Source organism: Schistocerca gregaria, chromosome 5 (assembly GCF_023897955.1).
Source record: "Schistocerca gregaria isolate iqSchGreg1 chromosome 5, iqSchGreg1.2, whole genome shotgun sequence".
NCBI lineage: Eukaryota > Metazoa > Arthropoda > Insecta > Orthoptera > Acrididae > Schistocerca > Schistocerca gregaria.
Window position 1 is genome coordinate 138154623 of NC_064924.1, and position 69962 is coordinate 138224584.

Consider the following 69962-nt stretch of genomic DNA (forward strand, 5'->3'; position numbering starts at 1 on the left):
AGGTTTATTGCGCTAAATACACTGTAGACTTGTGTTCATTTCAAGGCGCGCTTCCTCCGATCGTCCACGGGTTTGAGACGCAAACTGTTCTTCCAAATACGTCATTAAGGCGATGTAAAGAACATACCGTATTTACGCGAATCTAATGCGTCACCGAATGTAATCCGCACCCATATTTTAAAAATTAAATTATTAAAAAAAAAGGAATTTTGGCGCATCACTGCTAGGGTATGTTTGTACAGTTGAAATTTATTTTACAATACTTAGCTTTATTTCAAACAATAGTGAATATATACATGAACTATAAAAAACAACAATAATTTATTTTTAAGTTACCCATTACGGTAATAAGTGACATTTTCATTATTAAAAAGAACACCTAACTTCATCACATACAAAGAATTTCTTTGAAAGAAACGTACTGTAAATTACAGGTTTTACTCATCATTATACAGTAATGTCATCATTACTGGAATCCTCGTAAAAGTCTACATCAGAAATGGATTCATTTCCTCCTTCCCCATCATCCTCGGTGCCTTCCAGAGCACATCATCGTGAAGACGTATTTGCACTACAGCCGCCGCCGTGACCGAACCCAGTTCCCCCTGAGCAGCCGTAGCGTACGGCTCTCCGTGCCGGGGCACATTCACAGGAGCTCAGTCCGTCAGATGATGGCGACATGTTTGATCGCCGAAATATTGTGACGGTTGGACACTATAGACCGGCAGTACTCCCGTGGATATTTTGATTACATATAATCTGATTCGTCAGCCGAAAAACAGCAAGCCCTGTGGAGATAACCCTTTGAAATCCAAACTGAGCCAGACAAAGTATTTTATTTCGAGAGAGGTGTGTGATTGTTCTTGCATACTCAAGTTCCTCTTGTACCTTTGAAGAATTAAGTAGTGAAATTGGTTTGCAGTTATTATGTCTTACTAACTTGCAGGGGTCTGACAATAGCATCTTTCAGTCTCTCTATAAACATATCATGCGATAGTAATTAGTTGCACAGGTGAATGAATACATTGCTTGTGTGTGAAAAACAGAATTTTAATACTTTATTTGAGATATCAAATATTTGAGAGTTTTTGGTTTTGAGGGAGTTCATTACATTTGTCATTTCTTTGGCATTATGTAGGACACATTGCATCTTCCATACATTATTTTGGTTTATACCTTGAACTGTCCATGCCAATCCTCTGAGCTGCTTCAAGGAAATTATTATTAAATACGTTGGCTATGAGGGGTAACAATATACATTGTCCGGAGGGAATCTGACAGAAGCTTGCGTAGCGTACACAATGAGTCATGACCCAAAGAGAACTATTTTGCACAATGAATGTAACATATGTTTGCACTGAATCATCTGGCTTTTCAAGCCATGTGTGTGTACTGAACAGCTGTTGAATATTGCATACGTTGCTATGAATTGTTAACAATAGATCTAATAACTCAACTGTTGTAAAAATTTGTGTAACCTTTTGCATACTTAACAATAGTTTAGTCCTGATTTTAATGTCAAATCATGTCTTGTATGCAAAAAATTACCAACATACAGTATTCGTGATTTTTTTTTGTGAATAACATCGTTATATGTTTATATGCTTTAAGTACAAGTCAGTGAAGCACATTAATTAACTACCTTTAAATAAAGGAGTGAACAACACTTTGATCAAAACACAAAAAATTTACATAATAGTTTCAATTTCAGAGTGTCGTTATTACTATTTCACCTGGATAATGTTATAATCATTTGTTTCATTATACTGAATGAATTGAATGAATGAATGTGGTGTGTATGTGAAATATGAATACTGCAAATTATGAACAACTTTGTATGAGCAAGCGTGGGAATCTGACTGTACTGCTTTGAAGTGAGTCACATACAAAGGGTAGATGATAATTGTAAAGTAGCTGGTTTTTCGTATCTTAGCCACATAAAGCTTACTTCAGCCCATCAGATGATTAAAGGTGAGGTTAATTTGTTTCTATTTGCTTTTTGGGAATGTGTTATTTTGTGATTCCATGTGAATTGATTTCGATATAGGGACTGACACAGAGAGGGAGAGTACCATGCTACGTGATTTGAAATATTAAACTTATTGGCTGTTGTGTTATTTTGGCAATTACAGTAGAAATCTTATTCGCACTTTGTTACTGGGAGAGGAATTTCATGCATGAGTCGAGAGGAATCTGGTCAGCTCTTATAACAAGAGATCATGTAGCCTGGAGCTCTAGACATTCCTGTTAAAAATGAGTTTATTGACATTTTGAGTTATTGGGAAAAGTTGATCACCATTAGTGGACAATGTATACCAAAGTTTTGATATTTTAGTGAGAACTGAATACTTACCTTCATAGGGAATAAATTTCACATGGCATGCTGTGCAGTCATAGCTGTTAACTTTCAAGAGTCAAAAAGTGAGAGTATGCATGGTAGTTAAATGAGAAGGGATAGCAGGCTATGGGTGCAGAAAGAGGGTGAATTGTGAGGAGGTGACAGGACAGAGGCGAGGGAACAGCTGGGTGGATGGTGTGGGGATAGGAGGTTACCGTATCTTGAGTCCTGGATGATTTTGGAAGCAGAGAATGTTTTGCAAGGATAACTCCCATATGTACAGTTCAGAAAAGCTGGTGGTGGAGGGGAAGATTTGGATGGCCCAGGTTGTGAAGTAGCCATTGAAATCAAGTATGTTAGGAGACACAATGTGGCTAAAGGCAAAGTGGGCCACGCTTTGACAGCTCCTGTTCATTGTGTTTCTGTAGTTATCATTATGGTGAGTAGCAATCTGTTCTTTTCATAATATTGCTGATAATTCACCCTGGACTTCCCATTGTCAGACACTATACAATTTTTTTTTGAATCACCTTCCTTAAGATAGCACAATATTTCTTGTAAAATGTAATCAGTCTTATTTCTGTTTGTCCTAACAATTCAAAAAAACACATTTTCTTTGGATATAATACAATTTTAATGTCTTTTATTAGTTCCATGCATTGTTTTCTTAATGAAGAATATGTTCAAGAGTGACAGAAAGTCATCTATAGATAAATTAAATTTGGAATTGATATCTGTCACATTATACACATTCCTTCTGTCACTCCATGTGAGGCTGCATTGAAACTTTCTATTGCCAGTTCAATAATTATTCTTACTGTTTTCCATGATAACACTACATTGTGATACGTTCTGCAGTATGGCAAGTTTAAAGGGTATTCACTACTGGATAAACATTTACATAATTGATTAAGTGCTCATAGACAAATGTGTTGTCTATTAGTGTACTGCTTTCTTGTGTAATTCTGATGGAGAAAATTAACCAGACACATGTTGTTGGTTAACATTTCCTAATCATTTCTTACATTTGACTCATCCATAGATTATCATTTGCTTTCTTTTGTCTGCTAGATGGCATTATAATGGCTCAAATTTTTGTATGAATATTTGAAAGTTACCCAGTGGGTGGTCTATATATTGTAACAATTCAGAATGACTTTTCTGATAGCAGCAGTTCATGTTCTCTACAGTGTGTCTACAGAAATGGTTTACAAATTTCTAGTTCTCTCTGCTTAACACAGAGACTTCTTGACATTCTAGATCATGTAAACAGAGTAGTAGTTCATAAGCTTCACTTTTTTTGTCCTCTTAAATTCTGATGCCTACAGTTAACCTTATTCTAAAAAGTTTGTGTAAGATACTTAATTCATTCGTGTGTGCAAAATAGTGAGTTTGTTTCATAATGATTGTGTCAATCATGGGAAGTACAAATGGTGTAGCAAAACATGAAGCAAATGACAGTATCAGGCACATGAAAGTGGCATTCGGTAAGCTGATTAATGCTGAAGTATTTACCATTAATATTCCAGAGACATGATCTAATGGAACAATCTATAGTGAACTTTGAATTGTAATAAATTTCACAATGTTACCCTGGTTAATGTCATGAATCTACAAAGAGACCTGCACACAACTCATGGTATGCACATTAATAGCAGAGGCAAAAAGACTGTCAGCAAATCAATTGTCAAGGAAATTAGACGAAATTCTCCACAAAGCGGTGTAAATAAGTGCATTGCCACGGAATGGCCCAACCTACCAAATCAGAATCTGCCACACAACCAACCACTGCAGGCAAGCCCTTTGTTACTAAAAAGAAATCATGTGTAAGCAAAATAATTATGTATAATGATAACACCAATAGACTGAAATGCTTGTTAGCACACATACCATGGTTTGAGAGTGATCGGTTTCCCTGTGATAGCTTTGCTGCTGACTGCTTATACTGTTTTGATGCCACATGCCCAGTTGTAGCCACAAAAGTTAAACGAAAGTACCTGGATTAATAATGATGTCATTAAAGCAAGGGAAAATTAACATTATCGCACAGGGCAATGTTGAGTAGTAGACAAAATCTCAAGCTAAAGGAGGCCTTCAAAAATTACCAAGAATACTATAAAGAATTATTAATGCAGACCAGGAGGGGCTACATTGCAAACAAGTTTCACACTTCACACAATGTTACTACTGGTGTCTGGGGAGTGATATACAGTTTTAGAACAGGCAGAGACAAATGTTGTACAGACTTAAATATTGACCACAATTGGATGGTAGTAAAAGATCAACTTGAAATTGCTAATAAAAGATCAACTTGAAATTGCTAACATATTCAAAGAATATTTTTCTTCAGTAGGGGAAGCTATCAAAGACAAACATAATAACCTGCAGTATAATTTTAAAGGAAATTCATCAAATCATAGCTTATATCTAGCCCTTACAAATTTGCAAAGAAATAATTACCACCATTGTCTCTCTAAAACCTTCCAGTTCTGTAGGGCTTGATGGCCTCAGTAATAATGTGTTAAAAGTGTAGAGAGAAAGTATGTCTGTAGCAGCAAATAATATAATAGAGCCAGGCAACTTCCCAGACAGACTAAAAATAGCTCAGGTAACATCAATCTTTAAAAAAGGAGACAAACTCAAAATTCAGAACAACAGACCCATCTCAGTACTTCCAGTCTTTTCCAAAATAGTTGAAAGGTCATATACAGCAGAATTATAAACTTTCTCAGATGCACTACCTAATGTTTGAAAATCAAAATGGATTCTTAAAATGTAAATCACCAGTACAGTAGCTGCTTATTTAATTGAGGAGATAAATGGCATCGAGAACAAGCAACATGTTGCAGGTATATACCTCGACCTTGAGAAAGCTTTCAACTGTGTGAACACCACAATCCTATCAGAAAAGCTATGGAACGTTGGCATCTGAGGCACTGCTCATGACCTAATAAAATCTTACACGAGAAACCGAAAGCAGTCTGTACTGCTTAAAACTGAAAGTGGTGTTCACAAATCCAAAATCACTAATATAAAATATGGAGTGCCCCAGGGCTCAGTATTGGGTCCTCTTCTGTTTCTGATTTATGTAAATAACATATTGACTGAGTGTTACAAAATAGTTCTGTATGGGGATGATACATCCATTGTGTGTTAAAAGGAATCATTTAATGAACTAGAAATCCACTGTAATATCGTGACAAATAAAATTGTACAGTACTTTAATGAAAGCCACTTAAATGTAAGCAGTATAAAATGTGTCTCACAGAGTTTAACAATGATAGTTCTAATGATGAAATTAAACACATAGCCAATGAATCAGTAAAAACAATTTAAAGCAATCCAAAGTGGGACACACATGTTGACACTCTAGCATGTAAATTGCTTAAGAATATATTTGCAATCAATATGATTAGCAAGTTCTACAAAGACACTGTTGCCCTAAAGACTGTATACCATGCTCTATTTTCCTCTCTCCTGAATTACGGAATAAAAATATGGGGAGCAACAACTAGAGCAAATCTAAATAAGCTATTACTACTTCAGAAAAGGGCTATAAGAATCATCTGTGGAGAAAAATACAAGGAATTATGTAATAGCTTGTTTCCAAAAACTGGTATACCAACTGTAGTAAACATGTACATTCTAAAAGCCATATTACTTGTTAAAAGACTGCATCCCAACATTTGTTCCAATTTGTATCAGTTCAATACCAGAAATAAAGAAAAAATTTACATTAGCAGCCACAAAACAGCACTCTATGAAAAGGGTCCATAATATGCAGGTTTAAAGATAGCCAATGCACTACCCAGTAAAGTTATGACCCTACCCACAATGAAGCTTACATTTCACCTAAAGAAATTCCTGTTAGAAAATCCATTTTACACATTAGAAGAATGTCATACTTACATGCAGAATAAGAACTGCTCCAAAAAAAAGGTAAGTTGTGTTAAGCGAACCATTTTATTTGTAATTTAATCATTTTGTTAATCAGTGATGTTTTCAGAAGAATGTATTTTTGTGCTATGTATCAAGAATTGTAACCAGTAGTTATACATATACGCAATGAATCACTCGATGTTGAGTAAAGTATTATTATTCGTTTTAAGCAGTATGAGTTATTTAAACTTAAAAAGGCTTCTCTCTCACAGTAATTCAACCTTTGTTGATGGTGCTTCCCCATCCCCCCCACCCCCCTCCCACGACCATATTTTCAGCTATCTTAAGGTTAGGCCATGTAAACTCCACTCAACAACTCTGAAAGTTCCTGCTTAGCTCACCTGACTGCAACACCTCCGCTCTAAAAGCTGTAATAAAGCTGTCATATTACCAGGGAGGGGGCGGGGACAGCTGGACACTTTAAGAATGCAGTTGGATGTGTACAGTGTCGGTCACACATCGTAGAATTCTATTTGCTCATCTCAAGTTCTCTAAAGCTGATGCACGCCTCGTAGCAGCTGATGCACGCCTCGTAGCTCACACTTGGTCTGGTCAACATTATGCCTTCCTTTGGGCCAGTTTGTTATAAACGTTACATGATGTCTTTGTTCATCCAGGGTTGATTGTGTGAGGGTGGTTTGAAAAGTTCTTGGAACCGAATAGAAAAAAAGTACTTACATCACTGAAACTTTTCTTTATTTTTCAATGAAGCATCCTTGTAGATTAATGTACTTGGTCCAATTATGTTGCAGTGCCATTATCCCATCTTAAAAAATGTTTCCTCCAGGCCTGCAAAATAGTTGTCAACTCCAGCTATCAATTCTTTGTTTGAAGTGAATCTTCATCCACCAAGAACAATTTTCAGTTGTGGGAAGAGATGGAAGTCTGACAGATCCATATCAGCTGAATAAGGCTGGTGTGGAACAATTCATACCTTAGTATGGCGACAGCATGCGTTATTGATCCAGCGTCATGAGTCACGGCACCCATCTTGGAGATAATTTTTTCATTTCTAATTCTTCACTTAAAATGTGATATACTCTTTCAGATGACATCTGTCAAGCATGATTAATTTCACACATTTTCAATAGGTGATCCTCCATGACCATTTTGTGCACTTTTGCAACGATTTATGGAGTAGTGACACATCTTGGCTGACCAATGTGCAGATCATCATCTAAGCTCTCCCGACCGAATGTAAATTCATTTGTCCACATGGCAGCAGTTGAACATGAAGTAGCACAGTCCCCCAGTGTATTTCGGAAATCGGCATGAATGTCATTTGCTTTCATACCTTTCTTTACAAAGTACTTAATCACTGCTCGAATCTTGATTTTTTTTTCCATCTTCACAAATCACTACTTGGGAACAACAGAGCCATGTCATTGCCACAGCTCTCTTTCAAGAGCACTGACGTGGCTCATGTTTGCAGGGAACAGTCCAATGAATATCACATGAACAACTCGATGCACTAGCACTGACATCTTGTGGTGATTCCGAGAACTTTTCAATCCACCTTCATATCACTGCAGAACTGTAACAAAGCCCACACTTCTGTGTGTTGTTGCTGCACCTAACTTTTCCGGGTGATTCCTGATACTGTATTCCCTAATCTTAGCCAGAGTGTTGTCTGCTCCCTGAAATGTGTTATTTATTCAATGTTGAGTGGAAGGATAATGGGTCACAAAGTTATTAACATTTTTATTAAAAACACAAACCAGTTTATTAAAACACAGAAAATGATGCAAGACAATTTGAGCAGCAATCCCTGGTATTAATTTCCAACAACACAACAGTTGGTAAATAGTACATAACTTTCAGAAATGACTGAACAAAATTAAAAGAAATTATTTTTTGAGAACAACATTAAGTTAAAAAAAATGAATAGATGCTTAGCACAGAGGACTAATCAGATCACAGATGTATAAAATTAACCTGCATATTCCACATTACAAGTTTCAAAAACACACTGAAAATAGCTACTAACAGGTCATTAACATCAGCCATCCACTATCATGAATTAGAATGAAGGCCACTGGTTCCAAGCAAACGGAATAACCTGACAACATTAAATTCAAAGTATGATACAAGAGGGAGTTGCAAAGCCAAGCAATTTCCCTTTCTTCACTTAAGTGTGGATGGAAATCGCCGCTAGAGGGATAGATACTGTTAAGTAAAGTCATTTATCGTACCGAGGCCTCTTTAGCTGGAACCACAATGTAAACAACAGATACATCAAGCTATCCTGTAACATATGAACTACTTATTAACAATTTGCACTAACAACGCAAATAGACACAGTAGATAAACTTAGAAAAAGCGAATGAAACACCTGATTTCAAAATAAACAACAAATTTTAATTATAGGTGCAGCCAAACATAGTCAAGTGGCTTGAGAACTGCTAGTTTAGTTACACACATTCACAAAAATGCAACTTGAGTGAGATAATTTAAAGTTTCCATGAATGAAGATATTTACATGTCACAATGGATAACAAAGATAGTGAGTTACAATAGTTACTGTGTGACGCAACATAATCATGCAAACTGCAAATTGATGGTTACCATAATTTCTGAGAGATCGAAGAGTAAGTTGAGAACTGCTCGAGCAAGGGCTGCCCTCAAATAGGTTTAAGATGAGTTAGCTGAGAATCAGGAATCAATAGATGATATTCACAAGTTGCCCCAACACTCGGTTCTTGAAAACCCAGCACCAAAGTGTACACAGACTTCATGCAAATTTGGATGCTGAGAATGAGTAGTGTTCCATGTATTGCACACAGGTAGTGCTTTTCAGTGACCAATTTTTATGGCCCCAGCCAACACTCAATCCCACCAAACCTGCAGTGACCAAAACTTAACTTTTAGTACAGGACCAAGGATATTGTCAGCCACGTCATCACAGCGTTTTCTCCAGCTGCTGTCAAGCACACTGCTCAACTGCCCATCAGAGTGCCTCCTGGCCGTGGCAACACACACACTCCTGGAAATGGAAAAAAGAACACATTGACACCGGTGTGTCAGACCCACCATACTTGCTCCGGACACTGCGAGAGGGCTGTACAAGCAATGATCACACGCACGGCACAGCGGACACACCAGGAACTGCGGTGTTGGCTGTCGAATGGCGCTAGCTGCACAGCATTTGTGCACCGCCGCCGCCAGTGTCAGCCAGTTTGCCGTGGCATACGGAGCTCCATCGCAGTCTTTAACACTGGTAGCATGCCGCGACAGCGTGGACGTGAACCGTATGTGCAGTTGACCGACTTTGAGCGAGGACGTATAGTGGGTATGCAGGAGGCCGGGTGGACGTACCGCCGAATTGCTCAACACGTGGGGCGTGAGGTCTGCACAGTACATCGATGTTGTTGCCAGTGGTCGGCGGAAGGTGCATGTGCCCGTCGACCTGGGAACGGACCGCAGAGACGCACGGATGCACGCCAAGACCGTAGGATCCTACGCAGTGCCGTAGGGGACCGCACCGCCACTTCCCAGCAAATTAGGGACACTGTTGCTCCTGGGGTATCGGCGAGGACCATTCGCAACCGTCTCCACGAAGCTGGGCTACGGTCCCGCACACCGTTAGGCCTTCTTCTGCTCACGCCCCAACATCGTGCAGCCCGCCTCCAGTGGTGTCACGACAGGCATGAATGGAGGGACGAATGGAGACGTGTCGTCTTCAGCGATGAGAGTCGCTTCTGCCTTGGTGCCAATGATGGTCGTATGCGTGTTTGGCGTGCAGGTGAGCGCCACAATCAGGACTGCATACGACCGAGGCACACAGGGCCAACACCCGGCATCATGGTGTGGGGAGCGATCTCCTACACTGGCCATACACCTCTGGTGATCGTCGAGGGGACACTGAATAGTGCACGGTACATCCAAACCGTCATCGAACCCATCGTTCTACCATTCCTAGACCGGCAAGGGAACTTGCTGTTCCAACAGGACAATGCATGTCCGCATGTATCCCGTGCCACCCAACGTGCTCTAGAAGGTGTAAGTCAACTACCCTGGCCAGCAAGATCTCCGGATCTGTCCCCCACTGAGCATGTTTGGGACTGGATGAAGCGTCGTCTCACGCGGTCTGCACGTCCAGCACGAACGCTGGTCCAACTGAGGCGCCAGGTGGAAATGGCATGGCAAGCCGTTCCACAGGACTACATCCAGCATCTCTACGATCGTCTCCATGGGAGAATAGCAGCCTGCATTGCTGCGAAAGGTGGATATACACTGTACTAGTGCCGACATTGTGCATGCTCTGTTGCCTGTGTCTATGTGCCTGTGGTTCTGTCAGTGTGATCATGTGATGTATCTGACCCCAGGAATGTGTCAATAAAGTTTCCCCTTCCTGTGACAATGAATTCACGGTGTTCTTATTTCAGTTTCCAGGAGTGTAAATGCTGGCCCGCAGACCTGCCTTCTGCAGGCAGGCAACAAACAACTTGAGAAGCGGGAACTATCAGTACCAAAAATGTGCCTGTACGACACTCTGGAGCCTAACAATTAATGCCTGGTCCTTTTCGCTCAATCTCTAGTTGGTGCCTCAGTATCTTCTATTACTAAGCTAACACTTGGTTTTACAATATTTGTGAACTGGTATCCTGATCCATGTGTTCCCTGCAGGTGTTGTGTCTCACACCTCTCCCAGAGTGCTACTAAGCAGTAACCCAGCCCCCCCCCCCCCCCCCAGTCAGTTTCTGACCTATCTCTTGAATAATTTTCCATAGTCTGTTGTGGCCTATTTTGCTGTACAGCTGAATGAGGTTACTACGCTTCAACAGATAAAAGGGTATATGTTTTCCTTAATTCTATGAAAACAGGACTATCCCAACTGTTTCCTTTCTGACCCTTTCCTTTTAACTTCTCCCACAACCTCCCACCTCATAAAAAAATGTAATTAAATTTTTCTGGCCTCAGACTCTGCCTCAAGGACAGAAATCTTTGCCTTGTTTTACGATCTTCATATTTTTCACACGACCTACACATCCATGGGAGAGCTTCAAATCAAACCTGCAGAGAATTGTAAAGACAAAACTGCAAAGCTGAATGAATTGTGTGGCCACTTCACAGTTTATAATCAGTGTGCTGAAGAAAGATATGAAACTTCAAGAAGAAAACAGTGAAACTGACATCAAAATCTTGTCATGATAGTTCAACTCTTTCTGAGAAGTGGACAGAAGTAAAGTCAAAAACATACAAACAGAAAGTGGAAAATGTAGAGAACTGTGAAAGGAAGATAAGTGCAGTGCACAAAAATTACTTTGGATTAGATTGTTTGGGGGAAGAGACCAAAACAGCGAGGTCATTGGTTTCGTCATTGGTTTCATCGGATTAGGAAAGGATGGGGAAGTTGGCCGTGCACTTTCAAAGGAACCATCCCGGCATTTCCCTGCAGCGATTTAGGGAAGTGACAGAAAACCTAAATCAGGATGGCCGGATGTGGGATTGAACCGTCATCCTCCCGAATGCGAGTCCAGTGTGCTAACCACTGCGCCACCTCATGAGAATTTAAAAAAAACACCTTTCAAGTACTTTGAAAAACAGAGTATGATAGAATTGTGAACAAGTCAAAAAACGAAAACAACTTTGTAACTGAGGCAGAAGAAGGAGTGTTACTGGCACTGTTTATGCATCCAAATGCAAAAGTGGTAAAAAAAAATTTGCCACCGATAACCTGTTCTCTTGTGACACTACCAGACTCTCATAACGAAAAGGAAAGAAAAAATAATGCAAAACCAGACCTACGTACTGGAAAGGAAGGGTGAAAATTGGTAATCTCCAGACATTTGGTATCAGTAAAATGGAACTGTATGCAGACAGCCAAGAGTGAAGTATGAGAAAGTAGATGTTCAATGTGTATCACAGCATAGACGCGTGTCACAGCAACTGGCTAAGCAGTAATGAGGTAGACTTCTTTATTCCTAAGGCATATTTGTTTAAGAGGGTACAAGATTCCCAAAAATTGGTATTTAGTACATAGTGTTCCAAAAGAGATGGGTAATTCATCTGTGTAAATCTTATGGATCATAACCTAACCATTGTAACTCTCTACAAATCCCTCCCTTAGTCGTGGCGTGGATATTTTCTTTGTAAATGATAATGAAATAATTTTTAAAAACCATAAATAAAAATTGCTATATGTGGAGACTTTGATATGGAAGTGGAAAAGAGAGCTAGCAAGTCGCTAAGTCATTTGCCTCCTCAGAATGTTCAACCTATATTGTAGCGATAGAAATCCACACTTGATGGAGCATGTATAGATAACTTCATCATTAACTTTGAAAATATCTGTACACTATCAGTATTGTTGGTGGGGGATTTGCAGACCGTAATCCAATAGTCCTTAGTCTCAACTAAAACAAAACCAACGGACTCTCCTCTAATACGGGTGCGCCAAAAAAGTGGAACAGAATACATCAGTGTCAAACATGAATAAATGAAACAAACTGCTATAAAGAGAGCATAAGTTGTACACAGATGAACTTACCAATATTAGGCAAAATATGCTTCCTTGTACTGTGTGTATAAAACTTCATCTAAATGTGGAATTGAGCTGAAAGATGAATTTACAAGGCTTATCTTAAATGTAAGAGAACCTACAGAACTAAATTTGCAATGGTAAAAAGAACATTGTACGAAAGATGCTCCTAATACGTGCAAAGCTGAAACATAGCTCTTGACCCGAATAAAGTTAATCTTTTTTTCATGGGTTCTGTAGGTGATATAAGGAACAAAATTAAAACTACAAGTACTAATGCAAGTGATCTGTTTAAGTAATGCCAATGTGTGCTTTAAATGGAGGACAATCAAACCCACTGAGATTACAAATGTAGTGGCAAAGTTCTCAGACTACTCTTGGCTGTCCAGTTATACAGGGTGGTCCATCTGAAGTTTTGGATGAGATTATCTTGAAACCCCTTGGATGGGGCGGGGACCAAATTTTAAATCTTAAATGGAAACACACATTTTTTTTAAACCATTGACAGATGGCGCTGAAATCAAGAAAAAAGTAAAATTGGGGAAGAACTCCGATTTATTTAGAATTATCCGAGAAAGACGCTTCAAACCAATAAAAAATGTGCACCAATTCTTTCGTTACACCAAATTAAGCTATTTTTGTACAAAATTTACTGTATCCTATTTTTAACATTACCCAGAAACAATGACTTGGATGTAGCAGAATGATGTTCCCATAGGGTACTTCATAAGTGAGAGTCCCTTTGCCTCTCACAATTTGGAGTGCTTAATTAATGAAATTAGCCACGAAAAAAATGTTCAAAATTATCCCCATTTGCTTCAATGCAGAAAGTCAATTGTGAAAGTTGTCCACTGTTTTGAGCAACACATCTCGTGGTATGGCTGCACGTGCTCTTCAAATGTGTTGCCCCATATTGTTTCTTGTTGTGGGCTGTCTTTCATAAACAATATTTTTTAAATAACCCCACAAAAAAAAAATCGGGAGATGTTAGATCTGGTGAACGTGTTGGCCACTGAATTTGTCCGCCGTGTCCTATCCACCGACCAGAGTATCATAAATGTAAAATGTTCCGTACATTTTTAGCATAATGGGGAACTGCTCCATCCTGTTGCCTAGTTTCTAAATCAACATCTTCCATTAACTCAACAAACCATCACGGAGAAGTTGTGAATAAGATTCCCCAGTAACACTTCGGTCAAAAAAATACGGTCCTATGAACTAACCATTTAGAATTCCACACCAGACCATTAATGACCATTTGTATTGATTGTTAATGGTCTGTGCCAGTGTGGATTGACAGGGGACCAATAATGACAATCATGACAACTTAATGCACCATTGTTTTTTTAATAAGGCTTCATTGGTGAACATACTGTATCTAAAAAAAGCCAATGTCACCTCTTGTCATTTCCAAGGACCATTAGCAGAAATACACGCGTATTTGCATATCCTTCAGCGTTAATGCCTGCATCAGTGTGATATGATACGAATGATATTCACATGCTTTCAAATTCCTCGAAACAGTTGATTTCGGGATTCCAGTTAGTCTCTGAATCGCCCGACTACTTATCTCAGGATCCAGTTGAACACTGGCGAGAATGGTAAGGGTAAGTACGAGTGTCATTTGCATCGTATTCACGATGTCAAGGTGGACGGTGAATGCATCCATTTCGAGATCGTTGAGTGCAATTTAGAATAATGTTTTCACTTTGATGTCGTCTGTTTGGGAAACAATCCACATACAATTGCGTAGCTGCAGCGTAATTGTTATGGCATTCACCTAAAATTAACATCATATCAACAATCACTGCAGGAGGATAGAAAGCCATGTTTCACTAATTTACTTTCGTTAGTTGATCTTTACGGTTCACAATCTGAAAGCGAAGTGAGGTCCGATTGCATTGCACCGACCTTTATACTGAGCCATGGTTCACAGTTTGGCCACGGTAGCACCACAGTAGGGCGAGTAATGCAGTTGTGAAGAGTTCCCTAACGAGATTTTAATACCATTCCGCCTTCCTCCATCAAAAACTGTGGCGAGTAGGATGCATATTGGTGCACATTTTGTAATGATTTGATGCGCCCTTCTCATATCATTCTAAATAAATCGGAGTTCTTCCCCAATTTTAATTTTTCTTGATTTCAGTGCCATCTGTCAATGGTTTAAAAAATGTTTCAGACACAACTTGATTACGTTTTTATGGAGAATCCGAATCTGCAATAAAAAATGAGGGTTTCCACCCAAGGGGGGCGGGGGCTGGGGGAAACGTTTAGTATCATTTGATGTCCACCTTTGGGCTTACGAACTTGTCTTACCCACTATTTTTACCAGATGTATAGTTTTTGAAATTATCTCATCCGAAATTTCAGATGGACCACCCAGTATAATTAGAAAAACAGTGCATATAATTAATGAACCATTAACCTTTCTTTTTAACAGGTGTCTGGAGCTTGGAGTATTTCCTACAATACTAAAAATATCAAAAGTTATTCCAGTGCATAAGAAAAGGAGACAAACATGATCACAAAAATTACCAACCAGTTTCAATAGCAAGCATTTTCTCCAAAATATTTGGATCTCTTGTTTATAACCAAACAAACTCCTACTTTAAGTCACATAATCTACTTTCTTATAGGCTATTTGGTTCCTGTAAGGGAAGAAATGCTACCACTACTGTTCTCTCAATAGCAATTGGAGTAACAAAAGCATTCAAGAATAAAAATAAAACTACACTTCTTTTGTGTGATTTATGCAAGGCAATTAACTGTATTTATCATGATATATTTGTTAAAGTCAAATACTATGGTGTAAAAGACTCTGCATTGACAGTAATTGTATTGTACGTGAACAATAGGAAACAGTTTGTCTGTCAGAAAACGGCATTCGCAGCTGCAAGAAGTTTAAAACAGGGGTCCCACAAGATTCTGTCCTTGGGTCCAACTGCAGTCAATTATTTACCCCACTGCATTCCCAACGGGCATTCCCAACGCCATTATTTGTTATGCTGATGCTAGCTCAGCATGAGAAACACTTGTTCTGTAAGATGGCATGGAATTAACACTAAATAGGTTGTTATCAAATACACCACTTTACAACCCTGATAAAAAACCAGCAGATTCCACCAGGACTGTCAAAAGAGGTAGAGGTGAAGTAGTTAAAATTCTGGGAATTCAAACAGACTAGTTGACTTGTGAAACACAAATCTACCAAATCTGTACAAAATTATCTCGATTTACTTATTTAGTGTGGAAACTGAGAAGGTTTGTAACAGTAGAATATTTAAGAGTTATTTATTTTGGACAGGTAGTGTGTGGGTTGCTGATATCAGGATGTTCTTCTTACATTAGTGAAAGTTTAAAAATTCTGAAGTATGTGGTACGGGCAATGAGTAATGTCTGGTAAGTTAGGGCACTGAAGGCCATCATTCGTACGGCTCAAAACATTAACAATCACCTTATCCGTTCTGCTATGCCTGTTCCAGATGACTAGCGTTTTGAGCGTATCACTAGTCATAGTCTTGGCTGAATGAACCGTAATGTTTAGATGTGTGCTGACATACCCGCACTTATTTCGACCACCCGGAAGACAACAACAGCCTTCATTCCCCTTTACTGACAAACTTCCTCATGCACACTATATTCCTGCTTGCCTGCTATGCAGTATTGGGTGTTAGAAAGAGGGACACCCTCCTGATTATTGATCAATGTGCAGTACACCCCCAATATATGTCATATGCATGTACTATAGATAGAGAAACAAAAACAATCAGTTTTTAACAAAATAATTTAATTGAAGAGATAAAAAAGTCTGCTCACCGAGCAGCAGCAGAACACACACATAAAAGAGGAATGTACTTAGGCAAACTTTCAGAGCCAGTGGCTCCTTCAGGCAGAAAAGATGAAGGAGAAGGAAGAGGGGTGGAGGAAAAGGACAGGAGAGGTCAAAGAAAAGGAGTAGATTTTGGGAAAGTCACCCAGAACCGCAGATCAGTGGAGACTTAACCACACGAGATGAGAAGGAAATATAAATGTTGTGTTTTCTCTCTCTCTCAAGTATACAAGCCACCTTCATGCACTTGATCAAGGTATTATAAAATGACTGAAACAAAAATACAGGGAGATAACTGTGTGGAAAAGGTTGGCCTGTTTTCGTACTAAATTGAGAAAGTTTGTAAGAAGTGCTTGGGATTCTGTGCAAGAAAGTTCAATCTCAAACTGCTTCAAGAAGGCTGGCTTTCATCGTATACTTACAGAAGGCATCACACTGGAAAATAAAGGAACTGCAGTTGAACAAAGGCAGCAAGTAATGGGGAAAGAAGAAAACACTGACTACCTTATCTTGGATGAACATCTTGAATGTAAAGAAGGTATTGCTATCCACTAATCAATGGCAACTGACAAATTTTTGCAGGAACAGATGGCAGAGAAACAAGAAGAAGAAGAGAAGATGAGGATGAACCAAAAACTTTGTCATCTCTTACAATATCAAAATCTACTGAACCAATGGACACAGTTAAGCACTGTGTTTTGAGTTCTGAAGCCGATGAAGAAGTGATGAAGTGTTAACTAAGATGGACAATACAGTATTAAAATCAGGTCAAAAGAAACAGTCAACTATTGATATGTTATTCTAACCCTTAATAAGACAGAGCTACACATTGTATCTTATTGTGTTATAGTGTAGCTACACTAACAAGATGTATGATATACTGATAGTTTATTGAAATGAAAACCCCTCTCAATTTTGTACATATTATTTTGACCTGTGGGCAACAGCAGCCAAATGTCCACATTTTTATAAGAAGGCAAGGAACACCACGATGGCTGCAGAAAGTTTATTAAAATGAATGGTTTCACACTGATTTATGTACATCCTCAGGTGATCTGAACAGCAATTTACTCTGTTTTAGGGATACCCCCTTTTGGTCAATTTGATACTGTATTTACTCGAATCGAAGCCGCACTTTTTTTCTGGTTTTTGTAATCGAAAACCGCCTGCAGCTTCGAATCGAGTGCAAAGTAAGGGGAAGTTCTGAAAAATGTTGGTAGGTGCCGCCACAACTAACTTCTGCCGTCGAATATATGTAGCGCTACACAGGCATGCTTGGCAGGCACAAAAATAAATAACTACTTTTTTCTCCGCCCCGAGTTTCGACCACTGCATTTTCATACATTATCCAACAATGGAAATAGAAATTCCGTATTGTTCATGTTCAAATGTATTAGCCTTTCAAATATTCGTAGCAACAAAAATAAATTTCTTTACACAAAAATACCAACAATGCACAAAGCTTCAATCTTTGTGTCAACACACGTGGCAAATACTTTTTGGTGTGTGTGTGTGTGTGTGTGTGTGTGTGTGTGTGTGTGTGTGTGTTGCTTTGCACAATATGGTCATTTGCAAATCAAATAAGTGCCGCATATATTATACAATATTTGAAAAATGCAATACTGCAACTTCGCAAAAAATTTTCGCGGAATTTTCGATGGCACCAACACACCAAGAATATTTCGCTGCAGTGGAAGCACAAATATCAAAAACTGATAATTATGTAAAGTGCGTCTTATAAATATTGTGAACAGCCGTCTGAAGCCGACTGAAGATGAACTTTTCAGTTCGAAACCGGTTACGGCGCTATTCACTTAAATAAATAGCAGTATTAATAGTGGCTGGTTGTTGTTTTCTTCTTTGTAAGAATCAACCTACATTAATTGTATACAGCCACGATCTCACCATGTCAGTTTTAGACAAAATAGCTTAATGCACAAGGCTATAGGATTGTTGCATGAGTTGATACGGGGGGGCTCATTAAGATTTCACGTAGCAGCACCTATTGCTTCATGGAATTTTGTAAAGTGCTTGTTGGTGTTAGTGATCCATAATGATGCGCTTTCATTATGGTGCCAAATTCAAGAGGGGAGTTATTTCTTTTGCGGAACAAAGTTCTAATCGTGCTGCAGGTCTGCGATACGGGATTGATGAGAGTAACGTCAGGCGATGGCGACTGCAAGAGACAAATTATTTGAATGTTGCAGCAAAGCATTTAGTGAGCCAAAGTGTGGCCGATATCATGCACTAGAAGTGATTTTAAATGAAGTTCAATATTGTTTGTATGATGACACGGATGCTAAATAAATAAATAAATAAATTTGTTAAGGAACAGAGTCAGAAATTCCTGCCTGTGAATGCCAAAATTTTATAAACTACGGCACATGAAATTGCTAGAAAGCAAAAAATCGAAAATTTTAAGGCTAGCCACAGCTGGATTGATCTGTTTATGAAGTGATGGGGTTTTTCACTTCGGAGGTGAACTTCAGTTGCACAGAAGCTGCCGAAAAATCATAAAGAAAACCTTCAGCACTTCATAATTCGGCGGCACACAGAAAAGCAATACCTTCTTGGTCAGATAGGGAATGCTGACCGAACTCTCATATATTTCGACATGCCGTCAAATTATACGGCTGACGCCAAAGGAAAGAAGACATAAGTGTTCTTACATCAAGGGCTGAAAAACAGTGGATCTCCGTCATGCTTTCTTGGACAGCAGATGGACATAAATTACCCCCATTCATAGTTTTCAAGCAGAAGACTTTACCAAAAATCTGAAGTGTTTCCAAAAGCTGTAATTGTACGAGCAAACGAAACTGGGTGGTTTTCGTAGGACATGGTACTGGAATGGATTGGAAGCGTGTGGAATTGTCGTTCTGGCGCAATGCTTGGTTTACAAGTCTGTTGGTATTAGATTGTCAACAAAGGCCATACAACACCTGCAGTAAAACAAAAATTAGAGGAAAGCAAAATGGACTTGCCAGTAATTTGCAGGCGGGATGACGTCAATTCTGCAACCACTTGCTGTCTTTTTGAGTAAACCATTCTAGGACAAGCTTAAATGTAGTACACAGACAGGCTTTCGAAAAGCGACAGACAACTGACACCAACACGACGTGTAAAACACGTAAGTTTACATCTACATCTACATCCGTACTCCGCAAGCCACCTGACGGTGTGTGGCGGAGGGTGACGGTGTGCCAATGGATTTATGATGCATGGAAGCGTGTTCCAAATCAGACTGCAACAAGCATTTAAAAAATGTTCAATATAAAGTGCACTAGATCACGGATTCCCAAAATGGTCGATACCGACCCCAAGGGGTCGACAAATGAAAAATGATTTTGGGGGTCGACGAGGTCTAAAAATTGACCCCTATTAAATTAACACAAGTTCTTATTTAAAACTTTCAAGTTAGGTAGGTACTGTATTGTTTATGTTGTGTTACTTGAACTAAGAATAATTAATATTTTTGTAGGAAATAGCATTGTTGTAGTAATGTAAAGTATCAAGTTCGTACAAGATGAAAAACTTGGCAAGTCAGTGTTGACAAGTTTGTGCAAGATAATGAGTTCGAGCATACGTCTTTCAGGCGCATTTTGACTTGCTCTCTATTTAATGCTTACGCGATTTAACATGACCGAATTTATGATCAAGTCCAAACATGTTCTAGATATTTTACTATTTAACGAGCTTGCACTTAGGTTGAAAGTTCATTTGTGTTTGGAAATTCGTTGGAGCTTGAACGATAATAACTCATAAGTACTCATTTATTTCAAGAGATTACAAAGTTATTACATAGCTAAATTAAGTAATGTAAAGTGACTGAAAAAGTGGCAAACACAACATATTTTAAATAGGTAGGTATAAAAGTATTTGTAAAAATTACTTACACTTCAGTTGTTAAGTAGGTAGGTACCTAAACTTTGAAGTGTTCAGTTTGCTTTGGTTTTCGTTCTTATGCTGATAGGTACCTACTTACCTAATACGCATTTTCTATACCTAATTATTGTTTTTTATTTACGTAGTTTTTTATTTGCAGGATTATTAATAGTTTTATGATGGCGGACACGAAAAAAAAAAAATGCAGACAATACAGTTTGGACTACTTGAAGTTCGGATTTATTGCATCTCCATCAAATCAACACATGGCGATGTGTCTCGTATGTGAAAAAGTATTCAGTAACGATGCCATGAAGCCTTCAAAAATGGATGACCACTTATCAAGAGTACATGCTGACAAAAAAAGTAAGCCCTTGTCATTAATTCAAGCGCTTAAAGAAAAACTAGACAAAAGGCCATCCATAAGATCGATGTTTGTGTCTATTAAAGACGATGATGGTTTACGAGCGTCCTATAATATATCTTTACTAATAGCGAAGTCGGGGAAACTCCACACAATTGGAGAGCAGCTTCTCTTACCAGCCATTGTGGAGGTCCTTAACAATGTATTGCACAAACCCGCACATGATATTTTAAAGAGAATACCTTTGAGCAATAACACCGTTCAGAGACACATAGACGAGATGGGACATGATGTGGAAAACATTTTATGCAAGTTCTTACAAACCAACAGATTCTCTCTCCAGTTGGACGAGTCTACATTATAATGAAGCTCTGTTGTTAGGATATGTTTGATTTATCAAAGATGAAAATATGTGTGAAGAACTGCTTTTTGCTACATATTTAGAGACTGATACCAGAGGAGAATCGATTTTTCACGCCGTGGAATATTTTTTTACTGACAAAGCTATTCCATGGAAGAACATTGTTTCTGTTGCGACTGATGGTGCACCGTCTATGGTTGGTTGTCATCGTGGTTTTATAGCTCACTTAAAGCGACAACTACCTGATGTACTGGTCAATCACTGTGTGATTCAAAGGCAGTATTTAGTAGCAAAAAAGCTGAATCCTAGATTGCATAATTCTTTACGATATGTAATAAATGCTATCAACAAGATTCGAAGCAATTCTTTGAACTCTCGGTTACTTGCTCAGCTATGTGAAGAAAACGACAAAGTCTTTACTCGATTACTTCTGCACACTGAAGTTCTCTGGCTATCAAGAGACTCTTGCTTAGAAAGATTTTCAGCCATTTTTGAATCTGTGTTGGAGTTTTTACAAGAAAAAGATCTGAATTTGGAAGAAAATCTGAACAATTGTAAAACAGATATTTATTACTTGAATGATATCTTTGGAATGTTCAACAAACTTATTTGCAACTACAGGGAGACGATCTTAACTTGATTACAACAAAATCAATAATATTGGCCTTCGTGGGTAAACTAATTCTTTATAAACAAAATTTAGGTAGAAAAGAATATTCACAGTTTCCGCGTTTGTCAAAATTACCAGAAATGCTTCAAGATGATGACAGTTTATTATGTGTCACTCACTTGGACGCATTACACAAGGATTTTACAGAGAGGTTTGAGGATCTTTTAAATTTACAAATTCCTCAATGGAGAATAAATCCGTACAATACCACAGCCATAGAAGAAGCCAATGTGATAATGCAAGAAGAGTTGATTACCACCAGCACAGGCGAAGAGCTTAAGCAGAAGTTCAACCAAGGCTATCAGAAGTTCTGTTTGCAACACAACATTGAAACAGTATCCTACATTGTGGAACATTGCTGAAAAATACCTTATCACTTTTCCATCATCATTCATAGTTGAAAAAAGCTTCAGTGTGGTAACAAACATTTTGACGAAACAAAGAAACCGTTTGAAAATCAACGAACGTGGAGATTTAAGGCTGCAACTCACCAATATTGAACCGGATGTAGCTAGATTGGTACATAGTCACCAGGTTCATCCATCACACTGAATGTTTCATTTTCTCTTTGTGAATTAATACTTTTTTAAATATAATTTCCTACCTACTTAAGATTCTATATGTACTTAATTTGCAATAATCATAAATTAAACTTGATACTTACTGAATTGTATGTCCTATTTGGCCATGGGAGTCTGAGGTAACAGTTCATTTTGGAAAAGGGGTCACTTGTCCAAAATAGTTTGGGGATTCCTGCTCTAGATGGTACGGAGGATGATGCTTTGTATGAAGAAAGGAGCAACAAAGAATTGAATGGTAGTGATTCACAATCATGACTGATATTTTAAACATTTTGTGTAAGATATATTACAAACCTAATAAAATTTTGTTTTTAATTCCAGCATTTAATTTCTATTTTCATTCTTATTTTTTAAGTGTTGCTACTCTGCATTGCACAGGATGAAAAAGTGTGGAGAGCTGCATCAAACCGGTCTACGGACTGAAGACAACAACATTACACTCTGCATTTGAAGTCATCACTAAAAATCTACTATGAAAATATGACTGGCAAGACTGTTTGGGATGTATGTCAATATGGCCAACTCTACGTTCTGAATATTTTCCTAGGTGTGACTAGAGATGGTTGCTAATAGTAACATTTATGAATCATGAATCACATGCAGTATTCTCTTAACCATAAGAATAATACGAATGTAGACATTATGCCATGTATTCTTTCGTGTTTGCTGTTATCTCATTTAAATCCTGTCTGCCTAATAAACTACGAAAGTAGAGTGAGACAACAGTGGAAGAATATACATATCATGTCATATTTATATTCGTATCATTCTTAAGCAGAAACGTGATACAGTCAGAAATGAAGCACGGCAACTGACTAGTTTTTTAAATCTAAGATGACTAATTTCTGTGCAGAATGTAATGTATTAAAGAGGAGTCTGCAAAGATTTTCAAATGGAGAAAAATTTTCGCTAAACTCTCATTATTTGGTTCTTGTTGATCATTATCAAAGAGAGCAACAGTGTAAGTAACAGCAAATAGCAGTCTCTTGCCATTGTTTCGCCTAATATCACAATTCGTCCGTTTTTTTTTTTTATTGTAAGCGGCGGTAGCTCACACAAATGCAAGCCATGCCGTGAGCGGCGACATGTCGTAAACACTCATTATCCAAATGCAACAATGCATGACACAGTACAATAATGCATTTTCAGCTTAGAGTGACAAACACCTACCAGTATAACAAAGAGAACGGCATCTATCAGATCGAAGCAAAATAAGCAATCGATTCAAACCAGACGAAGCACGTGAAAAACCCGTATAAATACAGACGGAGCTCCTGATGCATAGCAATGGCTACCTGGTAAAGTTTATTAACTCTTTCAGACCCTGTGGTTACATTTGTGTACATTAATTTTCACGACATCTTAAATGCAATAGAAATATTTTTCCTCAATTGAGAGCTGATGTACACATTTGTGATTGTTCATTCTTTTCACTGTGCACAAGTGCTGCCATCTGTTGCGCTGGCTATAAACACATCAACAGATTCATGTAGCAGTGCAGAGCAGTTTGTACCTGGTAGTCTTTGGTAAGCTATAACCCTCAGTATAGTTGAGTACCAGTATTGTTGTTTTGCATGAACATTGTAGAATATTCGATTTATATATTACAACAATCAACATTTCAAAATAACTTGTTTTAGTCAACAAAAAGAAGCGATGTTTTTCTGTGTGCACAATTGTAGCCATGAGGTCTCAAGAACAGTGTTTTACATAACATTGAGTGTCTTGTGTTTCCTTCACATGAAGCGCTTGTTGGAACAGTTTATTTTTATCCTGACGATTGTATGAGTTTTGACTGGGATTTATTCTAAACATATAAAGTATGTTTATTACTAGGTATTGTTATGAGCAACAATTAAGAATATAGACATAGCATTGAAGCTCCAGTTGATGACAATGTCGTTACGTCTATTGTAAATTATTTTTTTTAGGGAAATACCACTACTGATATTATTTGTGAATATTTCAGTTCTGTTCATCATGTCGAAGAAACAGTATTTCAACATTGAGCGAGATATAGATGCCATTTTGGAGATGCTGCTGAATGGAGAGGTGTCAGATTTCAATTGATCATCAGATGAAGAATCAGTTCCTGATGTAGAATCCTACTGTACTTCAAGAGAGAAGGAAGTGAGAGTGGGGGCTGACAAAATAAACAGGGGAGAAACCAATGATGAGTCAACTGCAAATAATGAAAGTGGTGTGTGCAGTGACAATGATAACAATGATAGCGATATTCAAGACAGTGAGCCACTTACCAACAATGAGCTCAGATGTAAAATACATTTCGTCAGAAAAAAAAGGACATCAAGTGGCGTCATCGTCCTCTCTCTATACTGGATTCATATTACGAATGGGAACAATGTATTGAAGAACAGGAAATACTTTCTCCTTCAACTTATTTCAGCAAGTACATTACCAATGATCTGTTCAGTACTATGGCTGATACGAGAAACCTATATGCCTTGCAGAGTGGAATAATTAGCAATTTCAAACTAACTACACCAGCGGCACTCCAAATCTTGTTTGGGCTTAATATAATTTGCTTCTAAAATCATTAAAAAAATCATCCAAGTCCATTACAGTATTTAAAAAATTTCCTTCCTCCAGAAAAGGTTAACTACTAAGTTTATGACTCGAGCGAAACTACTGTGCGCTGTATCTTCATCCATTTGATCTAAATTGTGTCTCATGCTACAATGGACCAACTTTGTTTCGATTTGGAGGTGCAGTCTAAAACTTTTCTCTCCTCTTGAATCTCGAGTCTCAAATTTCAGGTGCAGCTTAGATTTGAATAAATACGGTAAATGCTTCTTGTGGGTTTTAATTTTGCAACAACATGAAGGACAGGAACAGGCTTCAGGACAGTGAAAGATAATGTTGTAGACACAGTTTATGTATCTTATGTATATGACTATTTTACTCCATATAACAATATTTACTAAGCCAGTGTAAAAAGAAAAAATAGTAAAATACTTCCTTTTGAATCCCTGCTAGATTGCCTGAGGATGCGCCTAAGTTGATGTAAAACCAGTTGTGGTTTTACATCAAGCTTTTAGTTTTCACTAATGGAGAGATGCTAAATGAATGACATTCATTTGTTTTGAGAAGTGTGATAAAAATTGCAATTTAAGTGAATTTTTACTTTTTCTCCATCACATGCCAAGTATGCATTTTGGGCACTCGAGGTTATGCTCTCATATCACACTTTCCTCCATTCCATTTGTCTGATGGATGAAGTCTATATGTTAAATATATTGGATTAAGCCAATGTTGCCACACTTAACACATTTTTGCTTCTTATATACTAGCATATAATTTTGAGAAATTTTGGGTGTGATATTTGGAGCTTTTTTCTTGAAAAGTCATTTGGAATTATAATTTATTGAGACAGCATGTCAGGAAGTGTGGTGTTAGGAGATTGCATATTACCCCTACATATGGTACCATAAATTACTCATTTACACTGATAAAAAAATCTAATCATTACAGAATTAGGCATTTTTCAGTTGTACGTTTTCCTGTGTGATATTCAAAATCTGTGGTACCTTCAAAATTGTTCTAATGAGATTCCACTGTATACGAGAAACAAAGACAAAGTACAGCCAATAACTATCATAACCTTGACAGAGAAATGTTGACACAGTAACAAATAATTAATTGTATATAACTACTACAAGTATCTTTCAGTTAAAAGATCTGTAACTGTTGTACAGAATTTCAATACTGTACAGCAATTGTGGATTATTTTTGATAAAATATCTGTAATCGCAGTAGAAATGTTGAAGTATTTTAAAATTATTGCGTATTTGCAACTTCCTGACACATCACAAAGCATAGGGGATTGTTTCCAGAATGCGTGAGTCATGCCCAGATAATTCAGGTTTTAAGGGTATTGCTTGTGAAAGTCTGCAGCAAAGTGAAAAATTCAGTTTAGGTAATTGTATGTTTCTTTTAGTTAAACGGATTTGTATGGTTAGAAACAATTAAACACCATAAAGTAAAAGTCATCATTAAAGGCAAAAGGACTACAGATATAACTTACGTAAAAATTTGTTATCATGGAGTCTGCTTACCAGAGAGAGAGAGAGAGAGACAAAGAGCCCCAAACTGTTTTTCAGTGTCTTTTCTTTACTGGTGTAGCTGAGCACACAACAGTGAAGTCATGGGAAAAAATATCGGCTACCAGTGATGTATCACAGGAAGAGCGACTGTGGAAACCAGCACAAAACTTGGAAATAATAAAGTAAGTGCATCCAATAGTTATAATGACAAATGTGATTCCACAAACAATGTCATTTAGAAACATACGAGTCCAGTAATAATTACAAACAACAGCTGTGCACTGTAAATTTTTCCATGCGTCACATCCTAACCAAAGAAATGTGATTAAAAAATCAGTCGACTGGCCTCAAGTGTGCAAAAAAAGAACAAAAAGTGTTAATTTTTGCCAATAATCATGGACACCAGATAGCAGAAAAGGTAGCAGATACACAAACTAACGCAAGTGTCCAAGCCTTTGTCAAACCAGGAGCAGGCATTGCAGAAGTGACAAAAACAGTGGTAAAATCTTGTGAAAACCTTAATCCAAAAGACTGTGTCATAATTTGTGCAGGTGCAAATGATGTTACCAGAGATAAAGGTAGTGAACTCATCACTGTTCTTGAAAGTGTGCTACCCAAATTAGGCAACACAAATGTAGCTGTTGTAAATCAACCACACTTGGTCATGTGTTAATAATTTAATAGAAAGAGTAAACAAAGGGATAGAGGCTGTATGTAAAAAGTTTCTGTATGTGAACTTGATAAATGTAAGCACGTTAGACAGGTCCATGCACACCAGCCATGGCCTTCATTTAAATCACAGTGGGAAACAATTTTTGGTTAAAGAAATTTGTCGTCTAGTGAATTTGAGTCACAATAGGCATAATATAGAAGCAGTCCAAAGTATTTTGGAGAAATGGGTCCTAAAGAAAGGTGCAGTGTCTTATAAAAAGGGCGAAAGACATTTTTTAGGGAAGTATACTGTATCACAAAAAAATGTGATGCAGAATTAAATTGCAAATACACACTGAAGATTGTACACCAGAATGTACAGTCACTAACAAACGAAGTTGGTGAAATAAATTTTACTCCTCAATAGTGAATGGAAATATGTTTCAGTATTATGTTTTTGTGAGCATTGGTTACAAAATGAGTATTTTCAGTACTTCAAAATATTGCATTTTAACTTTGCAAACTGCTTTTGTAGAATGGAGTCAAAACATGGGGGAACTTGTATATATGTAAAAGAAAATGTAGATTATAAGAGTATAGCATCTGTTTGCGAACTTGGTTGTGAAAGACTTCGAAATCTTAGCCGTTGAGTTAATGTCTGAAAAAACTATTATTTTATGTGTGTTTAGATCTCCTGTTAGCAACGTGTTTTTTTTTTTAAAAAAATTGGACCGTGTTTTAGGCAAACTTAAGACAACTGGGAAAACAGTGGTACTATGTGGTAATTTAAATATTGACTTTCTGAGCCATAGCCCTCACACGAAAACATTTTTAAATATTATAAAAGCCTACAATCTTTGTCTGACTGTTAGCTCTCCAACACATGTAACAAAAACTAGTGTCACTCTCCTTGACCAGGTATGTGTAAACATGGCCAAGTGTACACCAGAAAACTTTGGCACTGGCTATAGTGACCACCTTTCGCAATTACTGACCATACCTATAAATCGCATTTTGACCAGTATAGAAAATGTTATCCATAAAAGGATTTATAGTAGGAAAAATATTGAATACTTCCAGTCCTAATCAGTGAACAATCTTGGAGAGAAGTATATGATACCTCTATTACCAACGAAAAGATGGAAATTTTTTTGAATATTTTCAGCATAACTTTTAAATAGCTTTTCCACAAAGGAAAGTGATTTCCAAAAGCACAGATAGATTCAAAAACTGGATTACACCAGGCATTAGAGTATCTTATAAAAGGAAGTGGGAACTTTTTCTGCAGTCAGAAACTCACAGCAGTCCAAAATTTATTAATTATTTCAAAACATACAAGCTAGTTTTGAAACATGTCATAAAGAGGCAAAAATGAAGGAAAATGACAAATATATTATGAAGTCATCCCATAAAACTAAGTCCATGTGGAAAGCGGTGCAGGATCTTGTGGGGAAGAAGACAACTCACAAAAATATTGCGATATCATATGATGGCAAGAATGTCACTGACCCTAGCACAGTTGCAAAGTTTCAATTCTTACTATGCAACTGTTGCTGGAAAATTAGTGAAGGAAAAATTGAAAAAGTGTTCCTTTCAAAACTAATTACATACTTCAACAAGAATAATAATATTTCTGGATGTCAACCTGGCTTCAGACGACAGCAATCAATTGAAACAGCCACTTTCAATCTGATAAACCATGTCTTAAATGCAGTGGACAATCACAGAAATATCTCAGGTTTATTCTTGGACTTAACAAAAGCTTCTGATGTGATTGATCATTCTATACCCCTGGGGAAGCTTGAACAGTATGGTGTAAGAGGTGTGCCAAATCATTGGATTAAATCATATTTGGAATATCACTCTCAGGTAACTGAAATTAAGTACATGGAAGGAAATGAACTCCAGGTACATCTTTCAGAACCATGTGGACTAAGTCATGGTGTTCCACAGGGCTCCACTTTAGGTCCCTTTCTTTTTTTGGTCTACATTAATGATTTCCCATCACACATTAGGGATTCTGAACCAGTACTGTTGACAGACGACACCACTCTATTGATTGAAGGTAATAAAGAAGAAAATCTTACTGCGTCTGCAAAACATATTACAAAAGGAGTGCATGAACGGTTTACCAGAAACAGGCTAATAGTTAATCCCCAAAAAAACAGTACTCATGAATTTCCATACTGATCAAAATAAAAATCCGGCTCAATGTGTAATAAGTATAGATAACCAAAACATTAGTGCTGTCAATGAAACTAAATTTCTTGAGATTTATATTCAGGAAAATCTTAAATGGAGCACTCATATCACATCCCTAAATTCAAAGCTAGCAAAATGAGCTATGTAGTAAGAATTCTCTGCAACAATACTAGTGCAGAAATAGTTTGGGCTGTATGCTTTTCCCGTGTACATTCAAAACTGAAGTACGGCATCATTTTCTGGGGAAATGTACACCAGACCAAAACAGTTTTCAAGAAACAAAATTATAAGAATAATGAAACAAGTGAGCAGCAGGAAACCATGCAAGCCTTTCTTTAAAGATCTAAAGATCCTACTCCTTCCCTTCATTTATATACTGGAAGTAGTCGTGCACGTCAAAAAAAGCATACTGAGAAAAGAAAACCTTTTTCCTCGAAACAAAAGTTTCCATGATTACAGTACCAGGTCAGACAGTGACAAACATGTTAATCATGGTAACACCACATTATGCCAAAAAGGTGTATATCAGGCAGGAACAAAACTTTACAACAGATTACCAAAACATATAAAATCTCTTCCTGAATCACAAAGCTTTAAAACGTCTGGGACAGCTACCTTCTGAAAAACTGCTATTATTCAATCTCACAGTATCTTGTGCAAGAAAAAATATAATTTGTATCTTTAATTGTCGAAATAAGTTATAAATATACAGTATTTCAAAAATTTGTAATTATTCAAAACTTTGTAATTATTAACTGTATAGATCCAATTTGTCACAAAAATTTAAATAATGTATGTTTGATGTTTGAAAAACCAATAGCTAAAAAGATTGTCTGTCAAATATCCTGTGTACAATGAAAGAGAGATTTATATGGACAAATAAATAAATAAATTAAGGTTGCATGTAAGTAAGTCTGAGGTGATGGTTACCGTGGAGAAGATTGGCAATGAGTCTGATGTGCAATCTGTGAATCTGACCAACACAGCTATTTCATACCAAATATTTGAAACAATATTGAAAATACTAGGAAGGCCTACTACCATAAATATGCACGGCAGTAATGTAACCCACATACCTGGCATCGTCATTAGTCCAAATCATCAAAGCTAAACACTTACTCCTAGTGTTAATAACTATCTTGTTGGAAACATAACTGTGGTTACACAAGCAGTGTCCAATGACTCTGCTGTGCTAGTTAGCATTGTCAAAACCTTTGGTCTTAACCAATGGAAAGACACTGTGCCTAAATGACATCAAGAGTGGCAAGCCACTGATCCTTTGTGTGCAGTCTCATGTTGCTTCTGCTACAAATCCAATGTTTGGGTTTCATCCAAGGTAGCACATCACCACATTATGAACACACAGCACATATTTTGACAAAACATTTAACAGTGGACGGATCGATCATGGTGGACCATTGCACTGGCCTCTGCAAATTACACACTTTGACACCTAGTAATTTCTGGTAGTGGGAAAGTGTAGTGTGTGTACAACAGGAAAATTAACACCAGCCACACGAAGGATCAAATGTGAGAAGTGATACTATCCATTACTTGTGAAATGTGTGTGTGTGGTATTTACATGCTACTGTTAACTATTGGTCTGTGTGTGTTAAATATGATGCTGAACAAGTAGAGGCCATTATGTAAATTCCAAATAATGCCAACTGTCATTTAAACACACATTTCATGTGATGTACAGTAAGATATATTGGAATACATCTGGTAAATAATTGAGAACATATGTTGCAAGTGCTACTTTGAGATGAAAATGTTGACACAGGAGAAGAATTGTTGGCAGCCCACAACAAACCAGTCTCAGAAGAATAATCTCTCTCTCTCTCTCTCTCTCTCTCTCTCTCTCTCTCTCTCTCTCACACACACACACACACACACACACACACACACACACACACACACACACACACACACAAATCACCACCACTCCCACACAAAATGACTGCAAGTGCTTAAGTGTGTGATTCTAACTTATGTGGTTAAAAGGGGAGTTTGTAAGAATTGTAATGCTGAAATAACAACATTAAAAGAACAAATTGCAAGCTTACAATTCATAGTCAGTGCTTTAAGAAGCGATATTGATTCACTCAAGAAAGAAAATCAGGATCTACGATTGAAGCTAACACCAAATGAATTGATGCAAGTCAAAAGTAATAAATCGTCCGTAAAAGTGTTGTATAAATATAGTTTTCCAATTGTAAAAAGAACAACAAACTCTGCTAAAACTATCACGTTTTCTGATAAAAACAAATATCATATTTTGGAAATAAGTGACAGTGATAACAACTCTCCAAATGATAGTGAACTTGTAAAAATCAAATGAATTGGGTTTATGCAAACAACAAACACAAATCATCAGGGAAAAAGTGTAATGTACTATTACTAACACACAGTCCTGTCAGAAATCTATCCAGCATGCTCCATGAGAAAAGTCGACATAGAAGTGACTAGTGTAGTGAAACCAGGGACGGGATATAAAAATGTTGTAGACACTAAGTCTCAGACGAAATTAATGCCCGAAAATGACTTTACCGTCTGTATAATGGGTTCAAACGATGTTGCAAAAAATGAAGCAGAGGTTTGTGTGAAAATGTTGCAAAATATTTTTTTTTTACAAGCTAACAAGTGCAGAAACACAGTAGTTGCCACACTGTCTCATAGGCATGATCTAATTTATAGGTCATGTGCAAACAAAGAAATATGGAAACTGTGTTCTCAATACACTAAGTGCAATGTACTGGATATAAGCAAGCTGCATCGAAATCTGCACACTAAGCATGGAAGATATTTGAACTATGAAGGGAAAAGGTTGGTTTGTGATCGTGTTAGTGAAATAATTAAAGAAAGACTTCTAAGGAATAGAACAATCTATCAGCTTACTGTACATCCCTACAACAGCAGCAAGGGACACAACCTGCTACAGCAAGACAATCAGTATCAAGAACTGGAGATTTTTACTGGCCGCAGATCAAGACAGCACCTCCATAGTTCATCCCAGAAGTATTCTTCAGATTAAAACGAAAGGAAGGCATAGAGAAATAAAGGTTAGTGATGAATTAGGTATGCTAAGCAGAAACCCGGAGTTTATAACTGTCCATCAAAATGGGCAGTCACTGTGAAACAAAATTAATGAGTTAGAAGTATTACTGTCAGATCATTTAAAAGAAGTATCTGTATTGTATTTTCGTGAACATTGGCTAACTGATGAGATGTTAGCAATCACAAGTATATGGGGTTATGTTATGACATCTCGTTTAAGTAGAAAAGTATCTACACATGGAAGAACAAATATATCTGTGAAACACAGTATCAGCTATTGCTGCCTAAAATCTCTCAAAAAAATTAGGAAAAGAAGGTGGTTTTGAAATTTCTGCTGTAGATGATGATGATTGGATTGTGGGGTGCTCAACTGTGTGGTTATCAGTGCCCATACAAATTCCCAACTTTTGCTCAGTCCAATCTCATCACTTGCACGAATGACGACAAAATGATGAGGACAACACAAACACCCAGTCATCTCGAGGCAGGTGAAAATCCCTGACCCCACCGGGAATTGAACCCGGGACCCTGTGCTCGGGAAGTGAGAACACGACTGCAAGACCACGAGCTACGGACTTCGTTTTTATTGAGGTTAATCCTACAGCCAATCATAATTTGCCGGTACAGAAGTCCAAACTCAAACATAAAAATATTCCTTAACGAACATGAAGGTGGTCTTGACAATATCGGGGACCTAAACAAAACAGTTATAATATGTGGAGACTGTTAACATTTTAACAAAGTTTCAAAAGATAGAGACGATCTTATAGCTATTTGTGCAACATACAACCTGCTCTCAATTATAAATTCCCCTGCCAGAGTTACAAGTGTATCCGGAACCACTGTTGATGTGATACTGACAAACAAGGAAAACCATGCATATGCAGCTACAGACTTCAACACAGGTTCAGTGACCACTAAGCACAGCTTCTCGAAGTATCTTCAATGCTGAACTTATTTGTACAAACAGAAACAATAAAAATAAGAAGAACCTTTAGCCATCAAAACACTGAATACTTTAGGAGGTTATTAAAGATGAGAAGTTCAGCATATTCATGGATATACTTACACATTATTTTAACATATCATTTCCAGCAAAAAATCAGAAAAAATTGCTGATTGACAACAGGTATAAGAAAGTCATGTGCTGAAAAATGAAGATTATATGGCATCTCGAAGTCTTCCATACTATCCAATGAAGTCCTTGCATATTTCAAGAATTATAAAATGATACTTAAAAAAGTGATCAAAAAAGCTAAAGTAATGGCAAATGACTGCTTATATAAATAACTCCAATAACAAAATGAAAGCTGTACGGAATATAATGAAACAAAGAACTGACAATGTTTCTCCTCAAAATTCCAGTATTAAATTGAATTGTAACGTCACAGAAATTAATGATAATAAGTATTGAACACATTTGCTATTTCTTTAAATAGCAAATGTGTTCAATACTTATTTTAGCAATATATTAATCGTTGAAATCAAACCTTGCCTTGCAACACAAACTGTCCAGTGTCATCAGTATATACCAACATAAATCCTACTTCACTGTTTCTCTTTCCAACAACCCAGAAAGAAGTCCTGTAAGTTATCAGAATTTTAAAAGTGAATCATTCCATTGAAATAGATGGCATCCCAGACAGCATTATTAAAAAAAATGTGGAGATCTCATTATTGAACCATTAGCTCACCTTTATAATAGTTCCTTTCAAACTGGAATTTTCCCATCAGGCCCAAAAACAGCTACGTTAAAATCACTATTCAAAAAAGGTAAAAAGGATGAAATGGCTAACTACAGGTCCATTGCTCTACTATCTGTACTCTCAAAAATCATAGAAAATTTTTTTCAAAGAAGAGTAGTAGATTTTCTGGAAGGGCACAAAATACCATCCATAGCACAACATGGGTTCAAGAAGGCCGATCAACTGATGCAGCAATTTTTGAACTACTAAGTGAAGCACTTCAAAAACTAGATAATGGTGAAAACATCATTGGAATATTTCTAGATCTCTATAAGGCTTTTGATATCATAGATCACACAAAACTACTTCTTAAGCTTGACAACATGGGGATTAGAGGAACATATAACAACTGGATAAAGTCATACTTAAGCAGTTGAAAACAAGTGGTTGAAATGCAACATCAAAATTTCATAAATCTCACTAACTCTATTCAAACCATGAAACCATTAAATACCATCCAGTTTTCTGATACAAGTATGCTAGTGAGTGGGAAAGAAACGGAAATGCTTCAGAAGTCTACAACAGACACTGAACAATATTGAAAACTGGTTCAGCTGCAACAAATTGGTAATAAATGCATGCAAGACAGTGGCACTAAATTTCTATAATGTGAAAAAAAGTAAGCGAACTGTTCAGATACAGATACCTGACAAAGACCTTCAGAATGTAGACAACATTAAGTTCCTGTGAGTATGGCTCCAAGATAATCTTAAATGGGGGACACATATTGAAAAAGTCTGTAAGAAATTAAGAACTACATGCTACTTACTGAGAATATTAGAGGGACGCTGCAACAAAGATTCTCTGAAAACTGTGTATTATGCCTATATATGCTCACAACAGAAATATGGAATCATTTTCTGGGGTAACTCTTCTCTTAGCCAAAAGCTCTATGGGCTACAAAAAAGTATAAGCATAACAGAAGGTGTAAAATAAAACAAAACCTGTAGACCACTAATTAAAAAACTAGAAATCCTCCCACTTCCATGTGTATATATTTATGAGATAACTGTGCCTGTGAAAAAATATTCAATGGAAAATACCACTCTTCCAGAAAAATGAAAATATCTGCTCGTATAATACTAGGAAAAAAACTTTCATTTAGAGCCCACCAATACTACCCTGAATGAAAAAGAAACCCTGAATTATGGGAAAGCTATTTATAATAAACTTCCCCACCACAAATTAAATCAATAAATGACATGGCAAATTTCAAGTCAACTGTTAAGGCATATTTGACTCATCACTGCTTCTACAGCCTCCACGAGTTCCTTGAGGAAGTTCACTAACGATTTGTGTCTTTGCCTTAGTGATGTATCATAGACATGTTACTAGAGCTTTAATGACTTACCATGTAAATGTAGCTGTAATACAAATATTAATCTGCCAATACAGTATATGCTCTTTCTGCTTTAAAATATCTACTCTTTATTTTTGTACAATATTTGCTCTGTATATTGTATCTCAGTCATCATTTAATGTAGAATTAATGAAGTCAATGCAAATTTAATATTATATTTTGAGATACATTGACTTGTCCTACACCAGAATGTACTATTTGGGTATTATATGATTACTAGGACCAATAAAACTCTAATCTACACTACAATATCAACAAGTTTCATGTGCAGGGAGATATCTAACATTTGTACGGCAACACAATTTTGAACCATCCTGTAAATTTTTACACTGGAAAGGAGACAAATTATGACAGTATCAAGTGTGCCACCCCCCCCCCCTCAGTATTAGGGCTTACTGCAATTTCTCACTAACAAGAAGACATGCCCTGTCCATCTATGTAGAAGAGTGATATTCGAGAGGGACAATGCAATGCTGAACCACAAAACCATTCAACGTCTGTGAATCTTAATTAGGTGCTCGTAAAACAACATTACCTACACAGTTGTTAACACATTGTTGAAGACACTATTGGAAATGAGGGAAGCATAAAGATTAACGGGAAAAGCAGTGTCATAGACAATGGAAGGAGAAGATTAGAAATGAGACAGTACTAAGGAAAAATATGCTGTATGATACAGCAGCTACAGAACCACAGAAAGACTTCGCTACACAATGATATTACAGAAGTAATGAGCTCAACTGGATGAAGGATGAGAGTGATAAGCTGATGTTACGAACACTGAAAATGTATGTATCACAGTAATAATTATTAATGTTTGTTCTAGGAATTGGTAACCTTCACCTTTTTTTCTTGGGGGAAAAAAAAAAACTTCTTTGAGTCCAATTTCTATAACTGGGGGTCGTGTTGTAGAATATGCTTACGGCAAGGGGGTGTATGTCAATATATAGACAGAAGGCAATGAATTTATGTTGCTAAAATTACACAATGGGCCTACAGTGTAAGAAAAATATAAAATACAAAACACAAAATCTCATCTGATTCCTGTATACTAACATCATTATTTGGTTTGCATTTTGTAATTTGTCATTTTGTGGTTAAACAATTTCTGTGAACTCTTTTTTCACATTGGTAACTTACTGACTGATCATTAAAAGTTTATTTTACTTTGAGCTGCAGAGAGCATGACTAAGGAAACCAATGACGCATAAGAAAGTCTATTTAAAAAAAAAAAACTTATGTTGCTTTTAAATGCTAACAGTACATGTTTACAACAAGCTCATTCATGGCAACAACATAAAAGTGAAGAAAGTGAGTGCTAATGCTAAAATAAGGTATCCTAATTCTCCATTTGGAAATAAGAGAATTTAAATAATCTGCAGAAAAAAGTTCTGATGAGGCACAGATATGTACATTAGCTTTCAACAGATGTGCAGTGATGAAAGTACATACATCAAGCCTAAAATGAAGTTTGGCCGTACAATTGAACTATCCAAAATCATGCACAGATGATGACCAAAACCATTTAAATTTATGACGGTCAATTTAGATTGCATATCAGAGTTTACGAAAGTAAAAACTGCTCAAATACTTGCATTAACTATCACTACAGAAATTGTTTTGTCTAAAAATAGCTAAAAAGTTGCACATCCATCTCTAGTTTTTGTTTTCTTACCTTAATCAATTACTAATTAAATATTGGTTTTATTTACATGGACAACATAGTACAAGGAGTAATAAATAACTAAGGTTATTGGGAGCACTGCCCCCAGCTGATGCTATAACATACTAGTGGGATGACGGAAACAGTCTTCTATATCTGGTTCTCCATCGCAAGGCGTCTTTTCTTGTGCTGCACAACCATTGTTGAGGCAACAAGGCCTCCAGCCCCAGACGTCAGCCACGCCTCCAGTTGACAATGAGCTTTCTGCCCCGAATGGAGCAGGCCTCGCTCAAGAGTGTCGAGGCGGAGAATTCTTCCCGGCTCCGCTTCCATATTCTGTGCCCAGTCTGTCACCTGGCGCAGGCGCTCTCGAAATGTCTGTGGAAAGACAAACTTTTCTAAGCACAGATCTGAAATTAATCCACTTAAGAAATGTTGATAACATAAGATGTATCAAATCTGTTCAAAAGAGATGTGCTCTCTTTATAGACAACAACTTTGAACATTTAAGGAAATTATCAACTGAAATCTTATCAGGATATGTCAAATATTTGTGTAATGTTTTTCCGTGCATTTTTTCACTTCAGATATAGATGTTCCAAAGGTTTTTGCTCGTGTGTTAAACCATGAACAATGAAACTTTCAGATGAATCCTCCTCCTGAGCAAACAGCATGGATGCATGCATGCATGCACACCAGCAGGGTTACATTCTCTGGGTGACAGCAGTGTTTAACACTGCAGCTCTACTGAGGCAAGTGGAGGGAGAGTTGGGGAGGAATTGCTGGAGCCTGACAAGGGGAGGCAGCGGGTGAATGGGATAGGAATGTGGCACCAGTGAGCTTGTTCTGACTACTCGTGGGGAGTTTGTACAGTGCACAATAATGTGGGAGATAAAACAGTAATAGCGAGACTGCAGAGGGGAGGGCGTGGGAACAGAATGGGAGAGATTACAGTTCACGAGCAGGGTTGGAGGTGGTGCAGGGGAAGGAGCTAGTGGAGTGGAGATTGAGGCCAAGAGGATTGCAGGATTTAACGACGTGTTAAGTGAACTATGTACAAATGTCGACTGACATTATTGGTACATCAGAGCACCATTTAAATAATTTGACAATTTGGAGGCTTCCTTTACCAGGATACAAATTAGCTGGCTGTTTTTCAAGGTGTTCTTTGTGGAGTGGGTGAGTTACCACATTGTATTTAAAAAATGGTATTACATTTCAGTCTGTGGACTTATCACAGCACAGCACTGAACAGGTATTTGAATGGTGTGCAGGGGGAGTTGAATTTAGTGAAACTAAACTTCTAATTGTTATTTATAGGTCCCCCAACTCAGATTTGAGAGCATTTCTGCTCACACTAGAGAGGGTTCTTGGTTCACTTTATAGGATGTACCAAAAATTAGTTATATGTGGTGACTTCAATATTAATTTTGTATGTGATTGTGCAAGAGAAAGGATGTTGGAAGATCTCCTAAATTCATAAGATCTGATGCAGACTGTCTTTTTTCCAACTAGGATGCAGGGGAATAGTAGCTCAGCCATAGACAATATTTTTATTCAGTCTTCATTACTAGATGGGCATTCTGTTAGTAAAAGGGTGAATGGCCTTTCAGACCATGATGCACAAATTTTAATACTGAAAGGTTTTTGCACTCAGGCAAATGTTGTATATAATTACAATCTATGTGAAAAAGCTTGTCCAATGGCAAGAGAGATTTTTTTTAAACCTCATTAAGGAACAAGAAAGGTAGGATTTTTACAGTGCCGACAACATAGATGACAAACATAATTCTTTCCTTAACACATTTCTCATGCTCTTTGTAAGTTGGTTTCCATTAGAACAGTCTAAATAGGCTACCACCAGTAAAAGACAGCCGGTGGCTGAGTACTGGGGTAAGGATATCATGTAGAAAAAAGTGGGAATTACATCAAAAGGTTAGAAAGTCACAATCAAGGTACAGTGCCCATTATAAACAGTACTGTAGGGCACCTAAAAATGTTGTTCGGAAAGCAAAGAGTAAGTGACACGCAAATAGAATAGCTAATTCACAGGATAGAACTAAAACATATAGTCCGTTGTGAAGGAAGTGTCTAGTCAGCAGCACAAGGTCGATGATATAAAGTCAGTTCATAGTAAAAATGTTTCTGTTACTGGTAAGTCAGATACATGTACAGTATTTAGCAATCACTTCCTGAGCACTGCTGATGTACAGTATTTAGCAATCACTTCCTGAGCACTGCTGATGAATTAAATAAAAACTTAGTTTCGACAGGGAATCATACAACTTTCTTGGAAAATGCCTTTCCGAGAGTGATATCTGAAATACTTCTCTGTGAAACAATGGAAAATCCAGGATGGATAGCATCTCCACTATATGGTGAGTAGCAATTTTCATTCTCATAATATTGATACTCCTCTGTGATACTAACAAGGGGGAGGTTGAATCAATAATTAAATCACTGGAAACTAAGGACTCTCATGGATATGCTGGAGTACCTAGCAGAATACTAAAGTACGTACTGTGCTGCACATGTTAGCTATGTATGTCGTTTTTCCTTTAAGAATGGTCCATTTCCTGAATGATGAAGAGTACTCAGTGGTAGAGTCCCTTCAAAAAAGGTATAATGTAAACAATTTTAGACCTATTTCTATGCCATCTTTGTTTGCTAACGGTATTGAAAAGGCTATGGTATTTAAGGATAATTGATCAATTTATTTCACATAATTTGCTAAAAAATGTACAGTTTGTTTTAGAATTGGTTTAACAACTGAAAATGGTATACACTCTTTTCTCCGCGAGGTACTGGATGGATTAAACAAAAGGTTTTGAACACTATGCATCTTTTTTGATTTGACTAAGGCATTTGATTGTGTTGATCACAAAATATTGATCCAAAATTGGACATTATAGAATACAGGGAGGAGCTCACAATTAGTTCACCTCGTACATTAATAACAGGCACCAAAAGGTCACTCCCCACAGTGCTGAGAAGAATGACTATGGTGCAGGTGATTCTAAAATGTTTCTTTTTGTTGATGACACTAGATTGATAGTAAAGGATGTCGAGTGCAATGTTGGCACTGTTCCAAACGGTGCAGTTCAAGCCACAAGTTCAAGGCTTCTCGAAAATAATAAACTAACACTAAATTGCAGTAAGACTCAGTTTGTATAGTTTCTAACACACAATTCAACAAAACCTGACATGAAATGATAATTAAATGGACACCCTAGCTGCAAACAGGCATTGATGTACTTCATTAGGGACATGTTCAAAATGTGTGCCCCGACCGGGACTCGAACCCGGGATCTCCTGCTTACATGGCAGACGCTCTATCCATCTGAGCCACCGAGGGCACAGAGGATAGCGCGACTGCAGGGACTTATCCCTTGCACGCTCCCCATGAGACCCACATTCCCAACATGTCCACACCACTACATGATGGGCAAACATCTCTTAGGTGTCTCGAATGTAGTGGTGTGGACATTTTGGGAATGTGGGTCTCACAGGGAGCGTGCAAGGGATAAGTCCCTGCAGTCGCACTATCCTCTGTGCCCTCGGTGGCTCAGATGGATAAAGCGTCTGCCATGTAAGCAGGAGATCCTGGGTTCGAGTCCCGGTAGGGGCACACATTTTCAACATGTTCCTAATGAAATACATCAACGCCTGTTTGCAGCTAGGGTGTCCATTTAATTATCATTTCATTTCTAGCAAAGCTGCATGGTCATCTATGGTAACTGTTCTTTCGGGAACAGATACTATTGTCATGTATAGTTAAAACCTGACATTTTAATTTTACAGAATGGCATATGATTAGTAAAACTGAACAGTTCAAACTTCTAGTTGTTCAGATAGACAGTAAGCTATCATGGAAAGCCCATGTTGACAATCTTGTTCAAAGACTTAATGCTGCCACTTTTACCATTCGAACGGTATCTGAAATAAGTGATATTCAACACTAAAAGTAGTCTACTTTGCTTATTTTCATTCGCTTATAAGGTATGGTATTATATTTTGGGTAATACTTCCTATTCTCAAGGATATTTTTGGCTCAGAAGTGGGCGGTTTGGGCAACAAGTGTTGTAAGTTCACAAACCTCTTGTCGACCCCTGACATTGGGCTTTCAATATATATATTCTTTTGTGTCAGTTTTTGATATTTGAAGATTGTGCAGAACATTTTGACCTTTCATGGGAAAAAACTTTTAGTACAGGTCTCCGCAGACTTCCCAGTTAGATTACACGGTATTCCTCTCTAAACTTGACACTTTGGCTAGGCTCAGTTGTTAAGAAATACATGAGGTTCATTTTGTGTGGGGTAGAAGGGGCACTAGCCTGGAATGCAGTAATAGTTGCAGGTTGCCTATCTGACAGCTTCCAGAAGCAACAAAAATAAAGCAGACTGTTAGCATGAACCCTTTTTCACTGTTAACAAATCACAAGTACACTGAAATACATCATCCTAACTATGTACAAAGAAAAATGAAACTGTATGAAAACAAACAAAATCTTTCCCACTTCCGGCCTGTATTGGCTCTACTACTGCCATATGGATGGCACCAGAGGCCAGAAGTGCCAAAATGATTATACCTCAAGCTTTCTTATTTTTTCTTTCTTTTTTTTAAAATCTGTCAAGATGGCATTAATGTTCACAGGCAATGATTGGTAAAATTTAATGTGGAACATTAAAAGATATGTCATATTTTTAGCCATGAAAAGTCTCTCAAAGTACAAGTGGTATATACTATGGCCTATAGTAAGCACTAAAATTTCTTCAGCTATTAAAATATTTACATTGGATCAACAGGAAATTGAAAAGCAGAAACTATAATGAAGAATCTACAACCTAAAATGCATCCTATCACTTTGACTTCAATTATACTTTCTTAAGATATACACTGCGATGTTGAATTAAAGCCTCTGTCATCTTACTATACTACCCAGGACTATACAGACATCATACAATAAGACAATCATCTGCAACTGGTGAAATATTTCCTTTAAGCAAGAGTGCTAAAATATAGATAGTAGTTGCTGAGGGTAGCAAACAGATGTAATAACATAAGATGATGTACAGATGCTCGTGTTGAATCCATGAGCATTAGAAGTAGCATTCACTTCCACAGATCATACAACATACGCCATTCTACTAAGTTGATTAAAAGTTAAAAAGTTTGTTTCATTAATGTATAATTATTTTATCATTTGCTGCATGTTTTCTGGTTATATTAAAATGGGATCATTCACATTTTGAAAAATAAAGCTTGTATATACACTACTGGCAATTAAAATTGCTACACTAAGAAGAAATGCAGATGATAAACGGGTATTCATTGGACAAATATATTATACTAGAACTGACATGTGATTACATTTTCACGCAATTTGGGTGAATAGATCCTGAGAAATCAGTACCCAGAACAACCACCTCTGGCCGTAATAACGGCCTTGATATGCCTGGGCATTGAGTCGAACAGAGCTTGCATGATGTGTACAGGTACAGCTGCCCATGCAGCTTCAACACGATACCACAGTTCATCAAGAGGAGTGACTGGCGTATTGTGACGAGCCAGTTGCTCGGCCACCACTGACCAGACGTTTTTAATTGGTGAGAGATATGGAGAATGTGCTGACCAGGGCAGCAATCCAACATTTTCTGTATCCAGAAAGGCCCGTATAGGACCTGCAACATGCGGTCGTGAATTATCCTGCTGAAGTGTACAGTTTCGCAGGGATCAAATGAAGGGTACAGCCATGGGCCATAACACATCTGAAATGAACGTCCACTGTTCAAAGCGCCATCAATGCGAGCAAGAGGTGTCCAAGACGTGTAATCAATGGCACCCCATACCATCACGCTGGGTGATACACCAGCATGGCGCTGACAAATACATGCTTCCAATGTGTGTTCACTGTGATGTCGCCAAACACGAATGCGACCATCATGGTGCTGTAAACAGAACCTGCATTCATCCGAAAAAATGACGTTTTGCCATTCGTGCACCCAGGTTCGTCGTTGAGTACACCATCGGACGCGCTCCTGTCTGTCATGAAGCGTCACGGGTACAGTCCATGCTGCTGCAAATGTTGTCGAACTGTTGGTGCACTGCAAATGTTGTCGAACTGTTGGTGCAGATTTTTGTTCTCTTGCAAACGTCCCCCCATCTGTTGACTCAGGGATCGAGACGAGGCTGCACGATCCGTTACGGCCATGCGGATAAGATGCCTGTCATCTTGACTGCTAGTGATGCGAGGCCATTGGGATAAAGCACACCGTTCCGTATTACCCTCCTGAACCCACCGATTCCATGTTCTGTTAACAGCCATTGGATCTTGACCCACGCGAGCACCAATGTCGCGATACGATAAACCGCAATCGTGATAGCCTACAATCCGACCTTTATCAAAGTCGGAAATGTGATGGTACGCATTTCTCCTTACACAAGGTATCACAACAACGTTTCACCAGGCAACTGCTGTTTGTGTATGAGAAATCGGTTGGAAATTTTCCTCATGTCAGCATGTTGTGTGAATGCTCTGAAACGCTAATCATTTGCATATCACAGCATCTTCTTCCTGTTGGTTAAATTTCGCATCTGTAGAACGTCGTCATCTTCGTGGTGTAGCAATTTTAATGGGCAGTAGCGTATTACGCTGAGCTAATAATTTCTTATGTACAAGTGCCCACAATCATTTTGTGGAACACTTACTATGCCTCTACTGCTTGTGATAACATTTTGTTTTGGTACAGATGATCTGAAGACAGTCTTGAAAGGGATAATTATACTGTTAAAAAAGTACAGTTATATGCCAACACTAACTCTGTCCAGGATTGGATGCACAGAACATTTATCTTGTTGGTGTGATGTGAATCTATCTTGTAGCGATTATTAACATTACATTACAATGGCATTTCATTTTTACTGCCCAGAAGAGACTCAATGGAAGAACTATTACAATTACTGATCTGAACAACAGCCAAGATGAGGCCCTTGCCAACTCCAACTGTACTACCTGGTCTAAATCCACACTTCTCTATTCATCCCTTCGCCCCCAGTATCTCCCGTGTCTTTTTCAGTCTTCCTTCTTCCCCTTTTCTACTTACATCTTACATTATTACCCAACTATCTCCTACCTACACCCACAGGTTTCACTTTTCATTTTTTATTTCATGTTGTTGTTGTGGTCTTCAGTCTAGAGACTGGTTTGATGCAGCTCTCCATGCTACTCTATCCTGTGCGAGGTTCTTCACCTCCCAGTACCTACGGCAACCTACATCCTTCTAAATCTGTTTAGTGTATTCATCTCTTTGTCTCCCTCTACGATTTTTACCCTCCACGCTGCCCTCTAATACTAAATTGGTGATCCCTTGATGCCTCAGAATATGTCCTACCAACCGATCCCTTCTTCTAGTCAAGTTGTGCCCCAAATTTCTCTTCTCTCCAATTCTATGCAATACCTCCTCATTAGTTATGTGATCTACCCACCTAATCTTCAGCTTTCGTCTGCAGCACCACATTTCGAAAGCTTCTATTCTCTTCATGTTTAAACTATTTATCGTCCACGTTTCACTTCCATACATGGCTACACTCCATACAAATACTTTCAGAAACGACTTCCTGACACTTAAATCTATAATCGATGTTAAATTTCTCTTCTTCAGAAACACTTTCCTTGCCATTGCCAGTCTACATTTTATATCCTCTCTACTTTGACCGTCATCAGTTATTTTGCTCCCCAAAAGGCAAAACTCATTTACTACGTTAAGCGTCTCATTTCCTAATCTAATTCCCACGGCATCACTCGATTTAAAATTCAACTACATTCCATTATCCTCGTTTTGATTTTGTTGATGTTTATCTTACATCCTCCTTTCAAGACACTGTCCATTCTGTTCAGCTACTATTCCAGGTCCTTTGCTGTCTCTGACAGAATTACAATGTCATCGGCGAACCTCACAGTTTTTGTTACTTCTCCATGGATTGTAATTCCTACTCCGATTTTTTTTGTTTTTTTTTTTGTTTCCTTTACTGCTTGATCAATATACAGATTGATTAACATCGGGGAGAGGCTACAACCCTGTCTCACTCCCTTCCCAACCACTGCTTCCCTGTCGTGTCCCTCAACTCTTATAACTGCGATCTTCTTTCTGTACAAATTGTAAATAGCCTTTCACTCCCTGTATTTAACCCCTGCCACCTTCAGAATTTGAAGGAGTATTCCAGTCAACATTGTCAAAAGCTTTCCCCAAGTCTACAAATGCCTTTCCTTAATTTATTTTCTAAGATAAGTCGAAGGGTCAGTGTTTGTTCCAACATTTCTACAGAATCCAAACTGATCTTCCCTGAGGTTGGCTTCTACCATTTTTTCCATTCGTCTGTAAAGAAGTCGTGCTAGTATTTTGCAGCTGTGGCTTATTAAACTGATAGTTTGGTAATTTTCACATCTGTCAACACCTGCTTTCTTTGGGATAGGAATTATTATATTCTTCTTGAAGTCTGAGGGTATTTCGCCTGTCTCATACATCTTGGTCAATAGATGGTAGAATTTTGTTAGGCCTGCCTCTCCCATGGCTGTCAGTAGTTCTAATGGAATGTTGTCTACTCTTTCAGTGCTCTGTCAAACTCTTCACGCAGTATCATATCTCTTATTTCAACTTTGTCTACATTCTCTTCCATTTCTCTAATATTGTCCTGAAGTACATCGTCCTTGTATAGACCTATATACTCCTTCCACCTTTCTGCTTTCCCTTCTTTGCTTAGAACTGGGTTTCCATCTGAGCTCTTTATGTTCATACAAGTGGTTATCTTATCTCCAAAGGTGTCTCTAATTTTCCTGTAGGCAATATCTATATTACCCCTAGTGAGATAAGCCTCTACATCCTTACATTTGTCCTCTAGCCATCCCTGTTTAGCCATTTTGCACTTCCTGTCGATCTCATTTTTGAGACATTTGTATTCCTTTTTGCCTGCTTCATTTACTGCATTTTTATATTTTCTCCTTTCATCAATTAAATTCAATATTTCTTCTGTTACCCAAGGATTTCTAGCAGCCCTCGTATTTTTACCTACTTGATCCTCTGCTGCCTTCACTACTTCATCCCTCAAAGCTACCCACTCTTCTTCTACTGTATTTCTTTCCCCCATTCCTGTCAATTGTTCCTTTATGCCCTCCCTGAATCTTTGTACAACCTCTGGTTCTTTCAGTTTATCCAGGTTCCATCTCAAATTCCAACCTTTTTACATTTCTTCAGTTTTAATCTACAGTTCATAACCAATAGATTGTGGTCAGAGTCCACATCTGCCCTGGAAATGTCTTACAATTTAAAACCTGGTTCCTGAATCTCTGTCTTACCATTATATAGTCTATCTGAGACCTTCCAGTATCTCCAGGCTTCTTCCATGTATACAACCTTCTTATATGATTCTTGAAACAAGTGTTAGCTATGATTAAGTTATGCTCTGTGCATAATTCTACCAGGCGGCTTCCTCTTTCATTCCTTACTCCCATTCCATACTCACCTACTATGTTTCCTTCTCTTACTTTTCCTACTATTGAGTTCCAGTCACCCATGCTTATTAAATTTTCATCTTCCTTCACTATCTGAATAATTTCTTTTATCTCATCATACATTTCATCAATATCTTCATCATCTGCAGAGCTAGTTGGCATATAAACTTGTACTACTGTGGTAGGTGTGGGCTTCAAATCTATCTTGGCCACAATAATGTGTTCACTATGCTGTTTGTAGTAGCTTACCTGCATTCCTATTTTCCTATTTATTATTAAACCTACTCCTGCATTACCCCTATTTGATTTTGTATTTATAACCCTGTATTCACCTGACCAGAAGTCTTGTTCCTCCTGCCACTGAACTCCACTAATTCCCACTGTAACTTTAACATATCCATTTCCTTTTTTAAATTTTCTAACCTACCTGCCCGATTAAGGGATGTGACATTGCACTCTCTGATCCGTAAAATGTGTTTTCTTTCTCCTGATAACAATGTCCTCCTGAGTAGTCCCCACCCGGAGATCTGAATGTGGGACTATTTTACCTCCGGAATATTTTACCCAAGAGGACGCCATCATCATTTAACTATACTGTAAAGCTGCATGCCCTCGGGAAAAATGACGGCTGTAGTTTCCCCATGCTTTCAGCCGTTCGCAGTACCAGCACAGCAAGGCTGTTTTAGTTAGTGTTCAAAGGCCAGATCATCCAATCATCCAGACTGTTGCCCCTGCAACTACTGAGAAGGCTGCTGCCCCTCTTTTACACCTCTGTTGTGGTTGCACCTACGGTATGGCTATCTGTATCGCTGAGGCACACAAGCCTCCCCACCAACAGCAAGGTCCATGGTTCTTTTTCTTCACATATTTCTATTTTCTACATTTTATTTCCAAATCCTTCCAATTTTATCTTTTGTTTCAATTTAAACTTTTTCATTCCTTTTGTGGGATCTAAACAATTTAACCACTGTCACATCAAATTCTATTTATGTACCTGATAATCTACCTGATTCAAGTTGCTCAGTGATTCTTTTTTCTTTTCACCAATGGTGCTTTTAACTCCCCGTCAATCCATACTTTCTCCCTTCTTCTGATGGAAGATTTTATTCAACAGTGGATATTTAAGACACAAAAATATCTTTCAGAGAATTTTGAAAATGGTGTACCTTTACAAGAATTTCCCTGATCTCTGGACCCTCACGGTGCCCCAGAAGTGATATGTAGATGCCAAACTCGTAAAAATATGCACCAAACTTGTAGAGATCTACTACACAAGAATCTGCTTTGAGAATTTCCCTGAAACAAAATATTATGACAGTTACAAACAACACAAGACAGAGCAGACTACAAGTAACAAGAATGAACCAACACATTCAAGTCATAACATAGTGCTAGTTCGATAATAGTGCTACATAGTAATATCTGGAGAACTATGTGATACTTTTCTAATGGGCTGTTGTGAAAGACAGCAAACACAACCACTATGTAATCAGTTGCTGGTAAATTTTAAACGGAAGTATCAGTTAACTTAGGATACTCCCACAAAAGCTCAGGTAGCATTTTAACAAAACTTGAACATTTATTCACAGTTTACAAAGTTCCAGAACTAATAACCACATTAACAAAAGTTCGCACTTCTCATGTTTTTATGTGAAGTACCAACTAAATAGAATTCCCTTGCTGATTGGATAGTGGAGGTTCAGCTGTCTCAGCATAAAGGCTCTCCATGAGGCTGGTGTAAAAAGCTCTAGATGCTAAATGCAATCCACGGTGGTTGACAGAGTCTACCAAAGAATAGATGGCTGTTCAGAAGAGTAAACTATGCTTCCAAAGTCCAATTCAAGCACACTAAGGTGCGACACACGTGGAGGAAGACTACTCTGTTCGCTCCCTAGGAGGGACTACTCAGAACACAGACTGTTGAGGGATCGCACACTGCGAGCCAAAAGATATGAAATGTGGGAAGACCAGCACAGTTTTCTGTCAAACGTAAGTCCCAAGAATTTGGCAATGTCAGCGAACGGAAGGTAGACAGGGCCTAGATGTAGGGATGGCGGATAAAACTCTGTATGACACCAAAAATTTAAATAGATAGATTAAATTTAAATAGATGGTCTTGCTGGGAGAAAATCTGAAGCCAGTTTCGCTGTTCCATGAGTGGAAGCAATCGAGAGATCCTTGAAGATGATGTTCAAGAAGGCTGGTCCATTGAGAGCTGTAGTAGATTGTAAAATCATCGACAAAGAGGAAGCCAGAGACATTGGGAACGAGATAATCGATAATTGGATTTATGACCATGGCAAACAATACAACACTTAGCACGAAGCCCTGGGGCATCTCATTCTCTTGGGTTAAAGTACGGGAGAGAGTAGTGGTCATCCACACCTTAAATGCTTAAATGAGCGCTCTGTCATAAATTCAAGGATGAAAAGGGATAGCCGATCTCAAAAGTCCCAAGAGAACAGTGTGCTGAAGATGTCTGTCCTCCAACAGGTATAGTATGCCCTCTCCAGACCAAGCATTATAGCTACCGTTTGGCATTTCCTGAGAAAACTGTTTATCATGTCAGTGGAGAGAGCAACAAGATGATCAACTGTGGAACAATGCTTTCGGAGACCACATTTGGCAGGTGTTAAAAGGTTTCGGGACTCCAGCCACCAGCCTAAACAGCACTTCACCATACACTCCAAAACCTTACATACACTACTCATGAGAGGGTGCGATAGCTAGAGGGGAGATGTTTATCTCTGTCCAGGTTTCGGAACAGGAATGAAGACAGCATCCCGCCATCTTCTGAGAAAGGTACTGTGGGTCCAAATTCGATTATGAAGACGAAGGAGGTAACACAGACTACGGTACGATAAATGAAGCAACATTTGGCTGTTGATGCTGTCTCGTCCTGGAGCAGAAGATGGAGAGTGTGTGTTGGAGTTCCTGCTTAGAAAAAAATGGTACTACAGCTTTCGCAATTTTAAGATGAGAAAGCAAGAGGTTGCACTTCCGCTGCTCATTTCCTCGGGAGAAAGGCTGGTGGTTAATTTGAAGAGCTCAAAATCTCAGCAAAGTACTGACCCAATGAGTTAGAAATTGCGACCGGGTTCACTTAAGTATCTCGCACGACTGTTAACCCAGAGGTCAGGGAGAAACTAGACATGCCGGATAACTGTTGAATTCAACTCCAAACTACAGATGAGGGAGTGAAGGTGTTAAAGGAGCTCGTAAAGAAGTCCCAGCTTGCCTTCACCCTATTGCAGATGATGAAACGGCATCGTGCACGTAACTGCTTATAGTGGGAACAGTTGGCCAAACGCGAACAGTTGGCGAAAAACGCAAAGAGCACACCTCCTCTCATGTATTGTGTCATGGTATGCCTCATTTCACCAAGGAACTGGGGGGGGGGGGGGGGCACCAGGTCAAAGGGGAGGTACAAGGTAGTGAATGTTCTGCAACTGTAAGGATAACTTCCGTAACATGAGTGATATGATCGTCGATGCTAAGAAACTGATGGATCAAATGCTGCTATAGAGGAGAAAAGTGCCCAAACGGCTTGAAACTACCAGTGTCTTCGGTGCATAGATGGCAGTTGTATCAGCAAGAGCAAACCATTCAAAGTGCCGAGCTAGCTGAACAGTACCAACTGAAAGGTCCAAATGAGAGTAGGTTGACGTGGAGGCATACAAAAAAGTAGGTTACCCTGTGTTGAGGCAAACAAGATCCGCTTGGTGGAAGAGATCGATCAATAGGGAGCCTCTTAGACGAGGACATGGAGATCCTCAAAGCAGGTAGTGGGCGTTCAAGTCCCCAACCAACAAATAGGGGGGTGGGAGCTGACCAAGGAGATGAAGGAGATGGGCTCTTGCCATTGGTGTGGGCGATGGAATGTAAATGGTACAGAGAGGTGTATCCAAAAAGGAAAAGACGTACAGTGGCAGCTTGGGAGGAACTGTTGAAGAGGCTTGGGTGATAATGGGTAATATCATGAAGAAGAATCATAATCCCCCAAGTGCTGGAGTGGCATCAACAGAGGGGAGAGCAAACCAGACTGACTGGAAATGAGGGAAGACAAAGCGATCATGCGGACATAGCTTTGTTTCCTACAAACAGAAGACGACTGGGATCCTAAGAGGGTCAACAATTCATCCCGATTGGAGTGAATTCCGCAGATATTCCAATGAATAGACACAGGGTAGCCAGAAAAGGGAAAATACCACCATGGTTGCCATCAACTCAACGACTGCTGAGAGTTGGCAGCCGATGGCATGGAAAGGCATTCAGCCAAAGGCAGAAGATCCTGATCCATAGATTGTTTGGGGATAGCTCCTGCCGCCAGAAATCGGCCGGTTAATCGGCCGCCAGCGGTGCGTCTCGGCGACACGGAAGACGGCCGAGGGCGGCTACCGCTGGGTGGCACTGTAGAAGACACGTGTCGTGGTGGAGAAGGAGAGGAACTTTCTTATGAGCCTTCTTGGAAGCAGGACATTGAGATAGAAGAGGAGCTGATGGATGTGAGGCCTAGGTACGTAAAAAATCTTGACAATAGGTGCTTTTTTGGAAGTTCGGGCGTCCAATTTTGAGGTCTGTGATTTAGCAAAAGCTGATGAAGGTTGAGCCTTAGAGTGAGCTGGTGATAGTGGGGTGGTTGAATGGGCGATCTCTGAGATGGCCGATATGATGACCGCGGCACTGAAGTTGAGATAGCAAGTCTGTGTGGCTACCTCCTTAGTAGAGCGAGGAAAGGCAGGGACAGTATCTATATTTACCCACTGGGAGCATAGTGGGCTTTCTACTGGCAAATAACTTACCTTTTCCTTCACGCTGATTTCCTGAATAATGCGTTCATCTCTAAAAATAGGGGAATATCTAGAGGAAGCAGCATGGTCGCCCATACAGTTGAAGCAACAAGTAGATGGAGGTGGGCAATTACTCTCATGGGTATCCCTCCTACAGGTAACGCATTTGGCCATATTGGAACATGACTGGCTGGTATGATTAAACAACTGATATCGATAGAAACATGTAGGGTTGGGGTTGTAAGGTCGAACTGAAATTCTCTCATATCCCACTTTAATGTTTGATGAAAGCTGAACTCTGTCAAACGTCAAGAAGTGAGTGCGGATCGCTACCAATTCCTTTTCAACCCTTTTCACGACTCTACGCACGGCCGGTACGCCCTGATCGGAAAGGTAGTGTTGAATGTCCTCATTGGATAAGCCATCAAGCGATCTTACATAAACCACGCCCCGCGATGAATTTCAGGTATGGTGCACTTCCACCCAGGCACAGAAGGTGTGTAGCAGTGTAGTTCGAAGCAATTTATGTTCGTGGAGTGCACCGTCTGTTTCTAACTACAAGGTGCCATTTCTTAACCAGGAACGAGACTTTACAAGACCTAAAGTTGTCTTTCAACATCGTTCTGAATAATGAAAGATTTGACTGTGAAGAAGTCTTGACCTTCATCAGATCGAGAAACAACTAGGAACTTTGGCACTGATAGAAGAATTGTCCACGGCTGAGACTCATCTAGCTCTCTCTTGTGGGCAGAAATTGTAGAATTCGAAGAAACCATTGTGAAAGTATCCACCATGATTACTGGCATCTCCGGCTGTGCTTTCCTTCCAAGTGGGGACCCTCCCTGAGGGCACTCCCGCCTTAGGTCACATCTCCCAAGAAATGGCACTTTCGGGAGGTACTAGCTCGGGTAATCATCGCTCCCTGGACGTGGCCTTTACCAAGGGGTACGTACGTGTCCTACTTCTCTACCTGAGGCGGGGAATTACACGTTACCCCATCACCTGGTTACGCATGGGAACATGTGGGTTAGCCTTCAGGCATGCACAGGGAGGAAAGAACGAGAAAGGGAGGAACAAAGAAAAGGAAATAAGAGAAGAATTGTCAAATGACGCAGTGGAGAAGAAGGTAAAGAAAAGAGTCAAGGAAAAGAGGACAAAGTAAGGATAGATGCTTTCCAGTAGAGAGATGAAAGAAGAGAAACCACGTCTTACAGTCACAAGTATCCATCTCTGGCCGCAAGCACAAAAAATATTCCCGAAGAGAGGAAGATGGGGAAGGGAGAAAGGATTGGGGACAGAGGGATGTGGAATGGGAAGATATGCAGCCCGGAAAGGAATGAGAGCTACACTAGCTTGGGGCCCCGTGCTCGCCACGCATGTATCCACTAAAGAGTTTTGGACCCCATGAGGGGCTGAGGGAATGTAGCTGTCATTTACAAGTACAATGTTTTCGTCTTCAGGTCATTTACGAGTGAAAATTTATTTTCTTGGGTATTACTTGCATTAAGCAACTAAGTACAGGGTTATTCTAAGTGATGAACCCATTTTCAAAAGTTCGTATTTATACAAGTACAAATCCAAAATGAGCAAGTTTTATACTAATGAAAAGAGGAAGTTTTGTCATTATGTTTGATATAAATTTAATAATTAGAAATGTGATAAATTTTATAAGTGTTCAATGCAGCCACCATTGGCTGCACGGCAAACATTGATGCTGTAGCCAAACTTGCCTCAAACACACAAAAGTGTATCTGCTGTTACTGAGTGCATGGCAGCACGGCTGCAGATCATTAAACAGCTTCCTTCACATAACCCATAAGACATAATCGCAGGGTGTGAGATCAGGAGATCTCAGTGGCCAGAAGTGCAGAGACAAGTACTAAAGACCCCTGCGACCAATGCAGTGCTGAGGAAGGGAGTCATTCAAAACGCCTCGTTCATCACGGTGCCAATGGGGTGGAGCTCCAGCCTGTTGGAAAATGAAGACCTGGGAATCTTCCATAACTTGAAGGAACAGCCATTGTTCTAACATGTCCAGGTATGTTATTCCCATTTTAATTCTTTCGGCAAAGAAAAATGGTCCATAAACCTCTGTACGGTATACGGCACAGAACTTGTTGATCTCTGGTAAATCTCTTTAGTGTTGAAATGGCGAATGTGCATTTTCAAAACCCCATCGCGAACATTGTGCTTGTTGACTTTTCGACTAAGGTAGAACGTCGCTAAAAATTTCAAGCTGTAGGAATGCATCATCCTCCATCATTGGTAACACATAACCGCAAAATGTGAGATGCTTTTCTTTCTCATTGGGGCTGAGAGCCTGCACAAGCTGTAAGTGGTAGAGCTTGTACAGCAAATGCTGTCTCAGAACTTTCCATACAGTTGGTTGGGGTATTTCAAGTTCTTGACTGGCTCTATTGGGACTGCGCACAAAACTTTCTGGAATCTGTCGGACATCATCCTCTGACACATGCGGAAGGCCTGTGCTTCCACCTTTGCACACACTCTCAGTCTGTTTAAATTGCTTAAACCAATGACCAGTCACCATCTCAGTCACAACCACCAGTGAAACAGAATGAAAGCCCTAATGCCATGCGAACTCTACTTGCTGTTTCTGAAACCATCACTAACCACTCAGCAAAAACTTTGAAACTTTCTCTTTTCATTGGTATAAAGCTTGTTCATTTTGGATCTGTACTTGATTGCATACGAATTTTTGAAAATGGGTTCATCATTTAGAACAACCCTGTAAATTGTGCTTCATTAAATAATACTGACGATAAAAGTTTTTTTTTTTAAACAACTTGTGGATCTAAATTAATAGGGACGAAGTGCTGAGCAGTTAGCAATGATTTATTGGGAAAAGTACAAATTCCAAACTTAAGGTGACAGGCTGTATACCACAATTACAAGCTTTGTATGAACAAAACCATGTAACTTTTTGGCGAAGCACCTAATTTGTCTTCTGAACAAAAACTTGAAAATATTCCATACATTAAATCATGAAGTAGGATCATCAGTAGATATTAAAGTGGTTCCAGCAGGAGTTGATCATATCTCAGAAACTGTCAGTACCAGGATTAAACTGTTTGTTTTCGACAAACCAACACTTTTTAGTTCCTTATGACAGATTCTTTACAGTGGAATGAAAATGAAGATTTCACCAATGATCTGCACCCAGTATGCTGTTACAGCTTCTCCACTGACAACATAATACTTTTATACTGGCATGTCTATCTCTCGTAACGTCTAGTCGTCAATTCTGCATTACGTGGGGGTGGGGCAGATACGTTTGGTCAGCCATACTGAGACTGGTTTCAGTTACCGTGTGTTAGTTGTAACAATAATGATTTCCAAAATATAAAAGTTAATTAAAACAAGTAAAAATATTTACATGTTCAGTAAACTAAATAAAGAGGCAGTAGTGTCATATATCTCAAACAGGAACTCAAAACTTTTGCTTTTTGGCAGGAGTGTGTATATCAACTGCGACTCAAATGTAAAAGAGTAGTTGATTATGCACTGGATCAATTTGTATAGAGTGTTTATAAATAAATGGTGCAGTTTTAAAAATTAATACTAAATCAATTTATTATTTTATACGAGCAAACCTGACAGTACAAGCAGCAGCGACTGTCCAAGGTTTTCATAGACCACGCACTGTTCGCTTGTCATGCTTACTACGTAATCGTTTCCGAGACGGCATTGCGACAGGAAATGGTACTGTGTGTGTTCCGTTTAGAGATGTCCAGATCTGTGGTTACAGTGCAACATGAGTTTCATGCATGGTTTAGGAAGGACCCACGCCCAGAATAACAAAGGTAGGTGACACCAACAGTTCATAGGAACCAGATGCCTTTGTATGTGGAAGAGTCCTCCTTGACCTCATGTGTCAGATGCAAATGTTGAAAGGGTGCATGAGGCATTTTACCACACTCCTCGCAAGTCACTTAGTAAAGCAAACTGGGATTAGTGCATACCCTTACACCAGCAGACAAAGTGAAAAGGAATGACTTTCTTGAAGGACTGCAGTTCAAATGGAGGATGCTGGTTTTGTGTAAAGATTCATCTGCTGCAATGAAGCCACTTCCTGTGTAAGTCACATGATGAACACACATAATGTCCATAGCTGGAAAGAGAACAAGCACATGCACTGGTAGAACATCCCTGTGACTTTCGACAAATGATCGTTTTCCGTTCAGTGTCACACAAGAAAGTGCCCATTTATCTATGGACAACAAATAGTGATGGGTACCTCACTTTGAGACACATTGGAAACCTGGCTGTTACCTGAGCCAGACACTAGTTATGAAGATTACATTTTGCAACTGGCAGTGCTCCACCCCAATTTCAGAGGAATGTACAAGAATTTCTCAATCGTGTTCGCCACCGATGCTGGATTGGATGTACTGCAGCAGCAGACAACAACCTTCTCCCCTGGTCACCCCATTTGCCAGATTTAATACCCTGAGATTTCTTCCAATTGGAGCTTGAGAAAGTTTACATGCTGCCAATGCCCGTATCCCTTCAGGAAGTGTGTGTCTGGATAAATCACGCACTGCACACCACAATGGATAATATGCTACACTGAATATGAGAAGGGTTTGATTACTATGTAGATGTGTGACAGAGGATGAACATATTGAAGGACAGGTGCCACTGCTTATGCTGTAAGATTTGTCTATATAAAGTACTAAATTAAATTATTTTTAGTTTTTAAAACCACACTGTTCATGTATAAACATCCTGTATATGGTGGAACAGATCATGATGGGAGGGACTCTTCATGATGTTTTTCTTTCGTATTCATTAGTGTTCTGACTGGTGAATGCAGCCCTCCCACCCTTTCCCATAAATTCCTCTCATGGCAACCTCTTCATCTTCGAGAAGCATGTGCACCCTACATCCACAATTATTAGTTGGATATATTCCAATCTCTGTCTTCCCCATCAGTTTTTACCTTCTACAGCTTACCCTAGCACCATGGAAGTTATTCCCTGTCATGTTAACACATCCCATCATCCTGTACCTTCTTCTTGTCAGTATTCTCCATATGTTGAAAAGAACATATGGAGAATCTCCAGTTCCATAGATAACCACCTCATTTTTTATCTTACCACTCCACATAATTTTCAAAATGTTTCGATTCTCTTGTATTTGAGCTTTCCCAAAGTCCACATTTTACTACCAGACAGTGCTCTGCTCCAAACGCACATTTTTAGAAATTTTTTGCTACTAGTAAACCTTCTTTGATCAGCAATGCCCTCTTTGCCTCTGTTTTCTCTGTCCCCCTTGCTTTGTCTATCATGTGTTAGTTTCTTCCAAAGTAGCAGGATACCGGTCTTTTTACAAAACATTATTGAGAAAAATCTAACAATAGAAACTCCAGGTAGGAATATGAACAATATTAGGAAAAGGGATAGATTTCTACGCACTATAGAGACGACACACTGAGTTGCAGTTAGGCGCAACAAAAAGAGTATTACACATTTAATTTTCAGTAAAAGCCTTTTTCAGAAAAGAAAACACACACACACACACACACACACACACACACACACACACACACACACACACACGTGCAAGGAAGCACACGCCAAAGCCAAACATACTCCAGCTGACTGCAGTAAGATTCTACCGATGCTAACGTACATTTAATGTGGGACCACAACGACAACGTAAGTGAAACTAGCACTCATACGGAAGTGTAAATAGAGTTATTTTTTATTTGCTCCATTTGCGAGTGGAACAGGAATGAGAATGACTAGCAGTGGTACAAGGTACCCTCGGCCACGCACTATACGGTGGCTTATGGAGTATGTATGTACAAACATAAGTAATTATTAGACTTCATTCCATTTAACAGGTCCTGCAAACCTTCCTCTCTTTCACTTAGGACAGCAACAAGATCAGCAAAACTTACGATTGATAGCTTACACCTTGAATTTTAATCTCACATTTCTTTCATTTCCGCCACTGTATAGATTGAACGGCAATGGCGAAAGACTGCTTCCCTCCATTACAAGTGTTTCAATCTGAGTGCTAGAATCTGAGCATTCCATTCTTAACATTCCCTCTTGGTTCTTATAGATATTGTGCATTGTCCATCTTTCCCTATAGCTTATTCCTATTTTTCTCAAAATTATGAACATCTTGCACCACTTTACATTGTTAATCTTGTTTTACAGGTTGACAAATCATGTTAATGTTTCTTAATTTTCTTTCACAGTCTTTCTTCTATCATTAAGCCCAATGTCGGAACTGCATTTCCAGTGTCTTTACTGATCATCACCCAACAGACGCTCAATTTTCTTTTCCATTCTTCTGTGTATTATTCTTGTCACCAACTTGGATGCATAAGCTGTTAAATTGATTGTGAGATAGTTATCACACTTATCTGTCATTGCTATCTTCAGGATTGTGTTGATATTTTCAGCAAGTCTGATACTAATCTCCAGTTTCATAGATTCTGCACACCAACTTGAGTAGTCATTTGGTTCCCAGTTCCTCCAATGATTTTAGAAATTCTGAAGGAATGTTATCTACTTCGTCCCTCTTATTTGATCACAATTCTTCCACATCTCTGTTGAACTCTGACTCTAATATCGGATCCCCTAAGTCTTCTATATTGATTCCCCATTCCTTCTTCTATCATGTCATCATACTTTAGCATCATTCTCACAATGAGCTAGATACTTTTAAATTGCTATAAAGTGACCCCAAAGTCATGTTTGGGTTGCTTATTAGGCTTGCTGGAAGCAATCATACTTGTACAGTAATTGAATTGTGTACCTGAGTAATTGAAATATGAAGAAAAGAGACTGAAAAGGTGTGTTTGTACCAAAGGTCAATCATGACACAGCTGCTTAAATGTAAATGCACAGTAATCAATTAACTCAAATGAACAAGCAAAATTAAGTTCAACTGTAAGGATACTGAGAGTAGAAGTCATTGATGACACTCACTCCAACATAAGAAAAAACATGTCTGCAACAACAACATTGGATGGCATATACACTACTTTTTCAAAGCAAATATGACCATTATTCCAAAATAGGCAGCAAAGTTAGGTTACTGGCAGCACTGGATTTTTGACCGCAGAGCCATTCCGACTGTTTGTAATTTTATAATTATTTCTATGCATGCCAGAACTGAGATTTTTTCCTCGTTTTTCAATTCTTATCATAAACTGAAACTAGCAAAAAAATTGTGATGAGAGACAGCTGTACCATTTACAATGTGTGTTCAATCATCGATCATAATAGTGGCTCATATTTTGCTATTACTTTGCTTAGATCATTATTACTAATTGTTGCTATCACCACAATCATTTGACTCTTTTTGCTGAGTATTAATAAAGGTTAATAAATAATCACAATTCAATTTACACTGAGCTATCTCCTTCCTACAACACACAACCCATTTTTGATTTAAAAGACACCTAACTTATAACTTCAACCTGCATTACACTTTATAACGAATGTTGCTATCCAAGAAAACAGGGCATACTGCTGTACCCCATTCTCATCATGTAAATGTTAATGAACTAGGAATGCAACAACTGTGTTCCCACCACATGCGATTCCTTCAGCAGGATACCTGCCTGAGAACCAAAGAAATCATCCTTAAAACATAGGACTGAACCAGGGGATTTGAGATAATTTTAATTTGTTTCTGGAATTTATTCTAACCAGCACAACACTGTGTGTATCTGAATAAACTGTGTCATACCTGTATGCTTCCTTATACACTTTTGGAATGTCCACTGATACAATCTTCTGTCTTTGATGGCCAAGGGCACGTGCCAGCCAATAAGGTAGCTCCATATTAGTACCAGCATTAATATGCTCACTTTCGGAACCCTGATCGAGGAAACCTAGTAAATAAAAAAAATTTGATTATTTTGTTGCATTAATTACTGTTTTTTTCGTGATAAGTGTAGTCCAGACTGGAAACATCTCATCAGACTCATTTCACTTTTATGAGTAATATATTTCAGGTGGTTATGTAGCTGTTGCTATGGTCTGTCTCAAGATGGGTTTATTCAGCTCTCCACATGAGGCAATTAACACTTATTATAGTGCTTCAGCAATACATGTCTTCTTCATATGCACTGAGTGTAGTATCCAATTATCTGCTTATTATAACAGTTACAACCCACAGTTCAACATGGAGATTACTGATTATCTTGTTCAACCGCAGTAAAGTTGTTTGGAAGCAATTCTTTTCTGTAACAATATAGTTGTACATATGAATTAACAAGCATATTAGTTGATTACCTCTCAGTAATAGGATGACATTTCTCCCATAATATGCGGCAATATGTAATTCTCAAGCAATCACGGGTTGGTTTCGGTAAATTTTAATCGAAAGATGTAGTTGCAACATTTATAGTTATGCCAACGATAATGTTTACTCATAAAAGGAAACAGCGTCTGGTGCAAAAATTTCGCAATCTGCAGTATACCTAGGGAAAAAACTAAATATTATAAGGACACAACCAGCTTCCACGCAAAATCCATATAATCTGAAAGCGAACTGGGTAGTGTTATTTAAAGCCAAACACACATTTTATAAGGTCACAACCTGAATGAGATTTCTTTTTTTTTTTTTTTTAATGCTATATGCCGTTCTGCTGTTCATTTAGCGTTATCGGACCAGTTTGTGTATTACAACGACAGGAAAGTCGGATAATGGCACATAAAAATCGTACCCTTTATACAGACCACTTACCTAAGCGCAACACTTGCACTTCGAATTTACATGGAACACGTTCCTGTGTTGCCATTATATCATCTATCGAAAAATAATCCGGGAAGAAGCTTCTTTCGAAAAACATTTTTTCCAACAGCTGACAGATTCACCCTATCAAAGAATAACAACAAACAAAAGTGACAGAGATTTTCCCGCCACTTTCAAGTTTCAAAGTATTTCGCACAGATAATCGTTCGGCTTCAGCGATATTACCACAGCTTGGGATCGACATTTAGAAACCAAATGTGTGGTGATGTAGATTAAGGGCCCAGGTATCACACACTGCAGCCATTCACTCTTGTGGGCCCTCGTTTGGGAGTAACTGACGAGAAAAATTTCGGAATTTTGCGTGATGGTCAACAGCGTAAAAAGACGCATTACATAATCCATCTGTAGGTGTAATGGCTAGGATAATATCTCCAAGCTCCACAGGCAAGGGGGAGGTTACAAGTGATACGCAAAGGGGAATCAGCCAGGTGAATGGAATGTAGTCTGGAGTTCGTTGGAAATTTCCTATTCACAAAATAATACCCTAATTACCGCACTTTTGTTGGTAAATGCAGGTGGTGTATATTCCTCCAGATGTCATGCCAAGAGTGACTGACGTATTTTTGTTCTATGATGTTCTTGGTCTGAAAGTTCATTAAGTGTTGGTATATTTTCTTGAGTTTGATGACATCTTTTCTTGGGGGTTCCCAGTCTAATGTAGTTATATTCTACGAAGAAATATTTGAGGTGGTAAAATTCATTTGGGATGTGGTGAACGTCTATTGGGACGTCCTGGCTAGCCGGCACTGTTTCATTTAACAGAAATGCTGCAACACTATTGACTGACCACTTCCACAGTTTATATGTTTTACAGTCGCACAATGCTTGTGCTTTATTATACACATCAGTAAGGTTCAATACACTGTTCTCAGTCGGTAGTGTCAACGTTTGTTACTTGACTTTGAAGATGTGGCCGCAGCTGACGAAGTGGCCAAAAGCATCCAAAATCCCGTTCGCCACTTCCCTCCGCATTAGCAGGGCTTGCACCACGTAATTTAATTTGGAGTATAAATAGATGTTTACGAGAGCCACTCTTCGTATCTCACCAAGAGTACGGAGACTGTGCTGACGTGTAAAAGCACGGATGGTGTTGAGGATTCTTCTGTAATTAACTGCAATGGTCTGCCGAATATTCCTTGTATATTCCACCCAAGACATGTCATGGTGACAGTTTCCTTTATTGGTCAACGTATGGGAACTCCTAATCCACTTCCAATATTCATTATGCCAGACTTATTTCTATTCAGTTTCACACCAGATACTTGTTCATATTTATTACGTCAAATGCTTTCTCTATCTCGTCTAGTGCGCCCTGCTATTGCTGTGAGTAACAAAAACGAAACAGTGTGTTGAGATTCTTATATCAGACTGTATTGTTACCATGGAGTGTAAATATCTTTTGAATGATCATTCGAAGGCTCAGAGTGAGAATTCTGTCCGCAACATCTCATTCGATTCAAGTCACGTGATCTTTAAATGGAGCATCATAGCTTTTATAGCACTTTGCATATTTTGAGCGTTATTACTCCGCTGCTACAGATGGATCAGCTTCAGAATTACTGTGAAACTTTTGTATATGCATTTTACTGTTATCTTAACAGTTTGATACCAGGAACTGAAATTAGCTTATGGATATGAGGAGCAAAGATACTTTGCTTTTTCGGCATTGTATTATAGCTCAAATTCCACGTTATTTACATTTTTTCGGCAAGGGAATAAAAAATGACAGCCAACAATATTTTTTAGGTTTTCTGTTCTAATTAATCGTATTACAATTACACTGTAGAGGGCGCTACAGTGCCGCAAACAAACAACAGCTTTGCAACTATAAAACTGTTACAGTAAGTATGGTAAGCGATTTACCCTTCTGCTTGTCCATTATTGTTTTCAATTTTGTTTTATTTATCATTCTAATTTTTACAGACAAGTAAAATATCTATAACATCTTTTCCCATCTAATCAGAAAAGCAAAACCATACACTATGCACAAAAAAATAATAAAAAATGCAAGACCAATGCTAGATTTTTGGAATGATAAAAAGATAAGAGCTAAGAACTTCTATTTTTACATTTTCTATTGCGCTGATTCATATTGCCGAATCTGTTATAATTAATTAAAGCGAAATGACACTGTATATGTAACTGCCTCATGCAGAAATACTTAGACATGCACAAGGTTGGTTGATTAATTTGGGGGAGGGGACGAATCAGCGAGACATCGGTTACATTGGATTGGTGAAGGAATGGGAGTGAAGTTGGCTGTACCCTTTCAAAGAAACCATCGCAGAATTTGCTTGAAGCGATATAGGGAAATAACAGAAAACCTAAATCAGGATGGCTGGACATGAGTTTGAACAGTTGTCCTCCTCAATGTGATTCTAGTGTGCTAACCATTATGCTAACTTGCTCGTTTATACACAAGGGTTTGAGAACTTGCATAAATTGGAGGAAATTAATCAGACTGTCATGTATAAATTTTGTCTGCATACGAACACTGCACCAATATGTGTACACTGACTGACTGACAGTTTATTCAAGCACATGTGCAAATTTGTCTAATAAACACATACCCCTAAAATTGCAGAAATTATCTCAACAATACAAGACTTTATAACTCTGTGTCTCTTTATTTTTCAATGTATAAAGTGCCTCATATCAATATGACATTTAGAATTATACCTTTGTTGTACATAGCTATGAAAAGCAACTGGCCCTCCTTTCACATACTTCTCTTTAGCAATGGCAGTACTTCACTATAGCTGTTTCTGAAACTGAAATATGTAGAAATGTATATAAAACAAAGCGAATACTTGAAATATTACAATTTCGCTAAGACTGAAATTTATAGACAGCCAGCATCGTCCCAAAATCATGTGATGCACAGTAGGCTTTGTTCACTCTGTATGTATACTCTGTGGAAGCCTGGAACTTAAACTCATTGGATGTTACCAATTTCAATTGTTTTATTTTTTGCTTCTTAATAGCTTTTTCGCCTCTTTAGCATTGTTTGCTTGCAATAAAAAGAAAAATGTTCGGAATGAATCGAAGAACTAGAATTCTCTCTCTCTGGAATGAACATTTGATATATATATTTAATCAGTATATATCTTAATCTGCAAACCATAGTGAAGTGCGTAGAAGGAGGTACTTGACACTGAACTACACATTAGGGTCTCTTCCCATTCCAATAGATTATGGAGTGCTAGAAGAATGACTCCTTAAATTCTATGTGGATGATAAAATTAGGTCTAATCTTGTTTTCTCAGTGCCTATAGGTGCGATATATTTCTAGATTCTTTAATACTGGTTCTTAAAACTTTGTGTCATGTAATAATACTGTTTCTGCAACACAACAGTGAAACTTCAAGGAAAGTCTGTATTCCATTAATTCATTCGAAATCTGGAGACAAAACCAGTAATCAAAGAATTTGCGCTACACGTAACATATCAGAGATATTTTACTACTTTCATAACTACAATTTCCCGGAATAATTGGCGTCTATGTGCTAGCGTCTGCCAGTTCATGAGTCGAACAAGTCTGTGACCATATATCTCAGAAAGAATTTCATTGTTTGGGGTTGGTTGAAGTTCTGCAGAAGAGGATGGATAAATGCCGATCGGTGATAACTGTACTATCTGGAAGTAGATTTCTGATCTTAGAGCACAGAACTTCAGCATGCTTATAGATTCTTGTCGCCTGTTTAGCACGCCATGTTGTAGATAGGCAAAAAATTTCCACCTACCTGTATATGATAAATAATTCCATACTTAAAGATTTATATCAACATATGATGTTATGGACTGATGTGGAATCACACTCGAAAAGCATCTTCATTTTGTGTTCTCATAACATTTTGTGCCAGCCATGTTGTAATCAGGCAAGAAACTAAATTGGGCATCTTTGGCCAAGACATACAACCCGCTAAAGTTCGACATGTTAGTAGAGCAGCAAGTGATGTCAGTGTCAAACAGCAGTGTGTTTACAAAGTGAGGTTATAAGATACTGTCCATATCGGAAGTAAGGAACTATCAATTATGAAGTCTATTAATGGCCTAAGTAAAAATGTCACTAGTAATTTTGTATGGTGAATTACTGATAATTTCAATTCAATTTACTTATCATCCTTGTATTATATGGACAAATACTTGTATGATGAGAAAAGTTTCACCACACGAGCAACAGATGATGATGTTAAGATTCCTGGCTGCAGGGGGAAATTGCAAGGATCTAGAATTTCCTACCGAAGTTTCGAAACAAGTGTTGAGTGAAATCATACTCAACACAAGCAAAGCTATTTACACTGCCCTAAAGGAGGATTCCTTGAAGTCAAATAAAGTAGCTCAATCCTGTAATATATCAATATTGTGACAAGGTACAGATCATATTCTTACTGTTTTAGATGTGTCTGGAACTTAATATATTCTAAGAAATCATTGGTGTGGTCAGTGAGCTATACTTTGGTTCGTTCCTGAGTCGGAATTTTCAATATCCTGTCTTAAGCCTACCAGCAATCTGTAACAAACTTTTATACCAGAAAATAAAACTCAATTCTGAGATCTAGATATGGATTCATAGTCTCAAAAGTATTACTTCTAGTGTTGTGGTAGTGAATGCTCCAGTTCACCTCTAATTTACTCTTGTTATGAACTACATATATAGGGGTTTCGTTACAGTGTTGAGCTCTTTGTAGTAAACAGTCCACAACGAATTTCTCTGTTTGCCATAAGGTCAGCCACTCATACTTTCTCTATTAAAGAGTTATAAATAGCTGCCTTCTCATCTTGATTGCTTTATTACTGACTTAATTTTCCAAAAATATGTATTACTTCTATACATGTCAAAAAATTCAGTAATGAACTCTCTAGAGTATTGATGTGTATCTGCCACATTAAGTTCACTGCGCACACACAGACGAGAAACATTAGATGGAACAAATAGCTGATTCAGTAACATTTTTTGGACCAAATTTGCAGCTATCTCCTGTCCACTTGCTATAATTTTTCTGTGCAGATGTGGTTAATGCCTGCAGATTTGAGCAGTTGTGCTCTAACTTCCAACTCCAATTTCAAGTATGAGCACATTTCATATCTTCCCAAATCTCCTAGGCACATGCTACGATCTGTCTGTGTAAATGTTATGTGCTCAGACAAATCATTGTGGGTGAACTACCTTTACACAGATAATAGTACATGAAACAGCTTTACAAAATTATGTGTTGATTAGTAAAATAATCTTATGGACAACATTAAACCAAACATATGACAATCGTCAGAATACACTCAATTAGAGTAATAAATATTTCAGCATGAATACGAATTATTTTTTAAAATAAGAAACTAATTTCACTACAGCTAAGGAAATAAGCTGTTCTCCTATGATTACTAATGATCCAAGTATCCTGGACTCCATAAAAACTCTTACTAATTAAAATTTTTTGAAGTTTTTTCCTAAACCCATGTAATTCTTTTTGTTTCCTTTGGCAATTCACTAAGCAAGATTTTTTGGATGATAAAAGATAACTTATTTGATATGTGACTTACGTGTATATTTCTCTATGAAAGTCGTCACTGTTTTTTGTTTTATAGTTGTCTGACACTGAAAGTTCGTGGTGTATATTTTTGTAATGTTGTATGTGGTAGGATCATGATTTTAGTTCCTTGAAATTTTTTTTGCTTTTCTCTACATGTCACCACTTTGATTGCTCTTGTTGCTGTGTTTTGAAGTATAAACGGGTGTTTAGCAAGACTGGTATTCCGCTGAACCACGATGACATATCTTAATGTGATATGCATAAGTACAAGTAGGAATGTAACATTTCAGCAGTTCTATAGGAATTTTTAAGCATTCTAAGAACATAACAGTACTGACTTAATTTTTTAATACTATTATATGAAACAACATTTCAAAATATAAATATTTATTTGCTAGCGAATATATATATATATATATATATATATATATATATATATATATATATATATATATATATATATATATATCCAAACACATCAAAATGGGGGAATACATAGAGGCTATATACTTTATCCACTATTGTTTTCCTACATAGCAAATAGCATCATAAACAAATGTATTTTTATTCATCAATAGAGCTGACATTTTTACTTAATATGAGCTTCTTTAATGAAAATAGTTTCACCAATTATCTTCTTATTTATGCACAGTATATACATCAGCTCTGTTCAGTTATCATAAAATTTAAATCGTTTTTCACTTTCAGATGTCTGGCCTCTCCTATGCAAGAACACTCAATGATAAAAATATCGAAGTCATTATGGAATACTTACAGTTTTTCTCGGCAACAAAGCAAAATAATAAAATAAAATCTAAGAGCACACAAGAGCACAACACCTACTGTAACTTAAGTTTGTGTTACGAAAATAAGTTAACTTCCAATGCTGGCAGATCAGGACGCTTTTCCCTTACCAACATCAACACCAAAACTTTCTTGCTGAGAAACCTTGACCTTGACATCTCATCCCATCCTTTTCCATTTCAGTGACAGCTTAGGTGAATACCTGCATTCGAAATGGATTGTGAAGTTTTTCAACATTCTGTTCCTTTTTATCAAGATGTGAAGGTGCATGGAAGGTAGGATGTGGGTGTAGTGGTGCAGTGGGGCACCTGGATTGGTGTTGATGATAGGTGTGTAGGAAGTTGGGCGCTGGGACTGATTTTTCCCATTCACGCAATGGATTTGAAGTTGTTCCAAGAAAAGAAAGTGTGAGAAATGCGTGAGCTGGTAAGAAGTGTGAGTTGTGATAGATAGGTGGATGCCGAACGTGAGGCAGAATGCTAGCCTTTTTAGGTTATCTGATGATTTGCAGAATTTACAACACAATATATGTGTAACACTGGTGTAAGTAAGAATAGGGCAAATATCGTCAGCTGATGAGATGACCCACCGAACGACGAACCAATGGTCATCCTGCTCCAATGTCCCTCTGTCGGATAGTTCATGTGTGTCGCCAGCATTGAGGACATGGTAGGTTTTGAATGTTTTTCACATTTCAGTGATGTGGCTAACGATGTTGTCGTCAGGTTCAAAACTGGCCACCACAATGTCTGACAGTACCTCAAAAGTGAGTTCGAAACAGCCTTAATGTTTAGGAAGTAAGCAAACGCGCGCTCGTTCGCAAGCAGCAGAACAGGCGAGATACAAAACAAGGAGGGCTCGTCTCACCACAGCCAAAAGACGACTGCCACCTCAACTATCAGGACGAGCGTCCCAGGCAACTCAAATTCTCAACATGTCACCCGCAAGTAGCGCCCCATCCATTATCTCCACTGCTCATAACTTTTGTTGAGTCCCACAGGGGATCGGAAGACGTGGCGCATCCACACTGAAAGCACTTAGAGCTTTCCTCGCCGACATTCATATTGATACTTGGTGTCTGTCCTGTCGAACAAGCAGGACTTGGAGAATGCTACGAACCATGGGGCTAATGGGTGGGTGCGCTACTTGCACACGTCATATTGAGAATTTGAGTTGTACAACAATTGTGTCTGGATGGCAAAGGCAGTTAAGGCAACCGTTCTAGAGAAGCACAGCGTCTGGGTTCGAGACCTGATCCGGTACAAATTTTCACCCTTTTCCACCGGTTTCTTTCAATGCCTGTAGGTGGCTGAAGTCCTGATTTCTCGTAATATAGTGTTCCACCCCCGGATAGTATTCCGGGTGGACATTAAAACTTCGTCCAAGTTGTACCTTGACAGCTGATGGAACCCAACCTGCCTGTGTCAATGACCAAAAGACTGCCCTCTTGGAGGAAATGCTGAGCGAGTTTCGGTAAAGGCGAAAGCCATCACAACACAGAGGAACGACCAAGCGCCCAAGTCTGCAAGCGAAGCATAATGGCATCATGGAAGCCAAGAGATACCCCCATTTTTATTACATATTCGTGTAGTATGTAAATAAATATTGATGTTTTACTTGGATGTTTAGCCGTTACGGTGCTCTGTTCCCTCTCGGCACTCAGTAGTCCCTTCAGATGTTTGGTTTGTTCGCGAATGCGTTCTTGCCTCGCGGTGTTCTCGCAGCGCACTGTGCTAGAAGACTGGGGTCAGTCTCGCTGCCACTTTCTGACAGGGGTACGGTCTCAGATCACCCGACTTCTCGTCTTTACCTTCATTCCCATTGCTTTGACATACTTCCTTCATTTCTCCTGGAGTCTCTGCCGATAGTGGTTGTTCAGGCAAACTGATCTGCACCCGCTCTTGCATCTCACATGGCTTAGTTCCCGATGTGGCTGGGGCATCGTTGGTATCCAGCGGTAACTGTCTTGGCGCTGATGACGGGGCCGAAGTGACGTCCGTCCTACCTTGAATGTCTTTGGCACTTCTTTCTACCTAAACTGATATTTCCGCTTCGTAAACAAGTTCCGGCTGCCGCGGTTGTGGTACATCCCCCGCGATTGCCTCACTCTGTAATGGGACAAGTCTCTCTCTACCGTCTTCAGGACGTTTCCGTGGAAGTTGAAATGGACGTCGACGTGTAGAGTTCATCCGCAGATGTGCTGTTGAATGGCAGATCGAACTGGTAGGAGGTTTCCAGAATGAGATTTTCACTCTGCAGCGGATTGTGCGCTGATATGAAACTTCCTGGCAGATTAAAACTGTGTGCCCGACCGAGACTCGAACTCGGGACCTTTACCTTTAGCGGGCAAGTGCTCTACCAACTGAGCAACCGAAGCACGACTCACGCCCGGTACTCACAGCTTTATTTCTGGCAGTATCTCGTCTCCTACCTTCCAAACTTTAAAGAAGCTCTCCTGCGAACCTTGCAGAACTAGCACTCCTGAAAGAAAGGATATAGCGGAGACATGGCTTAGCCACAGCCTGGGGGATGTTTCCAGAATGAAATTTTCACTCTGCAGCGGAGTGTGCGCTGGTATGAAACTTCCTGGCACATTAAAACTGTGTGTCCGACCGAGACACGAACTTTGGACCTTTGCTTTCGCGGGCAAGTGCTCTACCAACTGAGCTACCGAAGCACGACTCACGCCCGGTACTGGCAGAAGTAAAGCTGTGATGTAGTCCTGTGGAACGGCTTGCCATGCCATTTCCACCTGGCGCCTCAGTTGGACCAGCGTTCGTGCTGGAAGTGCAGACCGCGTGAGACGACGCTTCATCCAGTCCCAAACATTCTCAATGGGGGACAGATCCGGAGATCTTGCTGGCCAGGGTAGTTGACTTACACCTTCTAAACCACGTTGGGTGGCACGGGATACATGCGGACGTGCACTGTCCTGTCGGAACAGCAAGTTCCCTTGCCGGTCTAGGAATGGTAGAACGATGGGTTCGATGACGGTTTGGATGTACCGTGCACTATTCAGTGTCCCCTCGACGATCACCAGAGGTGTACGGCCAGTGTAGGAGATCGCTCCCCACACCATGATGCCGGGTGTTGGCCCTGTGTGCCTCGGTCGTATGCAGTCCTGATTGTGGCGCTCACCTGCACTGCGCCAAACACGCATACGACCATCATTGGCACCAAGGCAGAAGCGACTCTCATCGCTGAAGACGACACGTCTCCATTCGTCCCTCCATTCACGCCTGTCGCGACACCACTGGAGGCGGGCTAAACGATGTTGGGGCGTGAGCGGAAGACGGCCTAACGGTGTGCGGGACCGTAGCCCAGCTTCATGGAGACGGT

General features: G+C 38.7%; 1 protein-coding gene and 1 non-coding gene across 2 annotated transcripts; both read right to left on the reverse strand.

Moving 5' to 3' along the window:
• Positions 1–37036: 37036 nt before the first annotated feature.
• Positions 37037–60461, reverse strand: LOC126272525 (DNA replication complex GINS protein PSF3). Its single transcript, XM_049975441.1, has 4 exons — positions 60220–60461; positions 59218–59362; positions 47863–47992; positions 37037–37565 (listed from the first exon to the last, which is right to left on the reverse strand). The coding sequence occupies exons 1-4, from the start codon at positions 60323–60325 to the stop codon at positions 37338–37340; spliced, it is 609 nt and encodes a 202-aa protein (XP_049831398.1). The 5' UTR covers positions 60326–60461; the 3' UTR covers positions 37037–37337.
• Trnat-ugu (transfer RNA threonine (anticodon UGU)) lies at positions 40469–40543 on the reverse strand. The gene has a single exon. It is a non-coding gene; the product is annotated as a tRNA-Thr (tRNA).
• Positions 60462–69962: the final 9501 nt, after the last annotated feature.

Coding starts and splice junctions, on each gene's coding strand:
- LOC126272525 (XM_049975441.1), bottom strand. CDS start 60,325: ATGTTTTTCGAAAGAAGCTTCTTCCCGGATTATTTTTCGATAGATGAT. Junction 59,363..60,219: donor AGTGCAAGTGTTGCGCTTAG/GTAAGTGGTCTG, acceptor TTTATTTACTAG/GTTTCCTCGATCAGGGTTCC. Junction 37,566..47,862: donor TCAGGGAAATTCTTGTAAAG/GTACACCATTTT, acceptor GTCTTTCCACAG/ACATTTCGAGAGCGCCTGCG.